Raw genomic sequence first — 72,089 nt, 5'->3', positions numbered from 1 at the left:
AACAGTTACTGAAAGCTTCCATTATACCAGTTAGTTGGGTCCTAAGGCAGCTGGACCTTTTTTGGCAAGCACATTCATCAGTGTCAATGCACGAGCCACAATTTCTTGCCATCTGATGTGTTGCTATGACAGACAAGAGTAAATAATATCTGCCTAAATAACCCAGAATGATGGCATATAAGCCATTGGTGGATGGCATATAGAATATACAACTGGACTGCCATGAACCTCATGGGGCCCATCTCAAATCACATTAAGGGTGAATGTGTTTTAAGAAATCGAAAATACTTTCACTCATACTATTGAAGAGGAAAAAAAAGGGGCTCTGATGCAACACAAAATTGCCTGAGTGAGCTTGATGTCTCTCACTATAAATGACCATGAAACCAATAACTTACATCAATAGCATGAAATATGGACTCAATTAAGCTAACTAGCCTTACTAGGAATTGGGCACTTTTTTCCACGTGGTTAACACACTATACATTGTTTTGAAACTGAAAGCAAGTCCTTTGAAAATTCTGTGATGGGATGAACAGAACTTACTAGAGATCCTTGGGGCTGCACTGGCATTTCCTTGAGGAACAGGGGGTCCCCTGTCCTCCTTATATCCCCGGTTATAAGTAGGTCCCATTGCACAGATGTCTGCGACTATGTGAGAAACAAAGTGTTCAAACCATTGGAAATCACTGAGGGGTCTCATATCATAGGCAAGTTAATCCAGCTTCATGATAGCTTCAAGGCTGCCATAACCTAGGTCAATTGTGACCATGGAAAAAGGAATCTCCTCCAGGTAGCTGAGGTAGTAACAGTCTGGACACATGAAGGGGTAGTCCACCTGCAAGGCTCCCTGAGCATCCTGAGTCATCATCAGCAGAGTCTGGACCAAAAGAGTTTCTTGTGCCGCATGTACATAACATGTCTCTTGCCCCAAAATGCAGGCTATACACAGACAGCCAGGCATCTGAATGCCTTTGCTGTGGTGCGGCTCCTTCTTGGGAATTACCACCTCAGAGGAGATGTAGCGCCATGAGGGATGCCCTTGAGAACCCTGCACAGGAGCCAGCACTGCCCAGAGTGCAAAGAGCAAGAGGGGCGCCCTCAGGGTGACCTGGCCCTCTGCCAGCCTCATGCCCCTGCTCAGAGACATCTGCCAGTGAGAATGGATAAATGGAGGATCCTCAGCAAAGCCAGGTCTAGACCATCGGACAGAATAGAGGGCTGTGCCAGGTGGCCAGCACCCTGCACGTGGGGGCCCCCTGTGGGGTTAGGCAACAGTCCCAGGGTGTGGCATTGGGTGACCCTGCACATCAGTTCGGCTGGGGTGGATGTGGGAGGGGCAGGTGGGCCATGGTCAAGAGTGGTCACATGGACATGGGTAGGGATTTGGACCCAGAGGCATGGCTCTAGTCAACACCTTCAATCTTTCCTCCAGCTACTTGCATATGGGCTATGCAGTTATATCACCCTTAACTTCTCTATCAAATCCATGTCCTGTGGTACTGCTGGGTCACTTTCTTTGGATGACTACTTTTTCTCATTACAGAGACCACTGCTTTGCTTCCTTGTGATGCGGAGGTAAACATTGTCAATTTTACCTTTAGGGGTGATGCTAAAAATCTCTTTGTAGTTTTGTGTGTCTTATTCTCCTTGGCTATTAGTTTGCAAGCCATTTGATCCTTTTGGGTTTTGCTTTGAAGGTTCCTCTGAGTTCACTGAGGAAAACATTTGTCAGTATTCTGAGTGATGATTGGTGAACTACAAGGTTGTATTTTAGTATTTTCTTATGCCAGCTGGGGAGAACAGAAAGTACTGCTGACCATGTGTGAGCCCCAGGGGTTTTCTCCTCTAATCCCTTATGGGGGTTCTTTCCTGGCCTCTGGCAGTCTCCTCCCATGTAGTTTGGTTCCCTCTTCACCTGGAGATGGAGGGGAGTTGAGGTTACTTTGGCAGCTTGCACCATGGAGTCTGCCCATGATCAAAAGATGGTTTTGACCATGGCACTCCCTTGCTTGAATAAGTACCCTCTACTGCTTTAAAACGCCCTGGGTCAGGGAGAAACCTCAGAGTTGGCGTTTGGACAAGAGTTTGCCTTCTCCCCTGTGGCTGGCCTTCTGAATATAGCTCAAATTCCTTTGCCACCCAAACTAAAACTTTGAACATTGACCTTTCCAGTAACAGGCAGCTGAATTTGGGTTTTGATACCAATGAAATGGAGAGTGAAATGGCAGTTTCCAGGGCCTGGCAGGGAGGGTCAGTGAGGAGTAGATCTCAAGGGCTATGATTTTGTGTTATGCAAGATGACAAGTTTTAAAGGGGTCTCCACATCATTACCCCTGTAATTATCAATACTGTAATGTATGGTTAAAATTTTGTGAAGAGTCTGGGTCTCATGTTCAGTGAGATCTTAACCACAATATAAAAGTGGAAGACACGAGTTTTGCTTCTCACACAACAGTGTGCTGAACTGCATGGACACACTCTCTACTGATAATTTGAAAACAATTAAAAAAAAACTTATATGTTTTGAAAACTAACCCTGAGGATATGTCATTTACAGATATCTTCTTCCATTCCATAGGTTGCTTTTTTGTTTTGTTGATTGTTTCCTTCACTGTGCAGAAGCTTGCTATTTTGAGGCAGTCTCTCTCTATATATAATTTTCTTGTATTATATTAATGTAAATTCAATCTGTTAACATACAGCGTAGTACTCATTTTAGGGGTAGAATGTAGAGAACCATCGCATACATATAACACCCAGTTCTCATTTCACCCAGTGCCCTCCTTAATGGCCACATGCCATTTAGCCCACCTCCCCCACTTCCCCTCAGTTTGTTCTCTGCATTTAAGAGTGTCTTCTGGTTTCCTCCCTCTCTGTTTTGATTTATTTTATTTTTCCTTTCTCTATGTTGTGTTTCTTCTATTCCACTAATGTGTGAAATCATAGGATATTTGACTTTTTCTGACTGACTTGTTCCACTTAGCATAATACACTGTAGTTCCATCCACATTATTGTAATTGGCAAGATGTCATTCTTTTTGATGGCTAAGTAATATTGCATTGTATATATTTACCACCTCTTCTTTATGCATTCATGTGTTGATGAATATTTGGGCTGTTCCACAATTTGTTTTTTGTTGATAAAGCTGCCATAAAGATTGGGATGCACGTGCCCTTTCGAATCAGCATTTTGGTATCCTTTGGATACCTTTGGTATCCTTGGATAAATGCAATTGCTTGATCACAGGATAGTTCCGTTTTTCATTTTTTGAGGAATCTCCACACTGTTTTCCAGAGTGGCTGCGCCAGTTTGCATTACCATCAGCAGTGCGAAAGGGTTTCGCTTTCTCTGCATCCTTGCTGACATTTTGTGTGTTCTGAATTGTTAATTTTAGTCATTGTGACAGGTGTGAGTTGGTATCTCATTGTGGTTTTGCTTTATATTTCACTGATGAAGAGTGTTGTTGAGCATCTTTATTCGTGTCTTTTTGCCATCTGGATGTCTTCTTTGGAAAAATATGTATTCATGTCTTCTGCCCATTTCTTCACTGGATTATTTGTTTTTTGAGTGTTGAGTTTGGTAAGTTCTTTATAGATTTTGGATACTAACCCATTGTCTGAGATGTCATACAAATATCTCCCCCCATTTTGTCAGTTGCCTTTTAGTTTTGTTGATTTGTTCTTTGCTGTGCAGAAGCTTTTTATCTTGATGAGATCCCAATAGTTTATTTTTGCTATTGTTTCCCTTGCCTCTGGGGACATGTCTAGTAAGAACTTGTTCTGGCCAAGGTCAAAGAGGTTGGTGCCTGTGTTGTCCTCTAGGATTTTGATGGTTTCCTGTCTCACATTTAGGTCTTTCATTCAATTTGTATTTATTTTGGTGTGTACTGTAAGAAAGTGGTCCAGGTTCATTACAAGTTCACGATGCTGTCCAGTTTTCCCAACACCAGTTTTTGAAGGGACTTTTTCCATTTGATAGTCTTTCCTGCTCTGTCAAAGATTAGTTGATCATATAGTGATGTGTCCATTTCAGGGTTTTCTAATCTTTTCCATCAATCTATGTGTCTATTTTTTGCCAGTATCATCCTGTCTTGATGACTACAGCATTGTAATATAGCTTGATATCCAGAATTGTGGTGCCTCCAGGTTTTTTTCTTTTTCAAGATCTTTGGTTATTTGGGGTCTTTTGTGGTTCCATGATAATTTTAGAGTTATTTGTTCTAGCTCTGGGAAAAATGCTGGTATTATTTGACAGGAAATTGAATTATTTGCATTGAATGTCTAGATTGCTTTGGATAGTATTGTCATTTAACAATGATTTTTCTTTTGATCCATGTGCATGGAATATTTTTTCCATTTCTTTGTGTTTTCTTCAATTTCTTCCATAAATGTCCCAGACTTTTCAGAGTACAGATCTTGTACCTCTTTACTTAGGTTTATTTCTAGTATATTATGGTTTTGGTGTAATTTTAAATGGGATTGATTCCTTGATTTCTCTTTCTCCTGCTTCATTATTGGTGTATAGAAATGTAACAAATTTCTATATGTTGATTTTGTATGCTACAAATTTACAGGTTTACTGTACCAGTTCTAGCGGGGTTTTTTTGGTGGAGTCTTTAAGGTTTCTATATATGGTATAAAGTTCAACTCCAGAACTGAATAATCCTATTAAAAAATGGCCAAAAGACATGAATAAGCATTTTTCCAAATGTGACCTACAGATTGTCACTAAACACATGAAAAGATGGTCAACATCACTCCTCATCAGGGAAATATAAATCCAAACTACAATGAAATATCAACTCACACTGGTCAGAAAGGCTGAACTCAACAGCACAAGAAACAACAGGTGTTGGTGAGGATGCAGAGAAAGAGGATCCTTTTGGAGGTGCTGGTGGGAATGCACACTGGCACAGCCACTATGGAAAACAGCATGGAGTTTCCTTAGAAAGCTAAAAATACAACTCCGTTACGATAGAACAAATGCACTACTAGGTATTTACCCAAAGGATACAAAAATACTAATTTAAGGGAATTGTACCTCTCTGTTTATAGCAGCTATGTCACAAACAGCCCAGCTATGGAAACAACCCAGCCGAAGTATGCATTGATTGATGAATGGGTATAGAATACGTGGTATATCTACATAACCCCGTCCACGCACACTGGAATATTTCTCAGCCGTAAAAGGAATGACATTAGCTATTGTTAAGGACAGGGATGGGCCTAGAGAGTATTATATTTACGGAAATAAGTCAGAGAAAGACAAATATATGATTTCCTCCATATGTAGAATTTAAGAAACAACAAATGGGCAAAGGGAAAATAAGAGAGAAGAGGCAAACCAAGAAATAGGCGATTTTTTCAATGTTCACTTATTTATTTAGAGAGAGAATGGGAGGTGGGGCAGAGGCAGATTGGAAGAGAATCCCAAGGAAACGTCGTGCTGTCAGTGCAGAAACCAAAGTGGGGCTCGGTCTCAGGAATGATGAGATCAAGACAAGAGCCCAGATCAAGAGTCGTGGGCCTAACCCATGGAACCACGTAAGCCCCACGAAACAGATACTTAACTATAGGGGAAAAACTGATGGTTACCCTGGGGAGGGTGTGTGGAGGGATGGGGAGGTAGTTGATGGGGATTAAGGGGAGCGCTCATCACGAACACTGGGTGCTGTATTGCAATGTTGAATCACTATATTTTACACCTGAAAGTAATAGTACATTGCATGTTAACTAACTGGAATTTGAAGAAAAACTCAAATAATGTATTTATAGTGCCTGCAAATGGCCATGTTGGCATACAGCCCATGAAGAAGCATTTATTGCAGAAAATATACTACCAGAAAGAATACCTAGACTATTTGAACTAAGGTATGTTCTTTTCCTTTCCCACCCCAGATCAGCAAGAAGAAACTCCAGTGCAAGTAACTGGGACTATAGGCATGTGCCCCTGAGCCTGGCTGCAACCTCCCCTCCAGACTGTTGTAGCCAATACACACGGTTCCCGGTGACCAGCTCCTGTTCAGAGGACTCTTTCCCAGAGGGACAGAATGTCAGTGACCCTAAGCTGTTTGCTGTTGAGGCCAAGCCCCAGCAGGTGCCACTGAGATGTGCGACTCACTCATTGTTGGCAGCCCCACTCCCAGAAAGGAAGCTCTGCCCTGGGCACAGTCCACTAGGGATGCTGGGAACCTGATCACCCCAGACCTGACTTGTATGGCAGGAGTCTCATGCCACCAGGACAAGCAAGCCACAAGGCAGTGAAGCTGCCAGCCACCCCTAAACAGAGCCCTCAGTTTCCAAACTGTTTGGAATCCTGTTTGTCCCCAACATGCCCTGCAGCTGCAGACCTTTGCCCAGAGTATTGCCCAGGGTAAGGGGGAGATGGAGTAATCCTCTAATCCAAGGAGCAAATCTGTTCCTATAGAACTGACTTCATTTCCAGCTAAGTGTGAGGAAGAAGGTCTGGGCCTCATGTTGTGGGAGAGTGAGGTGCAGGAGACAGATGGTTTCAGTGGAGGATTCCTAACCTACTCCCCCTCACCTGCAGGAGAGAGCCAGAGCCAGGGACAGTGGAGGGAACAGCTCCTGTCAGAACACATATCAGACTATGGTCTCAACTACTCTCCATTCAGAGCAGTCCGGGGTTGTAGGGTTCAGTCTGTGGAGACTCCATACATCAGAGGGTGGTTGAACATAGGAGTGCTGTCAAATGAAGCAGAGTATCTCATCCTGTGGTTTAGGAAAGAAAGAGATAAGGAATGTCCAACCAAACCACTGTCACCATGGTCTGGCTGTGTGAATGTCCCAGGTCACACCACCTCTGTAATTATGGGACTACCGCCCTTCCCTCCACATCATGTCTTTGAGTTTCACCTGATTTCAGGTGTGCATCAGTAGTGTCACAGTTCTCTGGCAAAGCATCCCATTGATGGAAGTTTCGTAGTTGGTTTATTCCTTTATATTTAGAAAGACTTTTGCCTTATTCTGAGCTTCTAACACTAAGAAAGATGCTGTAAATATTTACACACCATTTATTTTCTGAGCATGGGATTTCATTCTTCAGGGACAAATACTCGGGAGTGGTATTTCCAGGTTCCTTTTTATGTCATCCATGTATAATTTCATAAGCAACAGCCAACGGTTTTCCAGAGCTGGTGTTTGTTTGTCAACCTTCCTGCATTGTTTGAGGCCCCACGTATGCTGGATGCTCACCTGGATGTTGTTGTCAGAGTTGTTCCTACCTGAGCCATTGGGATGTGTGTATAGGGCATCTGTTGCATTCTTGATTTGAATTTCCCTGACAGTCGATGGTGTGAAGAGTCTTCTCCAGTCAGTAACTGATGTGTCTATAACCTCAAGGATAGGATGTCTACTACACAAGGCTGTGCTTGTTTGATGGAGGTTTGTTTCCTTTTTTCCTATTGACTGTTGAGGGTTCTTAGCATATTCAAGATGCAGGTCCCTTGGTGGTTATGCAATTTTTGAATGTTGTCTCTTACTCTGTAATTTATCTTACTATTGGTATTCACGTGGGCAGATAAGCGGAATTGATTTTCACAAAGTCTATTTATACCATTTCTTTTTATGGGTCTTGTGTTCTTAGCTATAGTTTTCCTTTTCTTGATGAATGATTGCTTATGACTAATATTTTTTTAAAATGTTTATTCTTGATAGAGAGAGAGAGAGACAGAACGTGAGCGGGGAAAAGCAGAGAGAGAGGGAGACACAGAATCTGAAGCAGGCTCCAGGTTCTGAGCTGTCGGCATAGGGCCTGACAACGGGGCTCAAACCCTCAAATTGTGACACCGAGACCTGAGCTGAAGTGAGACACTTAACTGACTCAACCATCCAGGCACCCCACTGATTTCTTGACTTACAATGTAACTAAAAGTCTTGTTTTTTTTTCTGGTTTCTCTCAATGTTGACATGTTCCCTATTTGGTCCCTGGTGACTTAGAGATTTGTCGTTTGTTTTTATTTATTTATTTATTTTTTTAATTTTTTTATTTTTATTTTTTTTTTATTTTTTAATATATGAAATTTACTGTCAAATTGGTTTCCATACAACACCCAGTGCTCATCCCAAAAGGTGCCCTCCTCAATACCCATCACCTACCCTGCCCTCCCTCCCACCCCCCATCAACCCTCAGTTTGTTCTCAGTTTTTAACAGTCTCTAATGCTTTGGCTCTCTCCCACTCTAACCTCTTTTTTTTTTTTTTCCTTCTCCTCCCCCATGGGTTTCTGTTATGTTTCTCAGGATGTCGTTTGTTTTTAAATTTATAGACTCTAGCAAATCATTTTCGTGGCATGGTTTTTCCTAATATATGGAAATTAAGTGGAAATATAGGAAATTGAAGTTCAAATTTCACAAGAGTTGCCATTCTGTGTCTCTTTGGCCAGACTGCTCATCAGATTTGATAGATATGCTCCTGGGGTCCAAAAACACGTTTACCTTTTCAGGTGGTGGGCTTTCTATATGTCTCAGGAGCCGCTGAGCTCTGTGCACACAACTGCGTTCTTGACACAATTTTTCCTTCGCAATTCTATGTGAAACCCTCAAAATCCATTTTTTGCATTGCCAATTTTAGACACTTCATGAATAGAATGCATTGAAGCTCTTGTATCATTTCCTAAAATTATTTTACTCTTGCGTGTTTGGGACTGTAATTTTTCTTCTTCCTTCCAAGGGGAGCTCATATCTGCATTTGTGGAATTCTTCCAGGCTTCTCATCTCTTAATACTTTTCCAACGTGGTGTGCAATTTTTGACCAAATGAATACTTAGGTTTATTTGTACTCTACCACATTGGGTGATAGGAGCCGCGAGAGAGGCTGCATCATATGGGTTTTTTTTTTTGTCCCCTTGTATGTTACCTGTCATATTGAATGTTTATAGAGCATCTAGCCCCTCACTTTCATGAACCACTAACAGGGGACATGGTTCTCTTCAAGAGACAGGAAAGGAAGACAAGGGAGCTGAGAAAGCAAGTCGGGGAAGGAACCCCAGAGCTTCTCAGGAAGCGTCAACTGTCCACACTTTCCAGTTCTGCAGATGTGGGTCCCTGCTGAGGCCCAACCTGGGTTCTTGTGCAGGTGTCTGGACAAGCTGCCCATGATGTGTGGGCACAGGGGAGTTGGGAAGGGCAGCTGTGGTTTGAATTCCAGCCCACCTGGCACTGCTGTGAAAATTCATGAGTATGTTAATTTATGTCCACCATCAGTTAGGGATATAATGAGTAAATGCAAGACGTTAGACTCACTACCTTAGATTCCATGTTCATGACAATTTGTGACAACAATTCTCCCTTCCTTTTTTCCACTTTTTAAATTTTTCAAGTTTGTGTTTAAATATTTGTTAGTTAACATATTGTGTAATATTAATTTCAGTAGTAGAATTTATTGGTTCATCACTTACATTAACACCCAGTACTCATCACAACACGTGGCCTCCTTCATCCCCAACACCCATTATCCCATCCCCCACACACCTGCCCTCCAGCAACCCTCAGTTTGGTCTCTAACCTTAGAGTTTTTTTTATTTTATGATTTCTTGCTCTTTTTCCCCTTCCCCTAGATCTAAATTCCCCATAGGAGGAAATCATATGGTGTTTGTCATCTTTGACTGACTTACTTTGCTTAGCATGATGCCCTGTAGCTGCATCAACATCTTTGCAAATGGCAAGATTTCATTCTTTTTTATGACTGAGTAATATGCCATTGTATACAGATAGCAAATTAATCACTTGGTGGACTTCTGGTCTCTTTCCTCAGTTTGGCTGTCATAGTTAATGCTGCTGTAAACATTGGGGTGCATGTACTTCCTCAAATCAGAAGTTTTGTATGCTTTGGATGAATTCCTAGTAGAGCAATTGCTGGAGTGGAAGGTTGTTTAATTTTTAGTTTTTAAACTGTTTTCTGGAATGGTCCGGGCACTTTGCATTCCCACCAAGAGTGTAAAAGGGTTCCCTTCTCTCCTCATCCTCATCAATATCTGTTGTTTCCTGAGTTGTTAATTGTAGCCATTCTGACAGGTGTGCAGTCATCTCTCATTGTAGTTTTGATTTGTAATTCTCTGATGATGAGTGATGTTGAGCATATGTTCGTCTGTGTCGGTTAGCCATCGGAATGCTTTGTTTGGAAAAGTATCTCCTCATGTCTTCTGCCCATTTCTCCACTGGATTCTTTGTATTTTGGGTGTTGAGTTTGAGAAGTCTTTTTAATAGATTTTGGATAGTAAGCCTTTATCAGATATGTGGTTTGCAAATACCTTTTTAATTTCTGTAGAATGCCTTTTAGATTAGTTGATTGTTTCTTTAGCTGTGCAGAAGGTTTTTATTTTGATGAGGTCCCAGTAGTTCAAGTTTGCTGTTGTTTCCCTTGCCTCTCTAGACACGTCTAGTAAGAAGTTGCTATGTCGAAGTCCAGGAGGTTGCTGCCTGTTCTCCTCTAGGATTTGATGGTCTCCTGTCTCACATTTACGTCTTCCACCCATTTGGATTTATTTTTGTGTATGGAGTAAGAAAGTGGTTCAGTTTCATTCTTCTGCATGTTCTGGTCCAGTTTTCCCAACACCCTCTGTTGACAAGGCTGTCTTTTTTCCCATTACATAGTCTTTCCTACTTCATCCAAGATGAGGTGGCCATACATTTGTGAGTCCATATCTGGGTTTACTCTTCTGTTCTCTTGATCTATGTGTCTCTTTTGTGCTTGTAGCTTACTGTCTTGATAAGTACAGCTTGTAATACAGCATGAAATCCATAGTCATGAAGTCTCCCGTTTCTTTGTGTAGCATAGACATTTCAACACTACTTGCTCCTTAAATCCATGAACATTGAAGGTGTTTCCACTTCCTTGTGTCATCCTCAGTTTCTTTCACCGTTTTTAGAGTCTTCAGATTATGGATATTTTAACTTTTTAGGTATCCTATTATATTTGGTGCAATTGTAAACGGGATGGATAGTTTTTTTTTTTTCTTTCTGTTTCCTCATTATTGCTGTGTAGAAATGCAGCCGATTTCAGTATGTTGATACTGTATCTTGTGACTTTGGTGAATTTGTGCATCAGTTCTTGCAATATTTTGGTGGAGTCTTGAGTTTTTTATATAGAGTGTCATGTCATCTGTGAAGAGGGAATGTTTGACTTCTTCTTTTCCAACTTGTATGCCTTCATTTTTTGTTGTCTGTTTTTGAGGATAAGACTTCCACTGCTGTATTAAGTAGAATGATGGGTGTGGATATCCCTCTTGTGTTCCTGACAGTAGAGGAAAAGGTTTTTTTTCCCCACTGAGGATATTAGCTGTGGGGTTTTCATGTACGGACTTTATGATGTTGAGGTGTGTTTCCTCTACCGCTTGTTGAGGGTTTTATCAAGAAAGGATGCTGTACTATGTCAATTTTTTTTGCATCTATTGAGAGGGTCATATCATTCGTATCCTTTCACTGATTGATGGTATGTATTACATTGATTTATTTGTGACTATTGAACCACCCTTACAGCCAAGGAATAAATCCCACCTGGTCACGTTAAAGGATCCTTTTAATGTCTTGTTGGATTCAATTTGCAAGTATTTTCTTTCTTTCTTTGTAACGTTTATTTATTTTTGAGACAGAGAGAGACAGAGCATGAATGGGGGAGGGTCAGAGAGAGGGAGACACAGAATCTGAAACAGGCTCCAGGCTCTGAGCTGTCAGCACAGAGCCTGACACGGGGCTCGAACTCACGGACCGCAAGATTACGACCTGAGCCAAAGTTGGACGCTTAACCGAATGAGCCACCCAGGCGCCCCTGCAAGTATCTTCTTGACAATTGTTGTATTCTTGCTCATTAGGGCTAGTGGCATGTAAGTCTCATTTTTAGTGGGGTTTAATCTGGTTTGGAACCGTGATCATACTCATCTTATAGAATGAATTTGGAAGTTTTCTTTCCATTTCTATTATTTGGAACAGTTTGTGAATACAGGAATTTTCTATTCTACTTAAATAGAATATTTTACACTCTTCTTAAATATCTGGTAGAATTCACCTGTGAACCTATCTGGCCCTGGATTTTTGTGTGTCAGTAGATTTTTGATTAATGATTCAATTTCTTTGCTCATTATCAGTCTGTTCACGTTTTCTATTTCTTCCTTTTTCAGTTTAGGTAGTTTACATTATTCTGGGAATTTATCCATTTCTTCCAGATTGCCCAATTTGTTGGCATATAAATCTCCAAACTATTTTCTCATAGTCGTATTTCTGTGGTGTCAGTCGCGATGTCTCCTCTCAAATTCTGATTATATTTACTTTCGTCCCTTCTCTTTTGTTTTTGCCAAGTCTGCCCATGGGTTTATCATTTTTATTTCTTCTTACAAAAACCAACTTATAGTTTCATTCATCTGTTCTACTGTTTTTCTTTGTTTCTATATCATTTATTTCTGCTCTAATCTTTTTTGTTTACCTGTTCCTGCTGGCTTTAGGGTTCATTTGTTGTTCTTTTTCTAGCTCCTTTAGTTGTAACGTGGTTGTGTGTTTGAGACCTTTCTTCTTTCTTGAGTTTGGCCTGTACTGCTATATATTTCACTCTTCCATCAACTTTGCTGCCTCCAGATGGTTTGGAACTGGCATGTTTTCATTTTCATTTGCTTCCATGTATTTTTTTATTGCTTCTGTAATTTCCTGAAAATCTCATTCCGCTTTTACTACAATGTTCTTTAACCTAATGTATTGGCAGTGTTGCTCAAATTTTTCTTGTGGTCGACTTCAAGTTTCATAGTGTTGTGGTTTGAAAATACGCATGGAATGATCTCAGTCTTTTTGTACTTGTAGAGGGCTGATTTGTGACGTAGTATGTGATCTGTTCTGGAGAATGTTCCATGCGCACTCAAAAAGAATGTGTATTCTGGTGCTTTAGGATGGAATGTTGTGAATATATCTGTTAAGTCCATTCAGTCCATGTGTCTTTCAAAGCCATTGTTTCCTTATTGATTTTCAGCTTAGATTGTCTTTCCATTGTTGTAAGTGGAGTGTTAACGATCTCTATTATTACTATTGTCTATTATCAATGAGTTTCTTTATGTTTCTTATTAATTGAGTTATATATTTCAGTGCTTACATTTTTGGGGTATAAATATTTAAAACTTCACATCTTCTTGTTGGATAGACCCCTTTATGATGATATACTGCCTTCCTGATCTCTTGTGACAAACTTTGGTTTGAAAACTAGTTAGTGTGATATGAGTGTGGTACTACAACTTTCTTTTGACGTCCGTTAGCATGATAAATTATTCACCCTCCCCTCACTTTCAATCTACAGGTGTTTTAGGTTGAAAATGAGTCAATCGTGTGCAGTGTGTAGAAGGATCTTGTATTTGTTTTTATCCATTCCGGTATCCTATGTCTTTTGATTGGAGCATTTTGCCCATTTACATTCACAGTAATTATTGATAGATATAAACTTAGTGCCATAGTGTTACCTCCAAAGTCATTGTTTCTGGAGATTTTCTCTGTTTATTTCTAGTCTTTGTTACTTTTAGTCTTCCTTTCCCACTCAAAGGGTCCCCTTTAATTTCTCACAGGGCTGATTTAGAGACAATGAACTCCTTTGGTTTTTGTTTGGGAAATTCTATCACTCCTTGTATCTGAATGACTGCCTTACTGGAGAAAGTATTCTTAGCTGCAAAATTTTCAATTGCGCATGTTGAGGATATGATGCCACTCCCTACTTGCATGAAGGTTTCTGTAGAGACATCTGCCATAGTTTTTTTTTAATCTTCCCTTGTTAGTTAGCAACTTCTTTTGTGTTGATGCTTTTATGGTTTTTCTTTATCTGGATATTTTGCCATTTTCCTATGACATGTCTCAGTGTTGGCCTGCTTTTTTTTTTATTTTTTATTTTAATGGGTGTTCTCTTTGCCTCCTAGATGTGGATGTCTGTTTCCTTCCTCAGCTTGTGGAAATTTTCACTATAATTCACTCAGATAAATTGTATCCCCTTTTTCTCCCTCTTATTCTTTTGGGACTCCTTTCAAAAGAATGTTATTACAGTTTATGGAGTTGCTGATTTCCCTAAGTGTATGTTTGTGATGCAATATTTTAATTTTCCTCATCTTTCCAGCTTCATCTCCCCCATACTTTTATCTTCTATGTCCCTTCCTCATTCATCTGCTTCTTTCAGCCTTGAGGTCATTATATCCAATCAGTTTCACATCTCGGTTACAACATTTAAAATTTCATCCTGACTAGTTTTTAGGTCTCTTCTGTTTGCAGTATGCGTATCTTTCATGTCTCATACATTTTCCTCATGCACAGCTAGTATCCTTATGATACTTTTTGAAAATCCTGTTTCATTATGAGAGTTTTTAGAAATTCTGTTTGAGGCACATTAGTTTATGTGTTTTAATTATATCCCTCACAATGACCTTTCATCATTTTTTCTTTTAGGATGAGTTCCTCCATCATGTTGTTGTCTATGTCTCTGCCTTCTTAAATGTTTTAGAAAATCCTGTTATCTTTTCTGCTTCTAGGGTAGTATCTTTATTGAGCAGTATTCACATACTGTCCAGGGCCTGACACTTCATGAAGCATTTGTTTTATGTTCCGTGGCACTGTGCTGTCGTGTTTTGGCTGCTCTGTCCCTCAGGACAGTCCTCTGCAGATTTTCTCCTTGCCTCCAGTGGGGAGTGTTGGACTTTGTGCCCAGTGTTGTGAGTTTTAACTAGGTGAGTTTGGTCTGCTTGTTAAAAGAGGCTAATTCCTATCTCCCCTAGAGGTGAGGATATGCGTCACTGTATGATCAGCTGACTTGGTGCGTGTGGGGGCTTACGGTGGTCTTTGGAGGAAGGGGTGCAGTGGTGGTCTGGTTGCCAGGCACTCTTTCCTAGTAAGCAAGCACTTGATGGGGGCTGGAGTAGGTGGAGCTTGGTGTTAGTGGCTCAGCTTGCACTGGGGATGCTGTGCTGCTGAGTGAAATCTGTCCATGCTGATTGGTGGGAGGAAATATTGGCATCAGCTCCCTCTCTAGTCCCTGGAGTTGGAGTTCCCAGCCTCCCCTGTTCAGGAAGCTCTCACACGGAGAGAACACTTGTGGGTCCCAGGCTTCCATCAGAATTTATTTCACCCTGTCTGCGTCCAAGCCATTGACACATCTGGTGGCACAGGGCTCTTATGTTTTATCTCAGGAGCTCTAGCTGGGTTTGAAAACTCCAAATTGTGTGAACTCAATATGACAGGGACCCCACTGATCCTCTGGGAAAGGGTCTTGATGTGCTGTGCCTGGAGCTGATTTACCCCAGATGGGCAGCTGCATCAATACTAGGGGCTTGGAGTGCATGGTGAAGAACAACCAGAAGGCAGTGTCCAGCTAGCTGCTCTCAGAAGAGGCTCCTATGCTAATGATCAGGGAACTTTAATAGTGCCTGTCAGCTCTCCTGTCCTATGAGAGGCAATGCCCCGTCTCCCAAATGCACTCCGCGAAGGGAATTGTCTCTCCCCATGCGACCCAGGGGATACTCAGACCACAGTTCCCCTTATGGGCCTCTGCCCTCCTCCACAGGAGCACTGCTGTGCCCACCAGACTCCACCCCAATGATGGGATTGACTTTTAAATCTTCAGTCTTTGAGCTCCACGTTTACAGGAGGTTGACTTGTCATGATCAACTTTATAGGTTATCTTGACTGTGTCATGGGTGCCCAGATTCACCACTGTTTCTGTGGATGTCTGTGATGTGTTCCAGAAGAGATTGGGATTTCCATCCATGGTTTCTTTCTGCCTGGGCACCACCCATTCCATTAAGTTTGTCAATAGAATCTGATGCAGATGGAGGATGAATTCCCTCATTTTTACTTCCCATGTGCTTGTTTGAACTGGAATATTGGTCTTCTCTGGCCCTTTTTCTGAGAGTTACATCACCATCTCTCCACGTTCTGAGACTAGACACTAGTCAGAATCAGACAAGAATTACGTCACTGGTTTTCCTGGGTCTTCAGCTTGTGACAGTAGATCATGGGACTTCTCAACATATTTAGTTATGGAAACCAATGACCTTTGGGTTGTGTTCTTCAGGGGAATCTTAACTAATACATGGAGATTGTTTGTCTCTCCTTTAGAGTAATTGAATAAAGCTGTAGCTCATTTAAAGTCCTGAGTAGTAAAGGGATATGAAGAAAATGTCACGTTGTTTGACTGGGACAAGGGCTGGGTGAGGATAAGGAGGAGCTGTGGGATCCTGTGGTCCTGGCTGCACAGGGAGCGCATCTGGGAATCCTGTAAATGTGCAGCTGTTGTGCCTCAGGAAATCTGTAATTCACTCATGTTGAGGGACCAGAGTAAGCAAGTGCAAACAACTGTGTCTTGTGCATGTTAGTCTAGTTTCCCTATGACAACCCAGTTGCTAATTCAGAGAGTTAATAGGTAAACACAGAATCATATAACCAGGGAGGCTCCCTGGGGAAACTGCTGTGTGGAGAGGAAGCCCCAGACCCTGACAGGAAACCTGATTGTAACCTCCATCTGCACCTGCGCCTGGGAACACAAAGGAGAATTGTGCATAGTGTGCGCCCCCTGGTGGTGCTGATCCCTTCCAGCAGGGAGGTTTGTGTCTGGGCTTCCAGTGATGTCCCCTCACTGTGTCTTTCGCACAGTAATATGTGGCCGTGTCGTCGGTCTTGAGGTTGTTCATCTGCAGATACAGCGTGTTCTTGGCGTTGTCTCTGGAGATGGTGAATCGGCCCTTCACGGAGTCTGCGTAGTTTGTACTACTTCCACTACCACTAATTGCTGCGACCCACTGCAGCCCCTTCCCTGGAGCCTGGCGGACCCAGCCCATTGCATAGCTACTGAAGGTGAATCCAGAGGCCACACAGGTGAGTCTCAGGGACCCCCCCGGCTTCACCAGGTCTCCCCCAGACTCCACCATCTGCTCGTCACACTGGACACCTGCAGACACAAGACATGTTTGTCAGGAAACTGTCACACATCCACTGTCTCACTCATATCCACTCACAGACTCAGTGTCCCTCGTTCACCATGAATTACCTTTTAAAAGAGCAACCAGGAACACCCAGCCCAGCACAAACTCCATGGTGAGGTGTGTGTGTTCTGTGCTGATCACAGAATGGGAACACCTGGGACTCCCGGGGCTGGGGCTCGTCTCCCAGCTGCACGGTCGGGCTGGGTTGGTTTTATCAGCACAGAACGGGCCCCATTTGCATGTCCTCTGACATATATATCAAGCTCCAGACTTAGGTTTGATTGTGTAAAAGTGAATGACAGGGTTAGGGATGCACTTCTACATTAGTTTGTGTGGATGGCGGTGTGACAATATGAAGAATTTTTTTTTTCAGTTTTGGATTTTTACCTTTATTAATGGAGGCTTCGCATAATCTTTAAGAAACATTTACCTCAACAGCATGATCACGCAAATTTTCTCTTAAAATATTTTAATTTTTTTATTATTAATTAGTATTTATTTTTAGTTTTAAAAATTAACATCGAAATTAGTTATTATATAGTGCAACAATGATTTCAGGAGTAGATTCCTTAGTGCCCCTTACCAGTTTAGCCCATCCCCCCTCCCACAACCCCTCCAGTAGCCCTCTGTTTGTTCTCCATATTTATGAGTCTCTTATGCTCTGTCCTCTCCATGTTTTCATGTTATTTTGGTTTCCCTTCCCTTATGTTCATCTGTTTTGTCTCTTAAAGTCCTCATATGAGTGAAGTCATATGAGTTTTGTCTTTCTCTGACTGACTCATTTCACTTCGCATAATACCCTCTAGTTCCATCCACATAGTTGCAAATGGCAAGATTTCACTCTTTTTGATTGCCAAGTATTACTCCACTGTATATATTTACCCCTTCTTCTTTATCCATTCATCCATCGATGGACATTTGGCTCTTTCCATACTTTGGCTATTGTTGATAGTGCTGCTATAAACATGGGGGTGCATGTGTCCCTTTGAAACAGAACACCTGTGTCCCGTGGAGAAATGCCTAGTAGTGCAATTGCTGGTTCATAGGGGAGTTCTATTTTTAGTTTTGTGAGGAATCTCCATACAGTTTTCCAGAGTGGCTGCACCAACTTGCATTGCCCCCAAAAATGCAAAAGAGATCCTCTCTCTGCATCCTCGCCAACGTCTGTTGTTGCCTGAGTTGTTAAGGTAGCCATTCTGACAGGTGTCAGGTGGTATCTCATTAGGTTTTGATTGGCATTTCCATGATGATGAGTGATGTGGAGCATTTTTTCATGTGTCGGTTGGCCATCTGGATGTCTTCTTTGGAGAAGTGTCTATTCATGTCTTTTTCCCGTTTCTTCACTGGATTGTGTTTTGGGTGTTGAGTTTGATAAATTCTTTATAGATTTTGGATACTAACTCTTTATCTGAGATGTCATTTGCAAGTATCTTCTCCCATTCTGTCAGTTGAATTTTAGTTTTGCTGATTGTTGCTTTCACTGTGCAGAAACTTTTGATTTTGATGAGGTCCCAGTAGTTCATTTTTGCTTTTGTTTCCCTTGCCTCTGGGGACGTGTTGAGTAGGAAGTTGGTGTGGCCAAGATCAAAGATGTTTTTGCCTGCTTTCTGCTCGAGGATTTTGATGGCTTCCTGACTTACATTGAGGTCTTTCATCCATTTTGAATTTTATTTTTGTGTATGGTGTAAGAAAGTGTTCCTGGTTCATTCTTCTGCCTGTCGCTGTCCAGTTTTCCCAGCACCACCTGCTGAAGACACTGTCTTTATTCCATTGGATAGTCTTTCCTGCTTTGCGAAAGATTAGTTGGCCATACATTTGTGGGTCCATTTCTGGATTTCGTATTCTGTTCCATTGATCTGAGTGTCTGTTCTTGTTTTTTTTTTATTGTTTTTGGCATTTATTTATTACTTTTCAGAGACAGAGACAGAGCATGAGCGGGGGAGTGTCAGAGAGAGAGGAGGACACAGAATTCCAAGCAGGCTTCAGGCTCTGAGCTGTCGGCACACAGCCTGATGTGGGACTCTAACTCACGAACTGCCAGATCGTGACCTGAGTCAAAGTCGGATGCGTAACAGACTGATCCACTCAGATGCCCCTGAGTGTCTGTTCTTGTGCCATTACCATACTGTCTTGATGATTACAGCTTTGAAGTACAGCTTGAAGTGTGGGATTGTGATGCCTCCTGCTTTGGTTTTGTTTTTCAAGATCGCCTTGGCTATTCGGGGTCTTTTCTGTTCCATACAAATTTTAGGATTATTTTTTCTAGCTCTGTGAAAAATGCTGGTGTCACTTTGATCGGGATTGCATTGAATATGTAGATTGATTTTGGTAGTATTGGCATTTTAACAATATTTGTTCTTCCTATTCAGGAGCATGGAATCTTTTTCCATATTTTGTCTTCTTCAATTTCTTTTATAAGCTTTCTATAGTTTTCAGTGTAAAGATTTTTCACCTCTTTGGTTAGAATTATTCCTGGGTATTTTATGGTTTTTGTGCTACTGTAAATGGGATAGATTCCTTGATTTCTCTTTCTGTTGCTTCATTGTTGGTGTATAGGAATGCAACCGATTTCTCTGTGTTGATTGTATATCCTGCCACTTTGCTGAATTCATGAATCAATTCTAGCAGTTTTTTGGTGGGGTCTTTTGGGTTTTCCATATAGAGTATCATGACATCTGTGAAGAGTGAAAGTTTGACCGCCTCCTGGCTGATTTGGATGCCTTTTATTTATTTGTGTTTTCTGATTGCAGAGGCTATGTCTTCCAATACTATGTTGAATAAAAGTGGCGAGAGTGGACATCCCTGTCTTGTTCCTGACCTTAGGGAGAAAGCTCTTAGTTTTTCCCCATTGAGGATGATATTAGCATTGGGTCATTCGTAGGTGGCTTTTATGATCTCGAGGTATGGTCCTTCTATCCCTACTTTCTTGAGGGTTTTTATCAAGAAAGGATGTTGTATTTTGTCAAATGCTTTCTCTGCATCTATGGAGAGGATCATATGGTTCCTGTCCTTTTATCAATGTTATAAATCACGTTAATTGTTTTACAGATATTGAGCCAGCCCTGCATCTCAGGTATAAATCCCACTTGGTCGTGGTGAATAATTTTTTAATGTATTATTGTTTCCGGTTGGATAATATCTTGTTGAGGATTTTTGCATCCATGTTCATCAGGGAAATTGGTGTATAGTTGTCTTTTTAAGTGTTGTCTCTGTCTGTTTTTGGAATCAAGGTAATGCTGGCTTCATAGAAAGAGCTGGGAAGTTTTCCTTCCATTTCTATTTTTTGGAACACCTTCAAGAGAATAGGTGTTAACTCTTCCTTAAATGTTTGGTAGAATTCCCCTGGAAAGCCATCTGGTCCTGGACTGTTGTCTTTTGGCAGATTTTTGATTACTAATTCGATTTCCTTACTGGTTAGGGGTCTGTTCAAATTTTCTATTTCTTCCTGTTTCAGTTTTGGTAGTGTATATGTTTCTTGGAATTTGTCCATTTCTTCCAGATTGCCCATTTTATTGGCATATAATTGCTCATAACTTTCTCTTATTACTGTTTTTATTTCTGTTGTGTTGGTTGTGATCTCTCCTCTGTCATTCTTGATTTTATTCATTTGGGTCCTTTCCTTTTTCTTTTTGATCAAACTGAATAGTGGTTTATCAATTTTGTTAATTCTTTCAAAGCACCAGCTTTTAGTTTCATTGATCTGTTCTACTGTGTTTTGGTTTCAATAGCACTAATTTCTGCTCTAATCTTTATTATTTCCTGCCTTCTGCTGGTTTTGGGTTTTATTTGCTGTTTTTTTTCCCAGCTCTTTAGTCATAAGGTTAGGTTGTGTATCTGAGATCTTTCTTCCTTCTTTAGGAAGGCCTGGATTGCTATATACTTTCCACTTATGACCGCCTTTGCTGCATCCTAGAGGTTATCATTGTGGTGTTATCATTTTCATTGACTTCCATATACTTTTTAATTTCTTCTTTAACTGCTTGGTTAGCCCATTCATTCTTTAGTAGGTTCTTCAGTCTCTAATTATTTGTTACCTTTCCAAATTTTTTTCCTGTGGTTGATTTTGAGTTCATGGCATTGTGGTCTGAAAATATACATGGTATGATCTCGATCTTTTTGTACTTACTTAGGGCTGATTTGTGTCCCAGTATATGGTCTATTCTGGAGAAAGCTCCATGTGCACTGGAGAGAATGCATATTCTGTTGCTTTAGGATGAAATGTTCTGAATATATTTGTTAAGTCCTTCTGGTCCAGTGTGTCATTGAAAGCCATTGTTTTCTTGTTGATTTTTTGATCAGGTGATGTGTTCATTATTGTGAGTGAGGTGTTGAAGTCTCCTACTATTATGGTATTCTTATAGGTGAGTTTCTTTATGTTTCTGATTAATTGGTTTCTATATTTGGGTGCTCTCACAATTGGCGCATAAATGGTTACAATCGTTAGGTCTTCTTGGTGGATAGACCCTTTGATTATGAATGATGTAATGCCATTCTGCATCTCTTGATGCAGTCATTATTTTAAAGTCTAGATTGTCTGATATCAATATGGCTATTCCGGCTTTCTTTTGTTGAACATTAGCATGATAGATGGTTCTCCATCCCCTTATTTTCAATCTGGAGGCGTCTTTAGGTCTAAAGTGGGTCTCTTGTAAAAAGCGTATAGATGGATCTTGTTTTCTTCTCCATTCTGTTACCCTATGTCTTTTGATTGGGGCATTGAGTCCATTGACGTTTAGAGTGAGTACTGAAAGATATGAGTTTATTGCTATTATGATGCTTGTAGAGTTGGAGTTTATGGTGGTGTTCTTTGGTCTTTCTAATCTTTGTTGATTTTGGTATTTATTTATTTATACAGATATATTTTCATCTTTTCTCCCCTCAGAGAGTCTCCCTTAAAATTTCTTGCAGGGCTGGTTTAGTGGTCACAAACTCATTTAATTTTTGTTTGTATCGGAATCTTTTCATGTGCCTTCTATTTTGAATGACATCCTTGCTGGATACAGAATTCTTGGCTGCATATTTTTCTGATTTAGCACACTGAATACATCCCGCCACTCCTTTGTGGCCTGCCAAGTTTCTGTGGATAGGTCTGCTAAACCTGATCTGTCTTCCCTTGTAAGTTATGGACTTTGTTTCCCTGTTGGTTTTATGATTCTCTCCTTGCCTGAGTACTTTGTCAATTTGACTATGATGTGCCTTGTTGATGGTCGGTTTTGGTGGAATCTAATTGGAGTCCTCCGTGTTTCCTGGATTTTGATGTCTGTGTCTTTGCCCAGGTTAGAAAAGATTTCCGCTATGATTTGCTCACATAACCCTTCCACCCCTATTTCTCTCTTCCACTTCTGGGACCCCTATGATTCTCATGTTGTTCCTTTTTAATGAGTCACTGATTTCTCTAATTCTTAAATCTTGCTCTTTTGCCTTAATCTCCCTCTTTTTTTCTGCTTCATTATTCTCTATAAGGTTGTCCTCTATCAAGCTGATTCTCTGTTCTGCCTAATCTATCTGTGCCACCGCTGCATCCATCTGTGATTGCAGCTCAGTTATAGCATTTTAAATTTCATTCTGGCTATTTTTTACTTCTTTTATCTCTGCAGAAAGAGATTCTAATCTATTTTTGACTGCAGCTAGTATTCTTATTATTGTGATTCTAAATTCTGGTTCAGAAATCTTGCTTATATCTGTGTTGGTTAAATCCCTGGCTGTCGTTTCTTTGTGGTCTTTCTTTTGAGGTGAATTCCTTCGTTTTGTCATTTTGAAGGGAGAAAAGGAATTAATGAGGTCGCAAAAGTGAAATAAAAAGATAAAATTACAAAAATATTAAAATTAAAAATGAAACACACGGAAGCAAATTGAATGGAATATGCTAGATCCTAGGTGTGTTTTGTTCTGGGTGTTGAAATTGGTTTGACAGAGAAAAATATGGGAGGGGGAGAAAAAAAAGGAAATAATTAGAGAATTTGAAAAAATGAATACACTGAAGTAGACTGAAATGAGAGGATGGGAGTAAAATATAGTTTGAAAAAATATAAAGAAAAGTAAAGAATATAATAGAAAAAATAAAGAAAAATATTTTTAATAAAAATTAAAAATAAATGTGATTTTTTTCTTTTTCTGTATTCTAGAAAAAAGAGAGGAATCAAAAAAGAGAAAAAAGATAAAAAAAGTAAAAAAAGGAAATCATTTGAAAATTCAAAAAGTGAATACACCATAGTAGACTAAAATAAAATGATGGAAGTAAAATAGAATTTGAGAAAATTTACATAAAAGCAATCAATATAGTAAAAAAATTAAAATATTTTTAATAGAAATTGAAAGTAAAATCAAGTTTTTCTCATTTTGCATTCCAGAAAAACTACAGAAACGAAGAAGAGAAAAAAAGAAAAAGAAAGAAAAAATAAAAAGGAAATTGTTTGGAAATTTGAAAACGAGAATACACTGACGTAGGGTAAAATAAAATGATGGAAGTAAAATAGAACTTTTACTAAAATTCAGAAATGTAAAAAATATAGTAATAAAAATTAAAGAAAATATTTTTAATAATAATTGATAATAAAAATAATTTTTTCTGTTTCTACATTCAAGAAAAAGAAAAGCGTAAAAGAGAGAAAGAAAAAAAAGAAAAATTGACTAGATGAATCGGCTAACAGATTGAAGTAGGACTGAAATTACTTCCTTATCCCCTAGATGTCAGTCTATGTAGCTCTTTATAGTCCATAAAGTAAGTGGCAGTGAGACTTGTATTCCTGAAGAGCCCTGTTGGCCCAGTTGGGCGGGGTTCAGTGTAATGGCTCTGCTGTCCACTAGATGGCGCTTTTAGGCTCCTGGGGTGGATTGTTGCGGTGCTTGTAGGTGCGAATGCACATGCGCGGGAGAAGTGAAAATGGCGCCACTCAGGTATCCAGTCTCTTCTCCTGGATCAGCAATCGGGCACCCATCCTCTGTCTTCAGCCCTTGTCCACTCCTCGCTCCTTCACTCTCCGTGACCAGGCCCGAGGCCGCACCTCTGTCCCAAGTTTTGTCACAGACGCGGCTGTTTTCCCCGGTCCCTTACGTCCAAAGGACCTCGGCTTTGACCTGTTCTGCCCCTCTGTGGGAGGGTCTCACCAAGCAATGTCCGAATGAGCAATGGCCGAGTATCAGCAGCACCTAGGAACGCTTGCTGGACCCTGTTGTTGTCAGTGCCCCGAGACTTTGGCCAGGTGCCAGCCCGCCCCAGAAAAAATTCGCAAGAGAGTGTAGCAGCAGCGTTTCATGGATTATGGAAAATCACAACACACGTCTGGCATCAGGCTTCACCCTAAACGACCTTGTTCCAGCAGCAGCGAATGTGGCCGTTTTCCGGGGTCTGCTGGGACCAGAGGGCTCTGGCAGTCTCCTCCAAATGTCCTTCCAGCAGTGCAACTGCCTCTCCCGGTGTGGCCTGAGAACATCCCGGACCCCACTCTGTTCCTGGGATTCTCCCTTCCCACCAGAGCACCTCCAGGTATCGAGCTGTGGAGTTGCAGCCTTTGCACTCCCCTTGTTTACAGTCTTAGTGGAATTTACATACTCTCCTTTCTCCTTTCTCCCTTTTTAGTTGAGTCCCTGTGGCTGTTTCCAATTTTCCACGTTCTCTCCAGCTGCTTTTGGGGAGGGGTGCTTTTCCTTTATTCTCCCCCACTCCCCAGTCTCCGTCCTCTCTCCGCCTGCAAAAGCACCTCCCTTCCTGCAGCTTCGTGCTCCCCAAGGTCCCCTCTCCACGCCACGTACTTGTTGAATTCTGTGGTTCAGGTTGTGCAGATTGTTGTGTTAATCCTCAATCAGTTTTCTAGGTGTGTAGGATGGTTTAGTGTTGGTCTGGCTGTATTTCATGGACGCGAGACACACAAAAGTCTTCCATGTTGTTCCGCCATCTTGTCTCCTCCCCCATTGACTGCCTAATTTTCAATTGAACATTTGAGGATATTATGCCACTCCCTTCTTTCCTGCAGGTTTCTGTGGACACTTCTGCCATAATCTTTTATCTTCCTGTATTCATTAGCAAACTGTTTTGTCTTCATGTTTATAGGTTTTTTTAATCTGTGTATTTTGTGAGTTTTACTATGTTATGTCTCAGAGTCAGCCTGCTTTTTTTTTTTTTTAATTTTAATGGGAGTTCTCTGTGACTCATAGATGTGGACGTCTGTTTCCTTCACCATTTAGTGGAAATTTTCCACTCTAATGCGCTCAGACAAAACTTCTCCCCTTTTTTCTCCCTCTCTTCTTCTTCTGGGACTCCTTTGAAAAGAATTTTATTACACTTTATGGAGTTGCTGATTCCCTAAGTATACGTATGTGATGCAATGTTTTAATTTTCCTCTTCTTTCCTGCTTCATTTCTCACAAAATTTTATCTTCCATGTCATTTACTCATTCATCTGCTTCTTTCTGCCTTGAGTTCATTATATCCAATCAGGTTCACGTCTCGGTTACAGCATTTTAAAAATTTCAGCCTGACTGGGTTTTAGGTCTTTTCCATCTGTAGTCAGGGTATTCTCATGTCTTCTAGGCTTTCTCAAGCATAGCTAGTATCCTTATGATAGTTTTTAAAAGTTCAGTTTCCTTATGATAGGTATTAAATTCTGTTTGAGGCTTATTATTTATATGTGTTTTAATTATATCCCTGGCAATGTCCTTTATGGCTTTTTCTTTTGGCATGAATTCCTCCATCACTCTGTATGTCCATGTCTCCGCTTTTTTTTTTTTTAACATTTTATTTTTATTTTTGAGACAGAGAGAGACAGAGCATGAATGGGGGAGGGTCAGAGAGAGGGAAACACAGAATCTGAAACAGGCTCCAGGCTCTGAGCTGTTAGCACAGAGCCCGACGCGGGGCTCAAACTCACGGACCGCGAGATCATGACCTGAGCCGAAGTCGGCCGCTTAACCGACTGAGCCACCCAGGTGCCCCTCTCCGCTTTCTTAAGTGTTTTAGTAAAATCCTGTTATGTTTTCTGCTTCTAGAGTAGTGTCTTTTTTGAGAAATGTTTACATACTGTTGACAACCTGACATTCTGGAAGCATTTCTTGCATGTGCTGTGTGCACTGTGCTGTCATGTATTGGCTGCTCTGTCCCTGAGGTCAGTCCTCTGCAGAGTTCTCCTTGCCTCCAGGGGAGAGTTTTTCAACTTTGTCCATAGTGTTGTGAGTTTTAACTAGGTGAGTTTGGTCTCCTTATTAAAAGAGGCTAATTCCTATTTCCCCTACAGGTGAAGGTATGCCTCACTATATGGTCAGTAGACTTGGGGCCTGTGGGGGTATATGGTGGTCTTTGGAGGGAGGGGTGCAATGGTGGTCTGGGTTGTAGGCACTCTTTCCCTAGTAAGGAAGCACCTGAGGAAGGAAAGGTGGGTATGTCTTGGTGTCAGTGGCTCAGTATCTACTGGGGGGTGTTGTGCTGCTCACTGAATTCTGTCCATGATAATTGGTGGGAGGAAATATTGGCATCAGCTCCTTCTCTAGTCCCTGCAGTTGGAGTTTCCAGCCACCCCTGTTCAGGAAGCCCTCACATAGAGAGAACAATCTGGACTCATGGGTCCCAGGCTTCCTTCAGAACCCGGCCTTCACCCTGCCTTTGTCCAATCCATTGGCACACCTGGCAGCTCAGGGCTCTTCTGTTTTATCTCAGGAGCTCTAGCTGGGTGTGAGTACACCAAATTGTATGTACTCAATGCGACAGGGACCCCACTGATCCTCTGGGACAGTGTCTTGGTGTGATGTGGTTGGAGCTGGTTATCCCAGAAGGGCAGTTGCATGAACACTAGGAGCTTGGAGTTCATGGTGAGGAAGAACAAGAAGGCAGCATTCAGTTAGCTTCTCTCAGCAGAGGCTCCTATGCTAATGACCAGGGCAGTGCAATGGTGCCTGTCAGCTCTCCTGCCCCATGAGGGGCAATGCCCTGTCTCCCAAATGCACTCCAAGAAGGTAACTGTCTCACCCGATATGACCCAGGGGATCCTCAAACCGCAGCAGTCCCTATGGGCCTCGGGGCTCCTTCTCCACAGGAGCACTGCTATACCCACCAGGGTCCACCCCAGTGATGGCATGGAGTTCTAAATCTTCATTTAGAAAAATCTTCAGTTTTTGAACTGGACATTTACAGCAGGCTGACTTGTCATGATTACGTTTATGTGTCATCTTCACTGCGTCATGGGTGTCCAGATTCATGACTGTTTCTGTGTATGTCTGTGATGAGTTTCCAGAAGAGATTGGCATTTCCATCCATGGTTTCTTTCTGCCTGGGCATCACCCATTCCATCATAGTTCTGAGTAGAATCCGATGCAGAGGGAGGAAGATTTCCCTCATTTTTACTTCCCATGTGCTTGTTTGAACTGGAATAATTGGAATTGGTCTCCTCCTGCCCTTGTTCTTAGAGTTACATCATAGGCTCTGCAGGTTCTGAGACTACACACTAGTTCAGAATCAGGCGAGAATTATACCCCTGGTATTCCTGGCTCCCCAACTTGTGACAGTAGATCATGGGACTTCTCCACATATTTTGTCATGGAAACCAATGTGCCTTGGGTTCTGTTGCTCGAGGGAATCCTGACTAATACATGCAGATGATTCATCTCTTGTTTAGAGGAATTGAATAAAGCTGTAGCTCATTTAAAGTCCTGAGTAGCAAAGTGTCATGAAGGAAGTGTCACGTTGTTTGATTGGGACAAGGGCTGGGTGAAGATAATGGGGAGCTGTGGGAGCTTGTGGTCCTGGCTGCACAGGGAGTGCATCTGGGACTCATGTAAAGGTGCAGCTGTTGTGCCTCAGGAAATCTGTAATTCACTCATGTTGAGGGACAGGAGTAAGGAATGCAAACAACTGTGTCTTTGTGCATGTTAGGGTAGTTTTCCTAGGAAAACAATGATCTAATTCACACAGGTAATAGGTAAACACAGAATCCTGTGTCCAGAGAGGCTCCCTGGAGAAACTGCTGTGTGGACAGGAAGCCCCAGACCCTGAGAGGAAACCTGCCTGTAACCTCCATCTTCACCTGCTCCTGGCAACACAAAGCAGAATTGTGCATAGTGTGCGCCCCCCGGTGGTGCTGATCGCCTCCTGCAGGGAGGTTTGTGTCTTGGCTCCCAGTGAGGTCCCCTCACCCTGTGTCTTGCACAGTAATATGTGACCTTGTCCTTGGCCTGCAGGTTGTTCATTTGCAGATAGAGCGTGTTCTTGGAGTTGTCTCTGGAGATGGGGAGTCGGCCCTTTACCGAGTCTGCGTAGTACGTGCTACTTCCATCATCATAAATACATGTGAGCCACTACACCCCTTTCCTGGAACCTGGCAAACCCAGCCCATTGCATAGCTACTGAAGGTGAATCCAGAGGCCACACAGGTGAGTCTCAGGGACCCCCCAGGCTTCACCAGGTCTCGTCCAGACTCCGTCAGCTGCACGTCACACTGGACACCTGCAGACACAAGACATGTTGGTCAGGAAACTGTCACACATCCACTGTCTCACTCATATCCATTCACAGACTCAGTGTCCCTCGTTCACCATGAATTACCTTTTAAAAGAGCAACCAGGAACACCCAGCCCAGCACAAACTCCATGGTGAGGTGTCTGTTCTGTCCTGATCAGAGAATGGGAACACCTGGGACTCCCGGGGCTGGGGCTCCTCTCCCAGCTGCAGAGTCTGGATGGGCTGGTTTTATCAGCACAGAGAGGACCCCATTTGCATGTGCTCTGACATATATATCAAGATCCAGTCTTAGATTTGATTCTTTAAAAGTGAACTACAGGGTTAGGGACGCACTTGTAGTTTAGTTTGTGTAGATGGTGCTGTGACAATTTGAATAATTGTATTCAGTGAGTACAGGTGTATTTGCAGTCCTGTGTGCATTTTTACAGGTCTTTCAACAACATAGAACATTTTCACTCTACAAGTATTTAACATACTTTTTGAAGTTTAACCCAAAATACTTCATTCTCTGCCATTTTCACTTGTATAATTTTGTTATTTATTTTGCATGTATTTTCATGCTGGTGTGTAGAATCACAGGTGGTTTATTTTTATTTATTTTCTTTGTTCATTTTGCATCCTGCTCTTTTCCTCATTTAAAAAAACTGGTTCTAATATTTTTTGTGGAATCTCTAGGGTTTTGTTATGTTTAAGATCAATGTCACCTGCAAACAAGTAGTTTTCCTTCCTCCTTACTGATTTAAATGTCTTTTATTTTTTTTATTCCATATTTTTTTCTGGTTACGTCTTCCAGTGGTAGGAGAAGAAAGCTTTTCCCTCTTTTCTTCTGGGATTTAGCCAGTGTAAGGATTCAATTGACATAAGACCTATCTACAGGAGAGAATAAATTTCATTTTGTAAGTGCATGGCCTTCCTATAATGACATGACACCCAGAGAAAGGACAAAGCAGGTGGCACTTGTGTCTTTCAGACAAAAAAACATTGGATTTGGCAAGAGTTAAGTTTGGGGTATTATGTTAGTCACCAAGTAAGTAGGTTTGTTTGCATCGCCTTCTTGTCCCTGTGTTCCTTATTCTGGTGCTAACGATGGTTCTTCCCTCTTGGTACACGGGAGGGAGATTTATATCCTGCTGTGAAGGGACGATGGAGAGTCTGAGTGTACTTGGGCTCTGTCTCAAGTGACTTTCACCCAAATAAGCAGTGTGACAAGATGACATAGTTTGAGGTGGCATATGTATTCTTCACGTTACATGGGGAACACTTATGTTAGGGGTGACCATCATTGCCTGGCTCCTGATTTGACAGGAAAGCCTTCAGCATTTTACCGTTCAATATGCTGTCAGGTGTGGGCTTTTCATAGTGGCCATGATCATGTGGAGGTAATTTCCTTCAGTCCCTTTTTAATTGGGTTCTTTTTAAATGATGAACATGTGTTGAATTTTGTCTAATGTTTTTTTGAATCAATTAATGATGGTTTTGATTCACTCATTCCCTCTGTTAATGGAGGACATCACATTTATGCATCTGTGTATGTTGAAGGATCCTTGCATCCCTGGATGAATCCCACTGGATTATGTTGTATGATCCTCTCAATGTTCTGTTGAATTCAGTATGCTCACCTTTTGTGAAGGAATTTTGCATGTATGTTCATTTGAGATAGTGACCTGTAGTTTCCCTTCTTGTGGTGTCTTTCTTTGGTTTTGGTGTGAAAACAATGCTGTCCTCACAAATTTCATTTGGGAGTGCTGTGTTTTTATCAGTGGTTTGTAATAGTTTGAGAAATATTGGCATTAATTTCTCTTTAAATACTTAGTAGAAGTTTTAATAAAGGCATGGACTCCTATGCAGATTTCTTGGAGGGCGAGGCTTTAGATAGAGAAATCTTATTAATTTTTCTTTTGTTCATTTTGTATTTTTCCATGAAACAGTGTTGGTGGACTACATTATGGCATAAAATGTGTAATTTGTTCCTGGTGATCTAATTGTTGGCTTATAAATACCTAAGTTTTTCTTTAATGATCCTTTTCATGTCTTTAGTTCAGTTATGTCTCCTCTTTCAATTCTGATGGCATTTGTTTGAGTCTTCCCTATTTCCCCAGGCTACCTATTTGTTTCAAATTTTATATACTTTTCCAAATACAAATTTTTATGTAATTGATTTGTTTTCTGTATTTGTGATAGTCTCTATTTTCTGTCTGCTTTATATTTTTATGTTATTTTTATGTTTATCTTGTTAGGTCAGTAAAAATGCCAATGACTTTTTTAAGGAACCTGAAAAATATACAATTCATATGAAAGCACACAACACATGGAAGCAACAAAACAATCATGACGTCGAGAGAACCTGGAGACATCACACTTCTCTCTTTCTAAAGATATTGCAGAGGTACATTAACCACAACAGTGTGCTGCTGGCATCAAATGAGACATTTAGGCCAGTGGAGCTCATTACGGAGCCCAGAAGTAGAAGTTTGCAGATGCAGTGAGCAAATCCTCCACGAGATTTCCAACAATGCACAGTGGGGGGAGGATAGTGTCTCCTAAACATGGAGTTGACTAGGGGCTCCTGTGTGGCTCCGTAAGTTAAGCATCCCACTTCCACTCAGGTCATGATCTCACGGTTTGTGGGTTCGAGCCTCACATCAGGCTCCTGCTGACAGCTCGGGGCCTGGATTCTGTTTCTGCCTCTATCTCTGTGCCTCCCTACTCATGATCTGTCTCTCTCCCTCAAAACCAAAGTAAGAATTAAAAAATAGTATTGATATATACATGCCAAATAATAACATTTGGCCATAATCTTGCTTCATACATATACGTCGACACAAAAAAATCTCAAAATGGATGAAGGATTAAGAAGAACACTTGAACCTAAATGCCTTCAAAGAAAACATGAAAGATAAACATGATGACATTCACTTGAGAAGGATTGATTTGATATAAAAGCAAAGTCACAGAGAACAAAGCAGGCAAGGGGGACTACATCATACCAGAAAAGGGGCAAGCAAATATTTGCAGAGCTAGAAGGCAGTCTATGGGAGGGTAGACATTACAATAAAAAATATTGAAAAGGAGTTAATATCCAAAATGCAGGAGGGACAATAAGGTGTTCTCATTTCCCTGCCATCAGACCACACCTCAAGCTTCCCCCTTTCCCTATTGGAGACCCACCTCCATTCAAAGTGCTCCTCAGAGGATGAGTCTTAAAGATGTGCCCACTGGTGTCTGGGCCTCACATGCACAAGAGGATGGATTGCCCCCAGTGCAGAGCCTGTGCTCAGGGGGCCTGAGAAAGGAACTGCCCCCACCCATCAGTAGCCAGATGCCCTGTCTTGCAGCAGAGGGAGGACCTGACCCTGTAATAGACTCTGTTACCGCAGGATGTTCTTGCTTTACCTCCTCACCGTGTAACACCCCGATCTTGTGAGTAAAGAAAGAACAGAATTTGATTCAGATGGAAATCAAAGCTACTGATTTGTACAATGTAGGAACCATAAAGTCTTTTGTCATCTATTACCCCCCCCCCCATCTTTTGTCCCTAACCAGGCTGCCGCTGATGCCTCAATTCCTGGTGATGAAGATGCATTCCTGGGATGAACATCTGCTCAACTTTCTTGTCAATGCCATTGCACTCTGATTCACAAGTTCTCTTTTCATGTATGCTTGGGGAAGGCAACTAAGTTGGGCTCAAAAGTACTCCAAGTTCTTGAAGCCAACTTACATTCTGTGCCTTCACCCAAGGCTGCACTCTTGTTTCGTATGTCTGTGACTTGTCACTCTATTACCAAAGGAGTCAGAGAGCCCTTGCAGACTCCCCCACCCTCCTAAAGCACCAGCCGGTCAGGGCCATACACCCTCCTGTCTTCTTAATGTCCATGGTTGCAAACAGCTACTGCCAACGAGGACTATGTCACAGTGCTTCGAAAATCCCCACAAAGTGTCTTGTCAGTTTTTCACATCCCTCTCACCGGTACAAAAATGCAGTTGCATAAGCTTCTAAGGAAACCTGGCTACTGCTTCCCAAGGACCCCTAACTTCACTGCCTTTGCTCTGTCTCTGTGAGCCCCTCACCCCTACCTGATGCTGCCACAGATTTCTTTTCGTGGCTTTCAGAGTCATTAACCTACTTTAAAGTGTTAATATTAGCTCTGTGCACACCGCAAACTCTCATCTGTCTGAATATCAATAATATGTTTCACCTCTCATTCCATGGAAATGGAGTGGCTGCAGGTATCCTGTGACAACCTGTGCCTCTCGGATATGTCCTATAACTTTCTTCCCATGAAAATTAGACCTTGGGCCATCAGGCCCCATTGCATGCTTGCACCCCCACAGCTGCTGTCTGGATACATTAGGATCCCCACTCACCTCTGTATTCCTCTCTGACAAGTTTGTAATTTCCAGGCCCACCACTTACCTACCAGCTGGCCACTGACCAACCCCTCCATCATCTTGTGTCGTGTTAACAGTTTAAATCGGGCTATCCCACTCCCCTCCCTAAAAAGGGAGACCCAGGACACCTGGGTGGCTCAGTTGGTGGGAATCCTACATCAGCTCAGGTCATGATTTCGTGGTTTGTGAGTTTGAGCCCTGCATCGGGCTCTGTGCTGTCAGCTGAGAGCCTGGAGCCTGCTTCAGATTCTGTGTCCCCCTCTCTCTCTGCTCCTCCCAACTCACACTCTTTCTCTCAAAAATAAATAAACATTAAAAACATTTAAAAGGGGAGACCCTACTTCATTCCACACGATTGCCCTCAGCTACAGGAATGGTTTCCGGGACATCTGGTGGTCAACCCTGAGTTCTATTTTTTAAAAAAAAATTTTTCTTTTACATTTGTTTCTAATTGAAAGACAGAGAGACACAGAGCGTGAGCAGGGGAGGGGTAGAGAGAGGGGGAGACATAGAATCTGAAGTAGGCTCCAGGCTCTGAGCTGTCAGTACAGAGCCCGATGTAGGGCTTGAACTCACAAACTGCGAGATCATGCCCTGAGCTGAGGTCCATAGCTTAACCAACTGAGCCACCCAGGTGCCCCACCCTGACTTCTGTTTTGTGACAGCTTCTGTATGTGGGGAAACATAGGAGCCACTCAGGCCAGTGTCCCTACTAGAAGTACTCCAGGCGTCCTCTCTGCCTGCTGTGAAATCAGCCTAAGCCACTGCACTCCCAGGTTTTCCCAAGCTTGCACATCTGCAAAGGGAAAGACCGCCACTATTCACAGGCAGTTCAGACATACGCTGGAGTCTCAGGGCTGTTGGCACCCTCTGGAGATCCCACAGGTCCTAACCGCCATGAGTACCAGAGGACAGAGGACATTTTGCCAGCAGGCCTATAATTGCTGCCCTATTATACGCAACTGATCTTTCTGCTAAAATTGCTAACAGTCACTCTCCAGCCCAAACCGTGAGGAGACTGTCACTATCTCTCCAGCGACTGACAGAGCTCACAAGGCTGTCAAATACACAGCCAAGATCAGAGGCCCCTGTCCTTTCCTTCACTTTAGAAGCCTGCCTTTTTCCTTGACTTGGACTATTGTTTATCATGTAAGTTCCTCACAATGCGAAAAGACAGGTGGACAGATAATGATCAGATGGGGTGTACATCGGGGTTGAGTGGGCCTCCTGAGGCCCCTTTCTTCTCTCCTTTGGTCTTGCACCAGCCCCATCAGATGGGATAATTAAGAAACAGAGAGACAGCGGGTTCTTCCCAGGCATCCACTAAACCTCTGACTAAATTATTTCCCAGGGCACTACTTGTAAATCTCTCCAAGTTTTGTGTAATATCAGCAGGCTCCAGGGAGTCCCTCTAGACCATCCCTACCCACTGGGGCTCTCCAGATGGATTTGACAAATTGGCTTCCTCTTTGGTTAATGGCTGCATGTTTGGTGGATGGACTGATGCTGTCTGACTGGACATGCCAATGCCACGACTGTGGTAAAGAATGTAATGCCTGAAATGGTTCCTGGATTTGCCATTCCATTATGGATTTAGCCAGACCAAGGAACTCACTTCAGCACATAGACAAACTACATACTTGCAAAGACTTGGGGGTGATAATTAGAATTTCATACCCCACATCATCCTTAATCATCACAGAAGAGGACGATGAGGATGTGTGGATTAGGAGAACAGATATGGAACATGAAAAACTAGACACAAAATTCCTTCAGGGAAAATCTGCCTGGAAACTGGCCTGGAACATCCAGAATCATTGTCCTTGGCCCTTAATGAGATTTGGAATGCTCCAAATAGCAGGCAGGGACTGACCCCCTTTGCAACAGTATTTTCTAAAGGAATCCTTAACCCTTTCTTTACTGATTGGGTGAACTTCATGATAACTTATATGACCAAGTTGATGCCATGCATAGCCATGTCCAAGAAGTAACAGGTACACTTGGGTCATATCATCCACAGACAATAAGAACATGGCCTCTGCCACTGACTAGCCTTGCCACCCTTTCTACAGAATATGGGACGCTCATCAGGTCTTCAGAGAGCACCCAGTGCCACCTTGCTGAGAGGGACCTTATGACGAACCCCTAACCGACTACACTGCCATCAGAATAAGGGAAAGATTCTTCTGGATTCACGCAAGCTGCACAAAATAGTTCCAGATCGCCATTGTCAAGACCGTGGATGACCATCCCAATGATGACCATTGGTAAGGATTCCCAGAGCCAATTCCCAGGCTTCAGAAGCACATGGCATCACATAGTAGGTCATGGATCAAAAAACTGCATTTCCACCTAGTTTCATCTTCCGGCTCTTTCCTGTCAGGAAAAAAAAAAACCTTTTAAAACTGGAGCCTACCCTTTTCCCCACTATTAAAAGACTCACTACATTTCCTGCTCTCCCTCTGAACCTCTATGACTGTCTGTCTTCAGACTGCATCTGCCCCTTTCACCTGCGTAGTTATCTCAGCAGGTCAGACACAGACCCTTACACCAGTTTTCCAAATCCCGTCTACAGTAAGTAATCAGTCTGATTGTCAATTGTTTTGTCATCGGGATAGCAAGTAAGCACCCAAAGTAGTGTTATTTCCTGCCAATGTAAGCAGGTGAATGCACCATGTGGATGGACAAATGGAAGGGTGTGGTATCCACAACCAGAACGACAATGTCTCTCTGCATTTCCTTCCACTGCATTGATTGGGACCACAACTTTGATGGAAGCTTCAGGATGGTCCTTTGCTCAGGTGAAGTATTGGGAGAGAATATTTCCCTTTGTATGAAGACAGTCATGGTGCTATGTTCTCTCTCTCGGTGACATAGCAAGGCAGTCTGGTGCCAGATGGTCACTAGGTGCTCCAGCATAACCCCCATGGCACAAACACTTTCTAGATCCCAAAATGTTTCATTGGCACTCAGACTACCTGTGCATCAAGTGGCATAGCTCAGCCACTTCCAGGTAAGGCTGCCTAACAGCACAAGTCATATGAGAGTAGACCGAAAATCTGGAGTAGCTCAGTCAGGTGACAAAACCCACCTTATAGCTGCTGAAGGACTGCAGGCCTCCCACGTCTCACAAACTTTCAGGAATGTATGATAATTGACCAGTGACAGTGACCCTCAATTGCCCAGACCAGTGGGAACTCATGACAGGCTCTACATGAGCTGGTCAGCCTAACATCTTGGCACTCTTTGGCCTGTTAGGAATTCCCAAGGCAGCAGGATAGAGATGTACAGGTTGAGAGCAGACTGTGGCTGGGACTCCTTGGTCATCGATGCTGAATGGGACATACTGGCTAGCTCAGTCATGACAGAGTCTCCCCTGTGGCTCTTGAGATACCCTCCACTGCCTAGACAGTCTTGGGAATGTGAGCCATCTTATGGACAGCTGGGAATTTACATTTCAGTAGTCAAGTGTAAAGCGCCACCTGTTAGGAGGGGGCTTTAATGCCCGTCAAGTGGGCAGACTGAAAGGAGAAATGGTGTGCTTAATGTCCCCGCTCCTTTAGGAAATCTTGAATTATGGGGTGCAATTACTCAGTCCTCTATTGCACACAATATTGATGTACATATACTGTCTTAAATGGATGTGGGGGGTGCAATTTGCAGTCCTACAGACTCTTGATATGTAGCTCCCCCCAGGAAAGCCAGGCACTGGGTTTGTTTCCACTGGACTTGATGGCATGTGAGGGCATCCACACCATTAGGAAGACAATGCAGGGTCAAAGGGGCCACCGTTGGTAAAAGAGATTCAGTAAAGATTTTTCCAATAATGACATCAAAATTATGTTGAGACCCTTCTACTATCCCTCCCTTTATACCTGGTAAACTAAAAGGCACCACACTTATATTTGGAGGGGTTCCTGGGAAGCACTGTACCTTGGCTTCAGGGTCAATGAGAGAAATAAAGTGTTGTTTGTGTCTGCGTCCTACACGGTAATTACAGAAGTATAGAGGCAGTTGTCCCAGGAGGAAGGACATACTCCACAAACCTCCGGGTCGCTAGGCAGGGGACTTGGCATCTCCCCACCCACTGGGATCCCAGCTCCCCCCTACCAGGGCTGTCATGTCCAGAGAAGTGATGGCAACCACCCGAAGGGTAGGAACAGCATTCTCTTGAAGATCCCAAAGAGTCTGATCAAAGTTTCTGACTTGTGTTCAGGCTGCCTGAGATTAAGTCACTAGGACCCCTCTTCTCAGAGCTGTGCATAAAGAGAAGTGTGGGCATCATCTCTAGAGCAAGAGATCTGGGTTGAAGTTCTACCCCTTGAATGGGGCACTGCTGGGACCCTCCTGTGGGCTCCTATCTATGGAGGTGGTGATCCCATCAGCATTTGCAGCAAAGAAGCCTTGGGATTCTTGAAAATTCTCCTTTTCACATCTGACTATGGCATGCATGCTAATGCCTGCTACACTACAGCTGGTATTTCCATGAATTGTATTGGCACAAGGCTTAAGATCAGAGTGGTTCTTCAAGAAGAACTCCTTAGATTCTATTGTCACGTGCCTCTCCCCCACGTGGAAATGGACAAGGGCTCATGGGCGCATGACATAAGGCAAAAACAAAACAAAACCCAAAACCCACACCCATTGAATTGTCCCCATTCTATCTTAGAGTTGGATTGCATCACCTGGGCTTGACCTCTCCCAGTGGGCCTGTGCTGTCGTGCCATAAAAATCCAAGTCCGGAGAATCAGAGCTTCTTTCTTCCTACCTCTGTGGACTCTGGGGCCCTAGGGAGCCTCTTCCTCAGAGCCTTCCCCTTTTTCCTTGGTGTGTGTCTCTTGCCATGTGCCTTGGGGTGATTGCCATAGCTTTTGATACAATGAAAAGACTGGAAGCTCCGTAGGTTGTCTCTAAGTAAACAGGCCGTTGATACCTTGAGCTTTTCAGTGATTTATGAATCTGGGGCACTTGGACCAATCCAGACAGCTGTAGTATGTCAAGTGCTTAAAGCAACAGCTTGAAGCCAATTGTGAAGACCCACTAGAGCCAATCAATGTCCTTGTCTCCCTCCCTTTGGATAAATGATTCCAGGAAACCTTGCATTTTCATGATGGTGTAGTGCCTGTCACCATTTCTCTCTTTCACACTGGTCCGTGGATATGTTGGTGTAGTGGTCTTGACAGGGAGGACCTGGGATAGAAATTAGCTCTTCCCAGACACGTGTGCTGAGGCCTCCCACACTGAGGTGTCCCCGACAACACCTGTTAAGTAGGGAGCCATTGTCAGCAGCAGTGAGGAATGCAGCCAGTAGGGGGAGGTTGCCTTGGTCATGTCCTCCGCCCAGGGAGACATGATGCTCCTGGTAGAGTTGCCTCTATCACTAGGTAGGCATGGCTAAGCAAGCACAACACCAGGGTACTGGTTGCAACACAGTGGACCCAGCAGCTGGCGTCTTCTTCGACACTAATCTAGGGATATGGTCTTCGGTGTCCAGCAATATCTCACTTGGAGATGAGTAGGAAATACACACCTCTGGAACCCTAGGATGGTGCCTGATTGTTGGTCTCTGCAGGGAGTCTGACCTTTTATGGCACTGGTAACTTAGGATGGGGGTTTCTGGCAACACGTGGCATCAGCCCAAAGCAAAGCTACAGACCACCAGCAAGCTCCAGCTCTTTCCCAGAGCAGCTGAGATGTGGGGGTGAGGAACGAGTGAGCCATTCTCAGTGGTAACACATTGTTGGAGGGCACCACCTAGACCCCCAATCCCATCCCTGGGGACAAATGTGTTGGGGACCCCAGCTGTTGTACAGAATTAAGAACATGTAGACTGTATCCTGCTGAAGGATTAGGCAAGAGCCATTGCTCAGGGGGTGGACAGGTGGCTCCCTAGGCATCTGAGCTCTGGCTTTGGATACCTGAGATGCATGGGGCCCTCTGGCTCAAGGTGGCGTTTCAGTGCACCCCCAACAAAGGAAATGGAGGCACAGGATTTATGACTCACAGGGCTCAGAAGCAAGGGTACACAAGGACCTTGGGAAGGGCAGACCTCCTTCCCACAGTCCCAGTGATCAGGACATAGAAAACAGGGTAGCAAGTACCTGATTACTTGAGAATGGATGGGGCTGAAGTCCCTAACTTTTCACAGGCTCACCTCTGTGTGGTTATTCAAGAAGGCTCTCAGAAAGCCAAAGTGGGAATCCTAGGCAGATCCTTATCTAAGGTTAAACTCACTGAAAAGTAGGCAAGAGAAAGAGAGCAGGGATTCACATTCATCGGGCTCCAACTGGATGCCAGAGTCATCCATAGGCACTTGTGCCTGCCTTTCTGATTCATTTCATTGGGTGCTCCATTCAGTCTCATGGTCTCAGTCTCCCACATTTGGAAATTTTGTCCTCAGGGAGGCACAGCTTGTGCTAGGTGGAACCTAATGCCAGTCCCCTTCCCTCACAGCCCACAGACACTCCAGTTGGAACGGGCAGTGTGGGTGGGTGGTAGCCCTCCATTATCCTGAACCCACATTGGGACTGGGGGAAGACAGATTACCTGGAGAATGAGAAAATGTTCAGTGTGCAACCGCACAGTTTTGGAGACAACTCATGAGTTTGTCCCTGAAAGAGCTTGTGTGAACGTCTCTTAATTCTGGAAGCATATACCTCAGTTCAAGACCCAGATGCAAACTCAGGTCCTCTGCACATAATCTCGGGCTCAGTTTGGGCTCTTGGAAGCTTAGATATATACGTAGAGGCCACAAGCATGCAGTGTTTAAGGTTTATTTCAGCGTTCTGGTCAGTGAGCCGTGAGAGATGTGTGTCAGAGCCGTGATGTGCCTGTGGACCCCTGTGTCTCCTGCAGACCCCCGAAACGTGGATATCAGCTCTGCAGCCTCATTACTGTATTTTCACACATGTGCCAGTTGGATTGCCTGTAGTTGTTCAGCAGTGAGGAGGCTAATTATGGATTGTCGTCAGCAACAATCAGTCCCTTAACTTTCTCGGGGTTGATAATTTGACATTTGTGGCGACAACACAAGGAATGCAACTATTATGGCTTAAATGGGACCAAAAACCACTCTGAGATATAACAGGGATTCATGACTTTGCCTCACTGGCCGCATTCTTGTTGGAGGGGTCCACTGCCTGTGCTCCCACCAGTGCCTCGTCCAGTGCACCATGGAGGATCCCAGCTTATGTGGCAATGGCAGTTCCTGTTAGTGTCGCACGACCCTCTGTGACTGCATTTCTCTGGGATACAGTCATAATTCAGCTGAGCCACACGGCGACTGCAGTAGGTGTCCTGACAGATGTTTCCAGGAACACATGACATATCAGTTTTCACATGACCAATATCGGTTGTGCTATGACATGAACCCAGCCGCAAACACCAGAACCCTGAGATCTCAGATGGATGGAATCCAACATGCTTTTGCAGCTGAGGGAGATGTGTGACAATCCTACACTGCAGCCTTCCACAAGGCACGTCTGTGTGGGAACAGGTTCAGTGTTGAATTCCCCGGGGTCTTCTGCAGTGTCCATGTCGGCTGCTTTTTTGATTTATGGTCTAGCAGACATCTTCACCTTTCCAGAATTTTTGCAAAGATTTCTTGACAGTGCATAATGCAGTGAGTGCAGTTCCCATGATAGCAGCAGCCCTCTTCAGTGCACGGGGTTCCATCTTGCATATGGAAGTCATCAGGGCCTGACAAGGACACCCCACGGCAGGATTCTGGAAGATCACATATATTTTGGATTGGCCTGCCAAGTGTCCCAGCATCGAAATCGGTGCAGTTTGTATAGCATCTGCCTGTATTACATTTGTCCCGAGGGGTTAAAATACTATCACTCATACAGCATAGATTGCTATAGCACTGCTCTAAGGAGCTGCAGTCACAATGCTTGCCTGGGTCAACTAAGTAGTTTCCGAAATGATTGTGGGTCAGGCTTTTATTTCAATGCACCATTCAGTTGTTGAAGAGGCACTTGCCTAATCTGCCACTCATTTTGTGCTGTATATGAATGAAGGAACACTTCCTGAAAGCTTCAGGTATACAAGGGAATTGGGTCCTAATGCAGTTGGACCTTTTCTGGCAAGCATATTCATCAGTGTCAACCCACAAACCAATATTTTTTGCAATCTGATGTGTTGCTATGACAGACAAGAGTAAATAATATCTGCCTAAATAACCCATCACGATGGGGCTTTGTGGATGGCATATACTTCATACAACTGGACTGAAATTAACTTCATGGGATCCATTTCGAATCACAACTAAGGATGAGTGTGGTTTAAGAATTCAAAAACCCTTGGACTCATAGTATCGAAAAAAACGGACTCTGATGCAACACATATTTGCCCATGTTAGCTGGATCTCTCTCATTATAAATTATCATGAAACCAATATAGTAACTTACATGAATCCCATGAAACAATGAGTCAATTAAGCTAACTAGCCTTATTAGGAATTGGGCACCTTTTGACCTGTGGTTGAACACACTATATATTGTTTTGGAACTGAGAGCAGAATTCCGTGATGGGATGACTACAACTTACTAGAGATCCTGAGGACTGTACTGGCATTTCCTTGAGGAACGGGGGTCCCTATGCTCCTTATATCCCAGGTTATAAGTAGGTCCCGTTGCATTGGTGTCTGCCACTCTCTGAGAAACAATGTGTTCAAATGTTGGGAATCGCTGATGTGTCTGATTTCATAGGCAAGGTCATCCAACTTCATGATACCTTCAAGGCCCCGATAGCACGTGTCCATGGTGACCATGGAAAGAGGAATCTCCTCCAGGTAGCCGAGGTAGTAACAGTCTGGAGGCACGGAGGGGTAGTCCATTTGCAAGTCTCCCTGATCATCCTGAGTGATCATCAGCAGATGTCTGGACCTAAAGGGTTTCCTTGGCCACATGTGGATAACGGGTCTTTTGTCCCAAAACACAGGCTACAGGACAGCCAACCAGTCATCTGAATGCCCTTGCCATTGTGCAGCTCCTTCTTTGTAATTACCACCTCAAGGAGATGTAGCGCCATGAGGGACGACCTTGAGAACCCTGGACAGGAGCCAGCACTGCCCAGAATGCAAACTGCAAGAGGGATGCCCTCAAGGTGACCTGGCCCTCTGCCACCCTCATGCCCCTGCTCAGGGACATCTGCCAGTGAGAGTGGATAAGTGGAGGATCCTCAGCAAAGTGAGGTCTAGGCCATCTGACAGAACAGAGGGCTGTACCAGGTGGCCAGTCCCCTGCACCTGGGATCCACTTGTGGGTTTAGGTAACAGTCCCAGGGTGTGGCATTGTGTGACCCTGCACAACAGTTCAGCTGGGGTGGATGTGGGAGAAGTAGGTGAGCCAGTTCAAGCCGTGCTCACATGGACGTAGTAAGGACTTGGACCCAGAGACATGGCTGTATTCAACACATTCCATCTTTCCTCCAGCTAGTGAATATGGGATATGAAATTTTAACACCCTGAACTTCTCTACCAATTCCATGTCCTGTGGTACTGCTGGGTCACTTTCTATGGATGACTGCTTTTCCTCATTATGGAGACCAATGCTTCCTACTTCCTTGGGATGTGGAGGTGGACATTGTCAATTTTACCTTTATAGGTGACTAAAAAAATAGCTTCGTCGTTTTTCATGTCTCATTCTGGTTAGACATTAGTTTTCAAGCCATTTGATCCTTTGGTTTTTGGTTTGAAGCTTCCTCTGAGTTTACTGAGGAAACATTTCCCAGTATTGTGTCATGATTGGTGAAGTACAAGGTTGTATTTTAGTATTTTTTTTATGCCAGCTGGGGAGAACAGAAAGTACTGCTGACCATGTGTGAGCCCCAGGGGTTTTCCGCTCTAATCCCTTATTGGGGTTCTTTCCTGGCCTCTGGCAGTCTCCTCCCATGCATGTGTGGTTCCCTCCTCAGCTGGAGATGCCAGGGAGTGGAGGTAACTTTGGCAGCTTGCACCGTGGAGTCTGCACATGATCAAAAGACGTTATCAACCATGGAACTCCCTTGTTTGATTAAATATGCTCTCCTCCTTTAAAACCCCCTGCGTCAGGGAGAAACCTCAGAGTTGGCTTTTGGACAGGAGTCTGCATTCTTACCAGTGGCTGGCTTTGTGCATAAAGCTCAAATTCCTTTCCTACCAAAACTCAAACTTTGAATGTTGACCTTTCCAGCAACAGGTAGCTGAATTCGGGATTTGATAACAATAAAACAGAGTGGAGTGGCAGTTGCCAGGCGCTGGCAGAGAGGCGCAATGAGGGTTAGATATCAAGGTGTGTGATATTCTGTTATGCAAGATGACTAAGTTCTAGAGGTCTTCTCCACAACATTACATGTGTACTTAACAATATTGTACTGTACGGTTAAAATTTAGTGAAGAGGGTGGATCTCAGTTTCAGTGAGATCTTACCACAATACACGAGTTTTGCTTCTCACACAAAGTATGCATGGACACACACTCTGTACTGATAAGTGAAAATAATTTAAAAAAATGTACATACTTTGGATCCTAACCCTGGGGATATGCCATTTACAAGTATCTTCTTCCATTCCATAGGTTGTCTTTTAGTTTTGTTTATTGTTTCCTTCACTGTGCAGAATTTGCTATTTTGAGGTACTCCCAAGAGTTCATATATGTATGTATTTAATTTTCTTGTAATATTTTTAATTTAAATTTAAGTGTGTTAACCTACAGTGTAGTATTGATTTCAGGTGTAGAATTTAGTGATTCATCACGTACATATAACACCCAGTTCTCATTTCAACAATGCCCTCCTTAATGCCTATCTCCCTTTTAGCCCAACTTCCCCACTTCCCCTCAGTTTGTTCTCTGTATTTAAGTCTCTTCCTGTTTCTTCCCTCTCTGTTTTTCTCTTATTTTATTTTTCCTTCTCCTATGTTGTGTTTCTTATATTCCACATATGAATGAAATCATATGATATTTGACTTTTTCTTACTGACTTATTTCACTTAGGTTAATACGTTGTTGTTCCACACACATTTTCATTCTTTTTGATGGCTGAGTAATATTCCATTGTATATATTTACCACCTCTTCTTTATGTGTTCATCTCCTGATGGATATTTGGGCTCTCCCACAATTTGCTTGTTGTTGATAGGGCTGCTATAAACATTGGGGTCCATGTGCCCCTTCGAATCAGCATTTTGGTATCCTTTGGATAAATACCTAGTAAAACAATTGCTCGATCACAGGATAGTTCTATTTTTAATTTTTTTCAGGAATCTCCACACTATTTTCCAGAATGGCTGCACCAGCTTTCATTCCCACCATGTTAATTTTAGCCATCCTGACAGGTGTGAGGTGTTATCTCATTGTGGTTTTGATTTATGTTCCCTGACGAGGAGTGACAATGAGCCTCATTACACGTGTCATTTCGCCATCTGGAAGTCTTCTTTGAAAAATGTCTATTCATGTCTTCTGACCATTTCTTCACCAGATTATTTGGTTTTTTTTCAGTGTCGAGTTTGAGAAGTTCTTTATAGATTTTGGATACTAAGCCTTTATCTGATAATGCCATTTGCAAATATCTTCTCCTATTTTGTCAGTTGCCTTTTAGTTTTGTTGATTGTGTCTTTGCTGTACAGAAGCTGTTTATCTTGAGGTCCCAATAGTTCACTTTTGCTTTTGTTTCCCTTGCATCTGGGACATGTCCAGTAAGAAGTTGTTCTGACCGTGGTCAAAGAGTTTGGTGCCTGTGTTTTCCTCTAGGATTTTGATGGTTTCCTGTCTCACATTTAGGTCTTTCATCCATTTTGAATTTGTTTTTGTGTATATTGTAAGAAAGTGGTCCGGTTCCATTAGAGTTTCCTGTTGCTGTCCAGTTTTTCCAACACCCTTTGTTGAAGGGACTGTCATTTTTCCATTTGATACTGTTTCCTGTTTTGACGAAGATTAGTTGACCATATTGTTATGTGTCCATTTATGGGTTTTCTACTCTGTTCCATTAATCTATGTGTCTCTTTTTGTGCCAGGACCGTACTGTCTTGATGACTACAGAATTGTAATATAGCTTGAAACCCAGAATTGTGATGCCTCCATTTTTTCCTTTTTTAGGATCGCTTTGGGTGTTCAAGGTCTTTTGTGGTTCCATGATAATTTTAGAAATATTTGTTTTAGCTCTGTGAGGAATGCTTGTATTATTTGACAGGGATATTTGCATTGAATTATTTGCATTGAATGTCTAGATTGCTTTGGGTAGTATCAACATTTTAACAATGTTTTTTGTTTTAATCCATGTGCATGGAATATTTTTCCATTTCTTTGTGTCTTCTTCAATTGGTACCATAAATGTCCCAGGTTTTTCAGAGTCAAGCTCTTGTAACTCTTTAGTGAGGGTTATTTCTAGGTATCTTATGTTTTTTTTGTGTAATTGTAAATGGGATAAATTCCTTGATTTCTCTTTCTCCTTCTTCATTATTGTTGTATCGAAATGCACAAATTTCTGTATGTTGATTTCGTATGCTGCAGCTTTACTGGTTTATTGTATCAGTTCTAGTGGGGTTTTTTTGGTGGAGTTTTTTAGGTTTTCTGTATGTAGTATAAAATTCAGCTCCAAAACTGAATAATCCTATTAAAAAATGAGCAGATGGCATGAATAGACTTTCCAAAATGCAACATACAGATGGCCAATAAACACATGAAATGATGCTCAACATCACTCATCATCAGGGAAATATAAATCAAAACTACAACGAAATATCAACTCACTCCTGTCAGAATGACTAAACTCAACTACATAAGGAACATCAGGTGTTTGTGAGGATACAGAGAAAGAGGAACACTTTTGCACTGCTTGTGGGAATGGAAACTGGTGCAGCTTGTCTGGAAAACAGCATGGGCATTCCTCAAAATGCTAAAAATATAACTACCTTATGACTGATCAATTGAACTACTAGGTATTTACCCAAAGGATACAAAAGTACTAATTTAAAGGGGATTGCAACTCTATATTTATAGCAGCCCTATCAAAAACAGCCCAGCTATGGAAACAGCCCAAGTAAGCATTGACTCATAAATGGATAAAGTATATGTGGTATATCTACACACACACACACACACACACACACACACACACACACACTCATACTCATACACTGGAATGTTTCTCAGCCCTGAAAGGAATGACATTTGCTATTTGTAATGATACGGATGGAGTTAGAGAGTATTATGCTAACTGAAACAAGTGAGAGAAAGACAAATATATGCTTTCATTCATATGTAGAATTTAAGAAACTTCAAATGGGAAATGGGACAAAGAAGAGAGAAGAGCTACACCAAGAAATAAACGTTTTTCAATGTTTTTAAATTTATGTTGAGATAGAATGGGGCGAGGAGCAGAGGAAGCGGGAAGGAGAATCCCAAGCAGTCTCTTTGCTGTCAGTGCAGAAACCAAAATGGGGCTTGATCTCAGAATCCATGATATCAAGACATGAACCCAAATCAAGAGTCTTAGGCTTAAGCCATGGAACATATAAACCCAACAAAACAGATTCTTACCTATACAAAACAAACTTATGGTTACCAGAGGGAACGTGGGAGGAGGTTTGGGGAAGTAGGTGATGGGGTTGCAGGGCCGCACTCATAATGAGCACTGGGTGTTGTATGGAAATGTTGAATCGCTATATTTTACACCTGAAAGTAATACTACATTGAATGTTTACTATGTGGAATATGAATAAAATCTCAAATGATGTATTTACAGTGTCTGCAAATGGCCTTCTTGGCATAGAGCCCATGAAGAAACATTTATTCCAGAAAATATACTGACAGACGGCAAAGCTAGAATTTTGAGCTAAGGTATGTGCCTTTCCTTCCCCACCCCAGCTCAGCAAATGGAAACTCCAGTGCAAGGAGCTGGGACTATAGGCATGTGCCACTCAGCCTGGCTGCAACCTCCCCTCCAGACTGTTGCAACCAATACCAGGGTTCCTGGTGACCAGCTCCTGTTCAGAGGACTCTTTCCCAGAGGGACAGGATGTCAGTGGCCCTAAGCTGTTTGCTGTTGAGGCCAAGCCCCAGCAGGTGCCACTGAGATGTGGGACTCACTCATTGTTTGCAGCCCCACTCCCAGGATGGAAACTCTGCCCTGGGCACAGTCCACTCGGGATGCTGGGAGCCTGGTTGCCCCAGACCTGACTTGTACGGCAGGGGTCTCATGCCACTAGGACAAGCAAGTCTCAAAGAAGTGCAGCTGCCACTCACCCCTAAACTGATCCCTCATTTTGTCCCCACCTGCAGCTGCAGAGTTTTGCCCAGGGCAGGGGGGAGCTGGAGCAATCCACTAAACCAAGGTGCAAATCTGTTTCAGTATAACTGACTTCATTTCCAGCTGAGGGTGAGGAAGGTCTGGGCCTCATGTTGTGGGAGAGTCAGGTGCAGGAGACAGATGGTTTCAGTGGAGGATTCCTAACCTACTCCTCCTCACCTGCAGGAGAGAGCCAGAGCCAGGGACAGTGGAGGGAACAGCTCCTGTCAGAACACATGTCAGATTATGGCCTCAACAACTCTCCATTCAGAGGAGTCCGAGGTTGTAGGGTTTAGTCTGTGGAGAGTTGAAACATGAGAGCATTGTTGAGCGCAGGACAGCATTCAACATGAGGCAGAGGAACTTGTCATGTGAATGTTGGGCAGAAAGAGATAAAGAAACCCAGCCAAACACTGTCATCTGGGCTGGCTGTGTGAATGTCCCAGGCCACACCACCTCTGTAGTCTTTGAGACGACTTCCCTTCCCTCATATCATGTCTTTGAGGTTCTCCTAGTTTCAATTCTGCATCAATAGCGTCACATTTCTGTGGCAAAGCATCCCATTGATGGAAGTTTCATACTTGGTTTATTCCTTTTTATTTAGAAAGACTTTTGCCTTATTCCTAGCTTCTAACACTAAGATGCTATAAATATTTACACACCATTTATTTTGTGAGCATGGGATTTCACTCTGGAGCAGACACTCGGGAGTGGTATTTCCAGGTTACATGTTAAGTCATCCATGTATAATTTCATAAGCAACAGCCAACAGTTTTCCAGAGCTGGTGTTCGTGTTTCATTCCTACCTGCAGTGTTTGAGGCCCCACGTGTGCTGGATGCTCACCTGGATGGTGTTGCCAGTGTTCCCTTCATACCTGAGCCCTCAGGATGAGTGCATAGGGCATCTATTGCATTCTTGATTTGAATTTCCTTGACAGTTGATGGTGTGAAGAGTCTTTTCCTGTCCTTACCTAATGTGTCTATAACCTCTAGGATGGGATGTTTACTACGCAAGGCTGTGCTTGTTTTATAGAGTGTTGTTTCCTTTCTTCCTATTGACTGTTGAGGGTTCTTAGCATATTCGGGATGCAAGTCCCTTGGTGGTTATGCAATTTGTGAATATTGTCTTTTCCTCCGTAACTTGTCTTACTACTATTGATTGCCACGTGTTCAGAAAAAAATTATTTGATTTTCACAAAGCCCATTTATACTATTTCTTTTTATGGGCCTTTGGTTCTTAGGTATAATTTTGGTTTTCATAATGATTGATTGCTTGTGACTGATAATTTTTTTTTTTTAAATTTTTATTCTTGAGACAGAGAGAGAGAGAGTGCAAGTGGGCGAGAGGCAGAGAGAGGGAGACACAATCAGAAGCAGGCTCTAGGCTCCAAGCTGTAAGCATAGAAACTGACACGGGGCTCAAACCCATGAACCGTGAGATCGTGAACTGAGCTGAAGTCAGATGCTTAACTGACTGAGCCACGCAGGCACCCCAGTAATTTCTTGATTTACAATATAACTAAAATCTTTTTTTTTTTTTTCTGGTGTCTCTCAATGCTGACTTGTTCGCTAACTGGTCTCTGGTCTCTGTTGTTTGTTTTTAAGTTTATAGTGTGTAGTAACTCATTTTCATGGCATGGTTTTTTCATAATATATGGAAATTCTGTTCTCATGCTGAAATTGAACTCAAGTTTCACAAGATATGCTGTGTGTGTCTTTTTGGACAGATTGTTCATCAGATTTGATAGATGTGCTCCGGGGCCAAAAAACACGTTAACCTTTCCAAGTTTTGGGGTTTCTATATGTGTCAGGAGCCATTGAGCTCTGTGCCCACAACCAAGTTCATGACTCAAGATGTTTCCTTCACAATTCTATGCGAAACGCTGACAATTCATTCTGTGCATTGTCACTGTCAGACACTTCATGAATAGAACACATGAAACTGTTTTATCATTTCCTGCAATTATTTTTTGTTTTGCATGTTTGGGAGTATAAGATTTCTTCTTCCTTCCAAGGGGAGCTCATACAGCATTTGTGGAATTATTCCAGGCTTCTCATGTCCTAATGCTTTTGCAACGTGCTGTACAGTGTTTCACTAAGTGCATATTTAGGTTTATTTGTACTCTGCCACTTTGGGTGATAGGAGCCCATGAGACAGGCTGCACCATATGGGTTTTTATTTGTCCCCATGTAAGTGATCGGTCATATTGAACATTTATAGAACACAGAGCCCCTCACTTTCATGCACCAGAAACAGGGGACATGCTTCTTTTCAAAGAGAAGGGAAAGGAATAAAAGGGAGTGGAGCCAGCAAGGTCGTGGGAGGAAACCCAGAGCCTGGCAGGAATGGTCATCTCTCCACACTTTTCAGTCCTGCAGATGAGGGTCCCTGCTGTGGTCCAACCTGGGTTCTTGTGCAGGTGTCTGGACAAGTTGCCCATGGGGTGTCGGCACAGTGGAGTTGGGAAGGGCAGCTGTGGTTTGAATTCCAGCCCACCTGGAACCACTGTAAAAGTCATGAGTATGTTAATTAATGTCCACTAGCAGTTAGGGATAAAATGAGTAAATGCAAGAAGTTAGACTCACTACCTTAGATTCCATGTTGACGACAATTTGTGACAATGTTTCTCCCTTCCTTTTTTTCCACTTTTCTAACTTTTTAAGTTTGTGTTTAAATTTTTATTAGATTACATACTGTGTGATATTAATTTCAGTAGTAGAATTCACTGATTCATCACCCACATTCATATCCAGTACGCATCAGAACACTTGGCCTACTTAATCCCCATCATCCATTAACGCATCCCCTACACCCCTGTCCTCCAGCAACCCTCAATTCGTTCTCTATCCTTGGAGTCTTTTATATTTTTTCTTGCTCTTTTTTTCCCTTTCCCCTATGTTCATCTGCTGTGTGTCTTAAATTCCCCATATAAGGAAATAATATCATGCTTGTCTTTCTTGGACTGCCTTATGTCACTTAGCATGATATCCTCTAACTGCATCAACATCTTTGCAAATGGCAAGATTTCATTCTTTTTTATGACCGAATAATATTCTAGTCTATACATATATATGCATATTCATCACTCGGTGGACTTTTGGTCTCTCTCCTCACTTTGGCTCTCATTGTTAATGCTGCTATAAACATTGGGGTGCATGTGCCTCCTCAAATCAGAATTTTTGTATCCTTTGGGTGAATACCTAGTAGAGCAATTACTGGAGTACAAGGTAGTTTCAGTTTTAAGTATTTAAAGTGTTTTCTGGAATGGCCACACCCCTTTGCATTCCCACCAAGAGTATAAAAGGGTTCCATTTTCTCCTCATCCTCATCAATATCTGTTGTTTCCTGAGTTGTTAATTTTAGCCATTCTGAGACTTGTGAGGTCCTATCTCATTAAGTTTTGATTTGTGTTTCCCTGTTGTTGAGTGATGATGAGTATTTTTCATTAGCCATCTGGATGCTTTGTTTGGAAAAGTGTCTAGTCATGTCTTCTGCCCATTTCTTCACTGGATTGTTTGTATTTTGGATGCTGAGTTTGATATGTTCTCTATAGATTTTGGATAGAAAGGCTTTATGAGATATATCATTTGCAAATACATTTTTCAATTCTGTAGGTTTCCTTTTAGAGTAGTTGATTGTTTCTTTAGTTGTGCAGAAGCTTTTCATTTTGATGAGGCCCTGGCTGTTAATGTTTGCTATTGTTTCCTTTGCCTTCTGAGACACGTCTAGTAAGAAGTTGCGATGTCCAATGTCAAAGAAGTTGCTGCCTGAGTTCTCCTCTAGGATTTTGATGGTCTCCTGTCTCACATTTAGGTCTTTCACCCATTTTGAATTTATTTTTGTGTATGGTGTAAGAAAGTGGCTCAGTTTCATTCTTCTGCATGTTCTGGTCCAGTTTTCCCAACACCCTTCATTGAGAAGACTGTCTTTTTTTTTTCCCATTACATAGTCTTTCCTACTTCATTCAAGATGAGGTGACCATACATGTGTGAGTCCATATCTGGGCTTACTAGTCTGTTTTATTGATCTGTGTGTCTCTTTTGTGCTTGTAGCATACTGTCTTGATGACTACTGCTTTGTAATATACCATGAAGTCTGCAATCATAAAGTCTCCTGTTTCTTTGTGTAGAATAGACATGTCAACAATACTTGCTCCTTCAATCCTGAACATTGACTGTGTTTCCATTTCTTTGTGTCATCCTCAGTTCTTTCATCGTGTTTGTATTTTTCAGAGTATAGATCTTTTAACCCTTTAGTTATCCTATTATTTTTGGTGCAATTGTAAAGGGGATGGAATTTTTTTGGATTTGTCTTTCTGTTTCTACATTATTACTGTATACAAATGCAATAGATTTTTGCATGTTGATTTTGTATCTTGTTACTTTGCTGAATTTGTGTATCAGTGCTTGCAATATTTTGGTGGATTCTTGGGTTTTCTATATAGAGTGTCATGTCATTGTGAAGAGTGAACGTTTGACTTCTTTCTTGCCAATTTGAATGCCTTTATTTCTTTTTGTTGTCTGTTTGTGAGGATAAGACTTCCAGCTATGTTAAGTAGAATGATGGGAGTGGGCATCCCTCTTGCGTTCCTGACAGTAGAGGAAAAGGTTTTTTCCCTGCTGTGGATAGTACCTGTGGGGTTTTCATATATGGTCTTTATGATGTTAAGGTGTGTTTCCTCTATGCCTTGTTGAGGGTTTTTATTAAGAAAGGTTGCTGTACTTTGTCAAATGCTCTTTTTCACATCTATTGAGAGGATCATATAGTTTTTATCCTTTATCTTATCGATGTGTTGTATGACATTGAGTCATTTGTGAATATTGAACCACCCTTACAACCAAGGAATGAATCCCACCTGATCGTGGTAAATGATAATTTTAACGTATTTTTGGATTCAAGCTGCAATTATTTTCTTGATAATTGTTGCATCCATGCTCATTAGGGCTAGTGGCTTTTAAGTCTCCTTTTTAGTTGGGTTTTATTTGATTTGGAACCATGGTCATACTGTTCTTATAGAATGAGTTTGGAAGTTTTCTTTCCATTTCTATTATTTGGAACAGTTTGAGAAGACTAGAATATTCTATGCTACTTAAATAGATTATTTACACTCTTCTTTAAATATCAGGTAGAATTCACCTGTGAAGCCATCAGGCCCTGGTCTTTTGTGTTTCAGTAGAGTTTGATTACGGATCAATTGCTTTGTTCATTATCAGTCAGTTCAGGTTTTCTGTTTCTTCCTATTTCAGTTACTGTAGTTTACATTACTGTAGGAATTTATCCAGTTCTTCCAGATTGACCAGTTTGTTGGCATATAAATTTCCAAAATATTTTCTTCTAATTGTATTTCTGTGCTATTAGTTGTGATCTCTCGTCTTAAATTTGTGGTTATATTTACTTAGTCGTTTCTCTTTTGTTTTTGGCAAACCTGGCCTTGGGTTTATCATTTTTATTTATGATTCCAAAAACCAACTTATATTTTCATTGATCTGTCTAATGTTTTGTTTGTTTCTTTATCATTTGTATGCTCTAATGTTTTTTATTTACCTTCTGCTGGCTTTAGGGTTCATTTGCTGTTCATTTTCTAGCTTCTTTAGTTGTGAAGTGGTTGTGTGTTTGAGATTTTTCTTCTTTCTTGAGTTTGGCCTGTATTGCTATATATTTCCCTCTTCCAACCACTTTTGCTGCATCCAGATGGGGCACTGGCATGTTTTCATTTTAATTTGCATCTATGTATTTTTTATTGCTTCTCTAATTTCCTGAAAACCTCATTAATTCTTTACCACAACGTTCTTTAACCTTAGGTATTAGTGGTGTTGCCAAAGTTCTTGTGGTTGACTTCACGTTTCATAGTGTTTGGTATGAAAATGTACATGTATGATCTCAGTCTTTTTGAACTTGTAGTGAGCTGATTTATGACATAGTATGTGATCTGTTATGGAGAATGTTGCATGTGCAGTCAAAAAGAATGAGTATTCTGTTGCTATACGGTGGAATGTTCTGAATATATCTGTTAAGTCCATTTGGTCCAGTGTGCCTTTCTAAGCCATTGTTTCCTTATTAATTTTGGCTTAGGTGATGTGTCCATTGCTGTAAGTGGAGTGTTGAAGTTCTCTATTATTATTCTTTTATTATTATCAATAAGTTTTTTGATGTTTCTTATTAATTGATTTATGTATATATCAGTGCTTACCCTTTCGGTGTATAAATATTTAAAGCTTTATATCTTCTTGTTGGATAGACCCCTTCATGATGATGTACTGACTTCCTCATCTCTTGTAACAGACTTTGGTTTAAAATCTAGTTAGTGTGATATGAGTATGGTACTACACCTTTCTTTTGATGTCCATTAGCCTGATAAATTGTTCTCCCTCCCCTCACTTTCCATCTACAGTTGCTTTAGGTTGAAAATGAGTCTATCGTAGGTAGTGTACAGAAGGTCTTGCATTTTTTAAATCCATTCTGATATCCTTTGTCTTTTGATTGGACCATTTTTCCCTTTTACATTCACAGTGATTATTGATAGATATAAACTTTTGCCATTGTGTTATCTCTAAAGTCCCTGTTTCTGGAGATTTTCTCTGCTTATTTCTAGTCTTTGTTTCTTTTAGTCTTCCTTTTCCACTCAAAGAGTCCCCTTTGATAATTCTTGCAGGGCGCTTGTTTAGAGGCCATGAACTCCTTTGGTCTTTGCTTTTCTGGGAAATTCTATCTCTTCTTGTGTCCGAATGACCCTTTCTGGACAAAGTATTCTTGATGCATAATTTTCAACTGTGCATGTTGTGGATATCATGTTACTCCCTTCTTGCCTGAAGGTTTCTGTGGATACATCTGCCATAATCTTTTCTTTTGTCTTCCCTGTTTATTTAGTGACCTCTTTTGTCTTGGTGCTTATAGCGTTTTCCTTCTTCTGTGTATTTTACCAATTTCTCTCTGATATGTCTCAGTGTTGGCCTGCTTTTTTAAAATAATGGCATTCTCTGTGCCTCCTAGATGTGTATGTCTGTTTCCTTCCCCATTTTGGGGAATTTCCCATGGTAATTCACTCAGATAACTCTTCTTCCCTTGTTTTCTCCCTCTCCTTCTTCTGGGACTCCTTTGAAAAGAATTTTATTACACATTATGGAGTTGCTGAGATCCCTAAGTATATGTTTGTGAGGCAATACTTTAATTTTCCTCTTCCTTTCTGCTTTATTTCCCCCACAATGTTATCTTCTATGTCACTTGCTCATTCATCTGCTTTACGCCTTGAGGTCATTATATACCATCAGTTTCACATCTTGGTTACAGCATTTAAAATTTCAGCATGCTAGGTTTTAGGTCATTTCTATCTGCAGTAAGGGTTTCCTTCATGTCTCCTATGCTTTCCTCAAGCACAGCAAGTATCCGTATGATAGTTGTTAAAAATTCTATTTTCTTGTGAGAGTTTTTAGAAATTCTGTTTGAGGCATATTAGTTATATGTGCTTTAATAATATCCCTGGCAATGACCTTTTATCATTTTTTCTTTTGGGATGAATTCCTCCATCATGGTGTATGTCTATGTCTCTGCTTTCTTAAGTGTTTTAGAAAATCCTGTTTTGTTTTCTGCTTCTAGAGTAGTGTCTTTATTGAAAAGTGTTCAATTGCTGTTGAGGGCTTGACTCTTTAGGAAGCATTTGTTGCATATTCTGTGTGCACTGTGGTGTTGTGTATTGGCTGCTCTGTCCCTCAGCTAAGTCCTCTGCAGAGTTTCTCCTTTTCTCCATCGATGAGTGTTTAGACATTGTCCACAATGTTGTGAGTTTTAACCAGGTGAGTTTGTTCTGCCTGTTAAAAGAGGCTAATTCCTATTTCCCCTAGAGGTGAAGCTATGCCTCACTATATGGTCAGTAGACTTGGTGCCTTTGGGGGTATATGTCGTCTTTTGAGGGAGGGGCGCGGTGCTGATCTGGTTTCCAGGCCCTCTTTCTCTAGTAAGGAAGCACCTGAGGAAGGCAAGGGGGGGCGGGGTATAGCTTGGTGTCAGTGGCTTAGCTTCTACTGGGAGGTTCTGTGCTGCTCACTGAATTCTGTCCATGCTGATTGGTGGGAGGAAATATTGGCATCAGCTCCCTGTCTAGTCCCTTGAGTTGGAGTTCCCAGCTTCCCCTGTTCAGGAAGCCCTCCCACAAAGAGAACAATCTGTACCTGTGGGTCCCAGGCTTCCATCAGAACCCTGCCTTCACCCTGTCTGTGTCCAAACCATTGGCCCACCTGGTGGCACAGGGCTCTTATGTTTTATCTCAGGAGCTCTAGCTGGGTTTGAAAACTCCAAATTATATGAACTCAATATGACTGGGACCCCAGTGATCCTCTGTGAGAGGGTCTCGCTGTGCTGTGGCTGGAGCTGTTTATCCCAGGAGGGCAGTTGCATGAACACTAGGGGCTTGGAGTTCATGGTGAGGAAGAACAAGGAGGCAGCATTCAGTTAGCTGCTCTCAGCAGAGGCTCCTATGCTAATGACCAGGGCAGTGCAATGGTGCCTGTCAGCTCTCCTGCCCCACGAGAGGCAATACACCTTTTACGAAATGCACCCTGAGAAGGGAACTGTCTCTCCCCAAGTCTCCCAGGGGATTTCAGACCACAATGCCCCCTATGCGACTCTGCCTTCCTTCTCCATAGAAGCACAGCTATGCCCACCGGGCTCCATGCCAGTCATGGCATGGACTTCTAAATCTTCAGTCTTTGACCTGCACATTTACAGGAGGTTGACTTGTCATGATTACCTTTATGTGTCATCTTGACTGCATCATGGGTGCCCAGACTCCCCACTGTTTCTGTGGATGTCTGTGATGTGTTCCAGAAGAGACTGGCATTTGTATCCATGGTTTCTGTCTGCCTGGGCATCACCCATTCCATTAAGGTTAAGAATAGAAACTGATGCAGACGGAGGAGGAATTCCCTCAGTTTTACTTGCCATGTGCATGTTTGAATTGGAACATTGGTCTCCTCTGGGCCTTGTTCTGAGAGTTACATCAACAGCTCTTCACGTTCTGAGACTAGAAACTAGTTCAGCATCAGATGAGAATTACACCACTGGTTTTCCTGGGTCTCCAGCATGTGAGAGTGGAATGTGGGGCTTATCAATGTATTTAGTCATGGAAACCAAGGTTCTTTGGTTTCTGTTCCTCGGGAGAATCCTGACTAATACATGGAGATGAATTATCTCTTCTTTAGAGGAATTGGATAAAGCTGTAGCTCATTTAAAGTCCTGAGTAGCAAGTTCCAGGAGGGAAGTGTGTCACATTGTTGGGACAAGTGCTGGGTGAAGATAATGGGGGTCTGGGGGATCCTGTAGTCCTGGCTGCACAGTGAGTGCATCTGGGACTCCTGTAAAGGTTCAGCTGTTGTGCGTCAGGAAATCTGCAATTCACTCATACTGAGAGACAGGAGTAAGCAATGCAAACAACTGTGTCTTTGTGCATGTTAGGGTAGTTTTCCTATGACAACACAGTTGCTAATTCAGAGAGTTAATAGATAAAGACAGAATCCTGTGACCAGAGAGGCTCCCTAGAGAAACTGCTGTGTGGAGAGGAAGCCCCAGACCCTGACAGAAAGCTTCCTTTAACCTCCATCTGCACCTCCTCCTGGGAACACAAAGCAGAATTGTGCATAGTGTGCGCCCCCTGGTGGTGCTGATCCCCCCTGCAGGGAGGTTTGTGTCTGGGCTCCCAGTGAGGTCCCCTCACCGTGTCACTTGCACAGTAATATGTGGCCGTGTCCTCGGTCTTGAGGCTGTTCATCTGCAGATACAGCGTGTTCTTGGCGTTGTCTCTGGAGATGGTGAATCGGCCCTTCACGGAGTCTGCGTAGTATGTGCTACCTCCACTATTACTAATATATGCGACCCACTGCAGCCCCTTTCCTGGAGCCTGGCGGACCCAGCTCATGTGGTAGCTACTGAAGGTGAATCCAGAGGCTACACACGTGAGTCTCAGGGACCCCCCAGGCTTCACCAGGTCTCCTCCAGACTCCACCAGCTTCTCGTCACACAGGACACCTGCAGACACAAGACATGTTGGTCAGGAAACTGTCACACATCCACTGTCTCACTCATATCCACTCACAGACTCAGTGTCCCTCGTTCACCATGAATTACCTTTTAAAAGAGCAACCAGGAAAACCCAGCCCAGCACAAACTCCATGGTGAGGTGTGTGTGTTCTGTGCTGATCACAGAATGGGAACACCTGGGACTCCCGGGGCTGGGGCTCCTCTCCCAGCTGCAGGGTTGGAGCTGGACTGGTTTAATCAGCACAGGGAGGGCCCTATTTGCATATCCTCTGACTATATATCAGGCTCCAGACTTAGATTTGTTTCAAATTTAAAACCAGTGTTTGAGAGGCACTTCTGGATCACTTCTTGCAGAAGGGACTGTGACAGTATAAATAATTCTGATCTGTGAACACAGTGATCTTTTCATCTGTGTTTGCCATTTTACATGTCTTTCTCCCAGCACATCATGTTTGGTATACTATTTTACTTTTTAGTGAAATTTAATCCTAAATACTTTATTTTGTGCCATATATTTTAATGTGTGTTTATTTTTGTGTGACAGATAGAGGGAAGGAGAGAGAGAGCAGAGAGAGAGAAGGGGACAGAGAATCCCAAGCAGGCTCTGCACAATCATTGCAGACCCTGCCTTAGAATTAAACTCAGGAACCAGGAGATCATGACCTGAGCCAAAATCAACAGTAGGCCCTTAACGGATTGAGCCACACAGATGCTCCATTTTGTGCCATTTTCAATTGTGTGATTTTGTTAGTTTTTTCATATACTATGTTTTAGGTGTGTGGAAATACAACATATTTTTGTATGTTGATTTGTACCCTGAACTTTTCCTGAGTTTATTAGTTCTAATACTTTTTTTGTGGAGATTCTAAGGTTTCACTATATGTAAGTTCATGTGATTCTCAAACAAATAATTTTCTTCTTACTGATTTACATGTCTTTATTTCATTTTCTTACCGAATTTTTATGGGTACATCTGCAACTTATAGGAGCAGCAAGCTTTTTCCTTCTTTGCTTCTGTGTTCTTTGTATGGTCTAAGGATTCAATTGACATAAGACAGATCTACAGAGAGAATAAATTTCATTTTGCATGGGCACAAGCTTCCTAATAATATGACACCCAGAGAATGAAGAAAGTAGGTGGCCCTTGTGCCTTTTAGAAAAAAAAATGGATTTGTGAAGAGTTAACAAGACAGAGATTTGGGTTTGGGCAAGTCAATTAGTGAGGAATTAACAAGGCTTGTTTGCACAGCCTTCTTGGTGCTAAAGTTCCCATTTCTGGTGTAAGGATGGTTCTCCCATTCTGGTAGAGGGAAAGGAAGTTTCCCAGGAGAGATTTATGTCCTGCTCTCAGGGGGACAAAGAAGGGTCACAGATTGCTTAGACTAGCTGTACTCTAGTGACTTTCCTCCAAATAAGCCATGTGACAAGATGACATACATTGGGTGCCATATTTTACTGGTCTTCATGTTACCATGTGGAATACCTATGTAGGGAATGAGCATCCTTGCCTGGCTCCTAATGTGACAGGAAAAGCTTCAGTTTTTCACTGTTAAATATGCTGTCAGGTGTGGCCTTTTCATCTATGGCCACGATTTTGTGGAGGTAATTTCTTTCTTTCCCTCAGTTGCTGAGATTTTTTAATAATGACAATTTGTTGAATTTTGTCTAGTTTTATATGTATCAATAGATGATGATCTAGATGATCAACAGATGTGACTGCATTGTCACATATGACCCTTTCATTGTGTTGTTGCATTCACTATGCTAGGAGTTTTGCATGTATGTCCATCTGAGATATTGGCCTTTAGTTTCCCTTCTTACGGTGTCTTTCGATTTTGCAGTATAGTAAGGTTGGTCTTGTAGATGAGTTGGGGCGTATTCCTTTCTTTTCAGTATTTGGTAAGAGTCTGAGAGATATTGTCATTAAATATCTTTTATATTTTGATATAATTCATAGATAAAGTCCTCTGTTACCAAGCTGACTTTTTTCTTTTGGGGCGGTGTATGATTAGATTTTAGATTCAATCTTACTTGCTTTAATTCTGTTAATTTTCTGTTTCTTCATGTACAGTCTTGCGCATTGTATAACTCTAGAAACTGCCTAGTTGCCCCTTAGTTATCTAATAATGGGTCTATAATTATCTAGGCATTTTCTGTTATTGTTTTTCACTTCTTTGGTATCAGTTATGTCCCCTCCTTAATTCTGATTGTATCTGTTTGAGTTTTACCTATTTCCTAGTAGAGATGCTTTTTCAATTGCATTTAGCTTTCCAGATATCAATTTCAATTTGTTAATTTTTTGTATTATTACACTTTTTATTCCTTTTATCTGTTCTAATAATTTCTAATATTAGTTGAGTTAATAAAAATGCCAATGAATGTATCTGGGAAATTCTTATTTATATGGTACCACAAAGCTCACAGAAGTGAGAAAACAATCCTGAGAAAGAAGAACAAACCTGGAGACAGCACACGTCCTCCTTTCTAAGTATATTGCAGAGGTACATTGTCTATAACACTGTGCTGCTGGCACAGAGTCAGACACACAGACCAGTGGAGCAGATTACAGAGACCAGAGTGAAATGTGTCTGGATGCAGTCAGCAAATCCTCCATGAGATTTCATAGAATTAAAATTAGGGAAAAAATGGCCTCTTTCACAAATGGTTTTGAATTCCAGTGAGTAAAATAATGACATTTGGTCCTTATCTTATACCATACAGATATGTAGACTCCCATTCAGCCCCTTCCCTGGAGTCTAGCAGACCCACCTCATCAATTAGCTACTGAAGGTGAATCTAGAGACTGCACAGGAGAGTCTCCGGGACCCCCTCCCCTGCTAGGCATCATCAGGTCTCCCCCTGACTGGAACAGCTCTACGTCACACAAGACAACTACAGATACAAGTCAGGAAAATGTCACACACCCACTGTTTCTCTCACTCATATCCACTATCATTGTCAGTGTTTCTTGTTCATCAGGAATTACTGTTTAAAATAGAACCACGGAAAACCAAAGTGAACCCAAACTCCATGGTGAGATGTCTGTGTTCTGTTCTGATCACTGAATGTGAACACTTAGGGGCTGGGGCTCTTCACCCAGCTACAGTTTCAGGGATGGGAGGGTTTAATCAGCATACAGATGTCCTTTGACAATATAGTAAATTTTGCAACAGAATCCTCAAGAAGCCAGTGACGTTTGGCAGGTGTAAGGGATGGGGCAGTGTTTGGTGTCACAATATCTTTCAGGACATTGTGATTTATTAATTTGTGATTTTGCTGCAGTGATTATAAGTACCCATGATAATCCTTATTTTCACATATGAACCCAAACACTTGAGGTAAGAATCAGTATACCACCATTGTACAGGTTAACAGATACACTGCGGCAGAGACAGAGTGTGTGAATGTCCAAGATCACGTATGAGGTGAGAGTAGTCCCAGTATCTGAACCTGTGCTCCCCATCAGGGGACCCACCGGCCTCCTGAACCACATGCAGGACAAGGCTGGACATCCCAGTGAGGTTTGCAGGTTCCTGACCTTCTAGAAGTCCCAGGAGAGTGATGGGTGGAAGCCAGGTCTATTCTGTCACAAATTGGAGAGAGTGAGAAGCCTCGACAGAGACTCACAGAGATGATGGAGATGCCAGGGTTTTTCTACAAACACAAGGGGTCATTTACACATGAACCCTATGTGGACATCAATGGAAACCCTCAATATGGAGCCTCTGGGTGGCTCAGTTGGTTAAGTGTCCGATTTTGACTCAGGTCATGGTCTCACAGTTTATGAGTCTGAGCCTTGTGTCGGGCTCTGTGCTGACAGCTCAGAGCCTGGAGACTGCTTGATATTCTGATACTGTGTCTCCTCTCTCTCTCTTCCCCTTGCCCGCTCGTAGTCTGTCTCTCCCTCCCATAACAATAAATAAACATTAAAAAAAGAAAGCCTCAATAACGTTAAAATGGTTGAATTTTATTAAAATATGTTGAAGGCAAAACACCTGAGAACAGGAAGAATGATGTTAATTAAAAATATTTCTTCATCTATGAAATGGAGATCATTATTCTTCTAAACTCTTGTTAATGTGAGAATGATCAAAGATGTATTTATCCCAGTGTCTGACCCTGGGAAAATTGTGTATTCCCCTTATCATGGTTTCTTTAAACAGGGAGGACACTTGTGTGTTTCCACAGCTTTTACAAACTCTTTGCTGTGTTCATGTCAGAGGAAGTGTGCAGAGCCTGGATCTGAAAGCCCTTCCGAGGAGACCAGTCCTCAACCAGTCTCTTGTCCTGGATCATGAGCTCCGTGGTCTCTGAGTTACCCCTGGTGGTTGTGATTGCCCCCCGGTGGTCCCCGTGCTCCTGTTGTTTCACAGACCCCTGCAGAGATACAGTGACTCCTTTATTCCCCTCCCCATTTATGCAACAGGCAAGGGTGAGACCTTTCCATCATGAGCACTGCAGACCCTTCTGTTCACAGGATGTCTCCTCCTACATATTTTCCATCTTTGAACCCTTCACTCTGCTTCTTGCCTATAAATATACAGTTATATTTCCTTTAATCATTGGTGAGGAACAATCTTGAATAGTTATCCTTATCAGCTGGCAAGAGTCAGGAGAACTTTTCATTTGATAATAGAGAGAACAAAAGAAAGATTTTTGGGCTCAGAAATTCTACCTTCATGAAACTGGGATAAATGTGCTCAGCTTCAGACATGTACCACCTTTAAGAAAAAAGGAAGTGTCAATCCCAGAGACACGTTGGAGTCTAAGATTCGAGCATTCTGTCTTTGAACGTAACGGGTTTCCCCAGATTGATAATCAAATTGTTTCTTGTTGGTGATGCACTTCTAAATTACACTGTCTTTCTTCTGGGATAGGAATGTCAGTACCTGTTATGTTATGGTTACCATGCAGGAGCATACAGAAAACAAAAATGGTTTTCTAGAAATGCAGGTCGGCTGATGGAGAGGGTTTCACCCCAGGATGGAAGGCACCACGGTCTCACCCTACCCAAGCTACATGGTTAGATTTGGGGTTTTAGAGGTAGTGAAATTTAGGAACGTTTTGGACTTGACTTAATATGTAATGATTTGACATGTTGCAGGATTTGGGGGTGTGGTAATGTGAGTGTCATGTGGGATGGAGGTGAACTTTCCCTGACATCAGTGTGGACTGTGGTCATCTATGTCATTCTTGAACCTGTGTAGAATAACTTATGTGGCCAAAGGGACTTGTGACATGAGATTAATTTTGACACATTGATATTACTGCCATGTGTATGAGTCTGGGGATGGCGTTCAGGACACAGATGGGCAGTCACCAAGTGTCCATCTCGGAACTGAAGATGAGTGGGTCCTGAAGACAGCACATCTGTGGGAGGGAATACCTTGAGAATTGTGGGATGAAACCCCTCATCACCAGGCACAGACACTTTCTTGCATGAAGTTCAAGTCTCCCTCTGGATCTGAGTGTCTAACTGAACCCAGGTGGATATGCATGGATGTCCCCAAAATGCTCTGAGGTGAAGAGAAACAGTAAGGAAAGAAACATGAAGAAAGATAACAGCAAGGAAAGTCACATAAAGGAGTCATTGCCATTGAGAGAGGACTTCTGGGGCTGACATGCATCCTGTTTTCTGCAGCCTTGATTGGACGTTGTTGGACACTAGCCAGTGGAGTTTGGGGGCAGCCCTACAAACTGGGCTCTGGATGTAAGAACAGAACCATAGCCACCCGCAAAGCTGACTGTATTGTGGACAAGTGACATGACTCGGGAGGTCCCTCACCTGAGGGTAAAGAGATGTCCTGGCCACCCTGTGGCCCCTCCACCCTCTGAGGTCACTCCCTCCAGATGTTATACATTCACAGCTTCTATTGTATGTGAAATGTACCCTCTCTCAGTAAGGCGATGGTCCACTGCTGGTTCTGGGAGGATCCGTCCTTGTGACCTTGTCTCTGGTATAAACCTCTTCTCTGTCTTCTAAGAATGAAAGCAAAGTTCCCCTTAACATGCAGCTAAAATCCAATATTGTGCCCTCACTTGGACCCAATAATTTTTTGGTGTAAATCACTAGTGAAATTGTCATCTGTTTGGAAATTCCCTTCAGAAGCAAGTACTGGAATACATGGGTGGTGTCAGGTGGTGTAGACCAGTGGAACAGCACATGGTAACCATGCATCCTCAAGGCTGAGCTTGTTCCCTAGAGAGGAATGTGAAGTACAAGGAATGCCGGGTGACACTAGTCTGTGCTTTCTGAGTACCCAGCAGACCTGGGTGAATGAGCCTGGTCCAGGAGCAAGGACGTCTACACACAGGCAGTACATAGATGCCAGCTGTCTAGACAGACTGCCCATGAGATGTGGTCACAGAGAAGCAGGGATGGGCAGCTGGGGTTGAATTCCCACTCACGTGGCACCAACATTGGGAATCCTGAGTATGTTTTTTAATTAATGTCCACTACCAGTTAGGGATAAAATGGGTAAATGCAAGTTGTTAGACTCACTGCCCTAGATCCCATTGGTTATGGCCATTTGTAACAACATTTGTCCCCTTCCTTTTTTCCCCCTGTTTTTTAATATATGAAGATTTTATTTATTTACATCTTTGTTAGTTAACATGTAGTGTAGTTTTAGTTTTGGGAATAAAATTTAGTGATTCATCACATACATTAACACCCAGTGCGCATCACAAGTGACCTACATAATCTCCATCACCCGTTTAGCTATTTGAATCAGAATTTTTGTGTCCTTTGTGTAACTACCTTGTAGAGAAATTGGTGGGACATAAGGTAATTCTATTTTAACTTTTTAAACTCTTCTCCAGTGTGGTCACACCACTTTGCATTTCCACCAAGAGTATAGGAAGGTTCCTCTGTCTCCACATCCTTGCCTATATCTGTTGTTTCCTGAATTGTTCATTTTAGCCATTCTGACAGGTGTGAGGTGGTATCTTATCATGATTTTGAATTGATTTTCCCCAATGATGAGTGATGTTGAGCATCTTTTCATGTGTCTCTTAGCCATCCAGATGTTTTCTTTGGAAAAGTGTCTGCTCATGTCTTTTGACCATTCACTGGATATTTATTTGTTCTTCTGTGTTTGTTAAGTTCTTATAGATTTTGGATACTAACTCTTACCATGTATGTCATTTTCAAATATCTTCACTCCTCTGTCAGTTGCCACTTAGTGTTGTTGACTGTTTCCTCCACTGTGCAGAAGCTTTTTATCTTGATGAGGTCCCAATAGTTCATTTTTTGCTTTTGTTTTCCTTGCCTCTAGAGGCGTGTCTATTAAGTTGCTGAGGTCGAGGTCAAAGAGGTTTCTGTCTGTTTTCTCTTATAGATGTTGATGCTTTTTGGTCTTACATTTAGGTTTTTCATCCATTTTGAATATATTTTTGTGTTTGCTGTAGGAAAGTGTGCCAGATTCATTCTTCTGCATGTTACTATCCAGTTTTCCCAGCACCATTTGCTGAACAGACTGTTCAGCAAATCTGGTTCTCTATTCTGTCCCATTCATGAATGTGTCTATTTTTGTGCCAGTACCATACTTTCTTGATGATTACAGCTTCGTAATACAGCTTGAAGTCTAGAATTGTGATGCCTCCAGGTTTGGATTTCTTTTTCAACATTGCTCTGCCAATTCAGTGTTTTCTGGTTTTATACAAATTTTAAAATTCTTTGTTCTTTTTCTGTGAAGAATGTTGGTGTTATTTTGGTAAGGATCACATTGAATGTGTAGATTGCTTTGGGTAGTATTGATATTTTAACAATATTTGTTTCCCAATCCATGACCATGGAATGCTCTTCCTTTGTGTCTTGTGTAATTTGCTTCATATGCTTTCTATAGTTTTTAGCATACAGATCTCTAACATGTTTGGTTAGGTTTATTCCTAGGTATGTTATGATTTTTGGTGCAATTGTAAATGGGTCTGATTCCTTAATGTCTCTCTTTTCTGCTTCATTTTTGGTGTATGTATATAGTGCCAATAACTTGATGTTGTCTTTGTATCCTACAACTTTTCTGAGTTTTGTCTCCACCCTAGAAGTCTTTTGGTGGAATCTTTTGGATTTTCCACATAGAGTATCATGTAATCTGCAAAGAGTGAAAGTTTGACTTACTCCTTTCAAATGTCTATGCCTTTTATTTCTTTTCATTGTTTGATTGCAGAGACTAAGCCTTCTAGTACTACGTTGAACAAAATTAGTGACAGTGGATATCCCTGTCATGTTCCTGACCATATGTGGAGAGCACACAGTGTTTCCCCATTGAGGATGATGTTAACAGTGCGTGTTTTGTATATGGCCTTTATGTCGTTGAAGAATTTTCCATCTATCTTTACTTGCTCGATGGTTTTTATCAAGAAAAGATAGTGTAGTTTATCAAATGCTTCTCTGCATTTATTGAAAGGATCATTTGGATCTTATCCTATTATTGATACGGTGTATAACTTTGATTGATTGTTAATATTGATCCATCCTTGACCCCAGGAATAAATCCGACTTCATCCTGGTAAATGATTCTTTTAATGTACTGTTGGATTCAATTTGTAAGTATGTTGTTGATAATTTTTGCATCCATGTTCACCTGGGCAATTGGTCTGTCATTCTCCTTTTCTAATTCTTCCTGTTGAAATTTTGGTAGTTTACATGTTTCTGGGAATTTATTCATTTCTTCCAGATGGCCTAATTGGTTGGTATATAGTTTTTCATAATATTCTCTTATAATTGATTGTATTTCTGGTGTTGGTTGTGATCTGTCCCATGAAATTCATGATTTTGTCTCTTTGGGTCCTTTTTCTTTTCTGTTTGAATAATCTGGTCCAGGAAGTTCAATTTTATTCATTCTTTCAAAAGCAACCTAAAAGTTTTGTTGATCTGTTCTACTGTTTTTGTTTCTTTCTATGCCATTTATAGGTACTCTATGATTGTTTACCCTCCTCGTCTGACTTTAGGCTTCATTTGCTCTTCCTTTTCTAGCTTCTTTAGGTGTAAAGTGGTTGTGTGTTTAAAATTTTATTTTTATCGTGTTAGGCCTGTACTGCTATCTACTTCCATCTTAAACCTGCTTTTGCTGCATCCCACAGGATTTGGACCGTCAACGCTAACATTTTCATTTGCTTCCATGTATTTTTATTTCTTCTTTAATTTCCTGGTCAACCGCTTTATTCTTCAATGGTCTTTTACTCCAACTATTAGTGGTGTTTCCAAATTTTTCCTTGTGGTCGACTCCAAGTTTCATAGTGTTCTGATCTGAAAATATGCATGCCATAGTCTCAATCTTTTTGTACTTGTAGGGGCTGATTTATGACCCAGTGTGTGATCTATTCTGGAGAATGTTCCATGTGCACTCGACAAGAATGTATTCTGCTGCTTTAAGATGGAATGTTTTGAATATATCTGTTAAGTCCATCTGCACCTGTGTCATTCAAAGCCATTGTTTCCTTCTTGATTTTCTTCTTACACTATGTGTTCATTGTTGCAAGTGGGGTGTCCCCTACTTACAAGTGAAAGTCCCCTACTCCTAGTGTATTATTATCAATGAGTTTTTTTATGTCATTAATTGCTTTACATATTTCAGTGCCCCAATGTGTGGTCATAAATATTTACAGTTGTTAGTGCTTCTTGTTGGATAGACCACTTTATGATATAATGCCCTTCTTCATCTCTTTTTGCAGGCTTTGTATTTTAAATCCAGGTTGCCTGACATGAATATGGTACTACAGCTTTCTTTTTATGTCCAGTAGCATGATAAATTGTTCTGCAACCCCTCACTTTCAATCAACAGGTATCTCTAGGTCTCAAAGGAGTCTTTTACAGGCAGAATATACATGGATCTTGTTTTTTTAATCCATTCTGATACTCTGTGCCTTTTGACTGGACTCTTTAGTTCATTTACATTCACAGTGATTACTGAAAGATATGATGTTAGTGTAATTGTGTTATCACAATGTTTCTGTAAAGTAATTTTTTTTCTGGAGATTTATTCTATTCCTTTCTAATGTTTGTTGCTTTTGGTCTTCCTTTCCCACTCAAAGAGTCCCCTTTAGTATTTCTTGCAGGGTTGGATTAGGGGTCACAGACTCCTTTAGATTTTGTTTGTCTGGGAAGCTCTTTATCTCTCCTTCTTCTCAATGACAAACTTCCTGGATAAAGTATTCTTCCCTGCCCATTTTTTTCCCATTCAGCACATTGAATGTATGATGACACTCCCTTCTCTCTTGGTAAGTTTCTGTGAATGGAACTAACCTTATTTGCCTTGCCTTGTTAGGGACTTCTTTTCTCTTGCTGCTTTTAGGATTTTTCCTTTATCTCTCTATTATGTCAATTTTCTGATTTCTCTTGGTAATGGCCTACTTTTGTTGATTTTGATAGGAGTTCTCTGTGCCTTCTGGATTTGGATGTTCATTTCCTTCCTTGGGTTAAGGCAACTTTCAGCTACAATTTGCACAGATAAACCTTCTGTCCCTTTTTCCCTCTCTTCTTTTGGGACTCCTATGAAAGGAATTTTACTACACTGTACAGAGTGGCTGAGTTCTCTAAGTCTACATCCATAACCCAAGAAGTTAGTTTACCCTCTCTTTTCTGATTCCTTATTTTCCATAATTTTATCTTCTATATCACTTAGTCATTCCTCTGCTGTTTCCACCCATTATTATGTGCAGTAAGCATCATGTCTCTTTCATAGAATTTTTAAATTTCACCGTTGACCAGTTTTTATGTCTTTTATCTCTGTGGTATGCATATCCTTGATGTCTTCTATGCTGTTCTCAAGCCCATCCATTATCCTTACTATTGTTGTTTTCAGTTCTGTTTTAGGCCTATTCCTTATATCTGTTTTGATTAGATCCCTGGATATGATCCTTTCTTGTTCTCTCTTTGGGGATGAATTCCTCCATATTCTCATATTGTCTAGGTCTCTGTCTTCTTCTGTGTTTTAGAAAACCTGTTATGTTTTCTGCTTCTGAGAGTCATGGCTACATTAAGAAGAGTTCATATGCTGTACGGAGACTGGCGCTTCAGGAAGGGTTTGCGGTGAGTGCTGTGTGCACTGTGTTCTTGCGTTTTGGTGTCTTGGTAAGTGGGCATCACCCAATCCATTACGGTTATGAATAGAATAAAAATAAAAGTGAAGCAGATTCTCTCATTTTTACTTCTTGTGTGCCTGCTTGAGCTGTAACATTGGCTTCCTCTTGCCCTTGGAGTGAAAGTTAAACCATCAGGTCCCCACATTCTCAGACTTGACACTAGTTTGGAATCAGATGAGAATTACACCTTTGACTTTACTGGGTATCCAGCATGTGAGAGTATATCATGGGACTTCTCAGCCTATTTAGTCATGTAAGCCAATGTGCTATGTGTTCTGTTCCTCAGGATTATCCTGACTAATACATGTAGATGCTTTTTCTCTTGTAGTTTCAAGTATTTGAAGAAAACTGTAACACATATAAAGTTCTGAGAACCTAAGTGACATGAATGAAGTGTCATGGTGTTTGACTGGGACAAGAGCAGGGTGAGGATAACCAGGAGCTATGGGATCCTGTGGTCCTAGATGCAAAGTGAGCGCACCTGGGACTCCTGTAAATGTTCAGTTGATGTGCATCAGGATACGTGTAAACCATCGATATTTAGTACAAGGGTAAGCAATTGTAAGAGACTCTATCTCTTGTTCATGTAAGTATAGTGTTCCTGGTAAAACAAACTTTGTAAACCAGACCCGAGTAGGTAAGCACAGAATCATGTGTCCAGAGAGGCTTCCTGGGGGAAACTGCTGTATGGAGAGGAAGCCCCAGGCCATGGCACAAAACCTTCCAACAACCCCTACCTGCACCTGCTCCTGGGAACACAAACAGAATGGTGCATAGTGTGCACCCCCTGGCGGTCCTGATCTTCTTCTACAGGGCGGTTTGTGTCTGGGCTCACACTGACAACCCCTCACTGTGTCCTTGCACAGTAATACATGGCCGTGTCTGCAGACCTCTGACTGCTTAGCTCCATGTAGGCTGTGTTTGTGGATGTGTCTGCTGTCAGAGTGAGTCTGCTCTGGAACTTCTGTGCATAGCTTGTAGAATCATCTTCAGGGTCAATGCTTCCCATCCTCTCAAGCCCTTGTGCAGGAGCCTGTCGCACCCAGTGAATATAGTAATCAGTGAAGCTGTATCCAGATACTTTGCAGAAGATCTTCACTGATGCCCCAGGCTTCCTCAATTCAGCCCCAGACTGCACCAGCAAAACCTGGGAGTGCACACCTGTAGAGAGGGGACAAGAGTGGATGAAATCAGTGTTGACTGGTCCTGGTCCTCTCCTGTGTCCAGGGACTTGGCTGACCCTTAGCTGTCGCCACTGCCACCAGGTAGAGGATTCTCCAGCTCCAGTCCATTGTGAGGGGATGTGTCTCAGGGTCTCCGGTAGAGGATGGCATTGTACGGTGATGCTCTCAGGGCACAGACACACCCATACTTAACCTAGTGCTCTGAGGACTATTTGCATAGCCATGAGACAGAGTATTTCATACACAGGACCAGAACCATCTGGAGACGGTCCCAGAGACTGTGTACATTGTGACTCAGAGAGCACCAGTCTAATCCTTGTTTGAGGACATGGGTCCTTGGCCAGGTTCCTGAACTGTGTGCAGACTGAGCTCCTGCCACTGATTGATAAGACCTTACAGGAAATTCTCCCCATTGTGGACCAGTATTGAATGAGGCAGAGAACACCTGAACCTGTTGTTGGCTCAGATATCTGAACGTCTTATTCCTGGAGAAGCGTGTCTCCGAACTGCTGCACAAAATGGGGTAATAAATGCGTCCTGGCTTCCATCTCTTAGATGAAGATACCTAAAAGCCCTGGAGTAGCAGCGTCAAGTGTCTTCTCACTGCCTGAGTTCATTAAATGCTCTGATGGAACAGGATATTTAAACACCCTTTAGCATCCCTCATCCTACTCATATTTTAGATTGCTTTCTGGAAAAGGAAACACTGGCTTCCGACAGGAAAGCCTTCCTCACCCCTTGTGCACCTACTCACCTGGGGGGGGCAGCCTGGTGCTGGGTAGTACTGAAAGCTCCCTGCAGTCTAGACCCGGCCCTGCAGGGAGGTTCCTGTCAAGACTCACAGGACATTTATTCCAGTGTCTCTACTCCAGCATTACATGGTGGAGGGGAGCAGAATATGCCACCCCAAATATGCCGCTGGAATGAAACATGCTTGAGAAACAGTCAGTGCAGAGACGCACTGACCATCCTTTGTTCCCTAAATAGAATATAAATCTCCTATGTGAAATACACCCTTTTTGTACCAGGAGGGGAGAAATGTCCTTAGCACCAGAAAAAGGAATTCAGGCCCCAGAATGCTGTGCAGAGAAACCTTAGTTCTTCACTACTGTAGTAACACTAAGCACATTGAAGCTCTCACTTTTTCCCCATTGAGGATGATATTAGTGTTGGGTCCTTCATATATGGCTTTTATGATCTCGAGTTATGCTACTTCTATCCCTACTTTCTTGAGGGTTTTTATCAAGAAAGGATGCCGTATTTTGTCGAATGCTTTCTCTGCATCTATGGAGAGGATCATGTGGTTCTTGTCCTTTCTTTTATTGATGTGATGAATCACGTTAATTGCTTTGCAGATATTGAACCAGCCCTGCATCCCAGGTATAAATCCCACTTGGTCGTGGTGAATAATTTTTTTAATGTATTGTAGTATCTGGTAGGCTAATATCTTGTTGAGAATTTTTGCATCCATGTTCATCAAGGAAATTGGTCTATAGTTCTTTTTAGTGTGGTCTCTGTATGCTTTTGGAATCAAGGTAATTCTGGCTTCAGAAAGAGTCTGGAAGTTTTCCTTCCTTTTCTATATTTTGGAACAGCTTCAAGAGAAGAGGTGTTAACTCTTCCTTAAATGTTTGGTAGAATCCCCTGGAAAGCCATCTGGCCCTGGAGTCCTGTTTTTGACAGATTTTTGTTTACTAATACTATTTCCTTACTGGTTATGGGTCTGTTCAAATTTTCATATTTCTTCCTGTTTCCGTTTGGTAGTGTATATGTTTCTAGGAATTTGCCCATTTCTTCCAGATTGCCCATTTTATTGGCATATAATTGCTCATAATATTCTCTTACTATTGTTTTTATTTCTGTTGTATTGGTTGTGATCTTTCCTCTGTCATTCTTGATTTTACTTATTTGCATCCTTTCCTTTTTCTTTTGGATCAAACTGGCTAGTGGTTTATCAATTTTGTTCATTTTTCAAAGAACCTGCTTCCGGTTTTATTGATTTGGTCTACTGTTTTTTTGGTTTCGATAGCATTAATTTCTTTTGTAATCTTTATTATTTCCTGTCTTCTGCTGGTTTTGGGTTCTATTTGCTGTTCTTTTTCCAGCTCCTTAAGGTGTAAGGTTAGGTTGTGTATCTGAGATCTTTCTTCCTTCTTTAGGAAGGCCTGGAATGCTATATACTTTCATCTTATGACCACCTTTGCTGCGTCCCACAGGTTTTGGGTTGTGGTGTTATCATTTTAATTGACTTCCATATATTTTTTAACTTCCTCTTAACTGCTTGGTTAGCCCATTCATTCTTTAGTAGGATGTTCTTTAGTCTCCAAGTATTTTTTACTTTTCGAAATTTCTTCTTGTGGTTGATTTTGAGTTTCACAGCATTGTGTTCTGTAAATATGCACAGTATGATCTCAATCTTTTTGTACGTACTTAGGGCTGATTTGTGTCCCAGTATATGGTCTATTCTGGAGAACGTTCCATGTGCGCTGGAGAAGAATGCATATTCTGCTGCTTTAGGATGAAATATTCTGAATATATCTGTTAAGTCCATCTGGTCCAGTGTGTCATTCAAAGCCATTCTTTCCTTGTCAATTTTTTGTTGAGATGATCTGTCCATTGCTGTGAGTGGGGTGTTGAAGTCTCCTAATATTATGGTATTACTATCGGTGAGTTTCTTTATGTTTGTGATTAATTGATTTATATATTTGTGTGCTCTCCCATTTGGCACATAAATGTTTAC

The 72,089-nt window shown here is 42.0% G+C and overlaps 1 pseudogene and 3 gene segments (V, D, J or C); all 4 read right to left on the bottom strand.

Moving 5' to 3' along the window:
- Positions 1–715: 715 nt before the first annotated feature.
- On the bottom strand, positions 716–17,125 carry LOC109261490 (immunoglobulin heavy variable 3-23-like). The segment is given in 3 exon segments: positions 716–1,051; positions 16,606–16,916; positions 17,016–17,125. Coding segments are annotated over 3 exon segments (693 nt in total).
- A 9,820-nt stretch (positions 17,126–26,945) lies between these two features.
- On the bottom strand, positions 26,946–28,590 carry LOC128774091 (immunoglobulin heavy variable 3-23-like; annotated as a pseudogene).
- Positions 28,591–41,323: 12,733 nt separating this feature from the next.
- Positions 41,324–57,287, bottom strand: LOC109261579 (Ig heavy chain V region XIG14-like). The segment is given in 3 exon segments: positions 41,324–41,672; positions 56,738–57,068; positions 57,168–57,287. Coding segments are annotated over 3 exon segments (726 nt in total).
- Positions 57,288–69,012: 11,725 nt separating this feature from the next.
- LOC128774087 (immunoglobulin heavy variable 1-69-2-like) lies at positions 69,013–69,494 on the bottom strand. The segment is given in 2 exon segments: positions 69,013–69,326; positions 69,406–69,494. Coding segments are annotated over 2 exon segments (366 nt in total).
- Positions 69,495–72,089: the final 2,595 nt, after the last annotated feature.

The sequence above is a fragment of the Panthera pardus genome, unplaced genomic scaffold, assembly GCF_024362965.1.
Source record: "Panthera pardus isolate Hobbes unplaced genomic scaffold, ASM2436296v1 HiC_scaffold_285, whole genome shotgun sequence".
Taxonomy (NCBI): domain Eukaryota; kingdom Metazoa; phylum Chordata; class Mammalia; order Carnivora; family Felidae; genus Panthera; species Panthera pardus.
The sequence above is the reverse complement of the archived record's forward strand: the minus strand, read 5'-3'. Positions and strand labels throughout refer to the sequence as shown.